General features: G+C 34.9%; 4 protein-coding genes across 4 annotated transcripts; all 4 read right to left on the reverse strand.

The window, feature by feature from the left end:
* Positions 1 to 9,850: 9,850 nt before the first annotated feature.
* On the reverse strand, positions 9,851 to 18,764 carry LOC117341774 (monocarboxylate transporter 12-like). Its single transcript, XM_033903637.1, has 5 exons — positions 18,725 to 18,764; positions 13,799 to 13,915; positions 12,239 to 12,382; positions 10,326 to 11,129; positions 9,851 to 10,012 (listed from the first exon to the last, which is right to left on the reverse strand). The coding sequence occupies exons 1-5, from the start codon at positions 18,762 to 18,764 to the stop codon at positions 9,885 to 9,887; spliced, it is 1,233 nt and encodes a 410-aa protein (XP_033759528.1). The 3' UTR covers positions 9,851 to 9,884.
* Positions 18,765 to 26,114: 7,350 nt separating this feature from the next.
* On the reverse strand, positions 26,115 to 36,351 carry LOC117341775 (monocarboxylate transporter 1-like). The gene is made up of 7 exons (XM_033903638.1): positions 36,287 to 36,351; positions 35,304 to 35,442; positions 32,587 to 32,716; positions 29,536 to 29,679; positions 27,984 to 28,223; positions 27,232 to 27,348; positions 26,115 to 26,272 (listed from the first exon to the last, which is right to left on the reverse strand). The coding sequence occupies exons 1-7, from the start codon at positions 36,349 to 36,351 to the stop codon at positions 26,115 to 26,117; spliced, it is 993 nt and encodes a 330-aa protein (XP_033759529.1).
* LOC117341777 lies at positions 34,772 to 40,461 on the reverse strand. The gene is made up of 3 exons (XM_033903639.1): positions 40,323 to 40,461; positions 38,184 to 38,297; positions 34,772 to 37,132 (listed from the first exon to the last, which is right to left on the reverse strand). Exons 1-3 carry the CDS (start codon positions 40,459 to 40,461, stop codon positions 36,561 to 36,563), a joined length of 825 nt encoding a protein of 274 aa, XP_033759530.1. The 3' UTR covers positions 34,772 to 36,560.
* A 10,893-nt stretch (positions 40,462 to 51,354) lies between these two features.
* On the reverse strand, positions 51,355 to 71,616 carry LOC117342070 (protein O-mannosyl-transferase TMTC4-like). The gene is given in 18 exon segments (XM_033904045.1): positions 51,355 to 55,153; positions 57,311 to 57,425; positions 59,147 to 59,238; positions 59,241 to 59,287; positions 61,234 to 61,341; positions 62,260 to 62,339; positions 64,865 to 64,993; positions 65,483 to 65,657; positions 65,995 to 66,197; positions 66,636 to 66,797; positions 67,142 to 67,276; positions 68,518 to 68,642; positions 69,248 to 69,335; positions 69,504 to 69,611; positions 69,613 to 69,705; positions 69,707 to 69,725; positions 70,407 to 70,778; positions 71,537 to 71,616. Coding segments are annotated over 17 exon segments (2,349 nt in total). The 5' UTR covers positions 70,754 to 70,778; positions 71,537 to 71,616; the 3' UTR covers positions 51,355 to 54,830.
* Positions 71,617 to 72,089: the final 473 nt, after the last annotated feature.

Raw genomic sequence — 72,089 nt, forward strand, 5'->3', positions numbered from 1 at the left:
TAATATCATAACAATGTATCTAGCAAAATTGAAACATTTTAGAAGTTTATCTCACGAAAGTAAAACAATTCTTTGATCAGTTTCAGGTCTGCAATAAATCGGTGCTTTTGTGATAGGAAAATAATACGTCTGTATAAACAAATATTAAGTGCAAAATCTAACATCGCCTTTTTTCGTTTTTGTTTTTGTTTGTTTTTGTTTTTGTTTTGTGTGGATTTTTTCGGTTTTATTTTTGATTTAAGGATTTGTTTGTTTGTATTTTGTTTTGTTTTTATTTTTATAAATTGGATCAATTAAATAAAGAGATTTTGTGTATTGAGCATTGCTACATAAAATCTAACATATCTTCCATTGTATAGATTCGTGATCCGATTGTTTTATTGAAACGTTTTTGAAATATGGTTGTATTTGCATATGATACACGAAGATAATTGATTTTTTTTTACCTATTAAACTGTTTGTGTTTTTTAATTTAAAAAAAGGTTTAGAAGACAAAACGAAGAGAAGCTGTAGCATATACCGGTAATCCACTTAATATATCCTACTGTCGTTAAACTTGACACCAACAGTGTATTCTTTTAATGGACATTCATATGCAGTACCAATTACTTCTGTTGTTGGAAGGATTTTATGTTTAATGTCAAGCCGCAGTGTAAATAGCAGAGACTCAAGAAAACAAAAAGTTCTTCTAAATTTGCTTCAGTTTTATGAGAAAAGATGACCTCGTGGATTTTAATCCGATACATATTAACAACGGTTCTGATTGATCAATATTTAAAGTATCACATTAATTAGAAGAGAAAGGAACTTATTTCCCAAACAACAAGGAATAAAATGTAGGTTCTATGCAATAAAACCAACCAACCCGTCTAGAAATAATATTTCAATTAATTTATCAATTGTAAAATTTAAACCAAATGTAATTGATATGATTATAGCCCTCATCATGCAACAAGTGCGTCTGTACTAAAATATGTCTATTTTGACAAACACAGGGACTCAGCACAGGGACTGGCTTTACATGTGTTCACGTACAACTGAAGCACAATGTCTTCACACCAGCAAGGTATCCATTCATTCTGCATTTTTCCATTGACACAATGCTAAAAGGCAGTTGCCACCATACACCTATAACACCCAGTGCCACAGGCTATAACGGCCAGTAGGTAGACCAGACTATTGTTTTATGTAAAAAAAACCCAACAGTATGGCCGCTAACAACCAGGTATCGCTTAATGGAGATTTACACAAACACTATTTTGTATCTGACTAGAATTGCCATAAAAATGCGTTTATTGTTTCGCAGTTGAAATTCATTATGCTGTAAATTTATTTTCATGCTGTATCATTAAGTACTTCGTCAACAAATTTACCAAAAATGTCATTCTGTCGTCTGCTAGACTAAACTCGGTCGTTACTTATTAAAATGAAAATTGTTTTAACAGTTTGCTCCTCTCGTTCCACAGATTCAACTAATGCCATTTATCAGCAAGGTTACAGACAATCACCAAATAACAATCCCAAGCAGCGTCTCTTCCAATTTACTGACACTTCAAAATACCTGCGATTTCTTCACGCTTTCGATTCGCGCGTGTTTAATTTCCACAGCTTAAAATGGTGGCCGACCGCATCACGTATGCTTTTCGCGAATTTGTTGACGTCTTACGATTTCGCAGTTCACGGAAAAATAGTTTTGCTACACTTTATCAATTTAAAAAAAAGTATTATGTATGTGTTTAACGTCAAATATACGAAATCAAACATAAAAACAAATAAAAAGTGTTTGCATCATGTGCATCTTCAAGGCGCTATTTTGTTCAGCTGATTTGTTTGGTCACGTGACATTAAAACAAACACGAAAAGAAACAAAAACAGACGGTAAATTGTTTGTTGGTTCAATCTTCAAAATTGACGAAAATGGTAAGGTTATGTAAATATGAGCTTTAAACAGTGGTTTTAATGTTGATATAGTCGATATGGCAGGAAGATTTATGACGGACAAATGCAGCATGGAAACCATTAAAATGGTAGTAACCATTTTAATGGTTCCAATGCTGCATTTGCCTACCGTACATCTTACTGTCATATCGACTATAACAACATTAAAACCACTGTTCATTGCTTAAAAAAGATTGAATGAACTATATAAGATTACTCCACATACTAAAACTACAAACGCACAACTGTTTATATAGCATAAATAATATTTTATTGACAGATAAGGAAACAGATGTAATTCATAAATAAGGTTTACTTATACCAATCTGTCTCCCTTTTTCAGGCAAGCGCGAAACACAGTGGATGCAAAGTCAATAACATGCTTATTAATTGTATAAGATACTTTGAGGCCTTCCAGACCACTACATTAATTGTTATTATTATAAATCAAGTATTTGATTGTTATAAAAAGGGTTTATTCTCGTCTTCCTTCTCATCATATTTAAAAAAAATCAGACTACTGTCCAAAGGTTCTTGTGAATACACTGCTTACTTAGTATTACAATCTATGGCATAAAAACTTACCAATCAATACTATCCATGCCCATCCGCGATCAACGGGGTTGCTGTGTTCTCTGCACCTATGGTGATGGTGATTTTCCATAACATCTGATGTATTCAAATTATCCGTATGGTGTGTTGGAGTCTCGGTATCCATAGAATAATTTCCTCTAGGTAGTCTATCAGCGCTCTCCGATGTATCCGAACAATCATCAAAGACTTCATAGACTTCAAAACTCATCCTCACGATCCCCGTTGATGTATTATATGTAAGCCTGTTTGCTTTCAATATCCGTGAGGACGTTTTTGCACCAGACTCTGTAGAATTGATTGTACTTCAAATATAATAGATCTCCCAATGTCTGAAAAGTCGTTTTAAGCCTCCTTGTACAGTAAGATATATTTATAGTTTGACCAGAATGATCATCTGCGTTGTCGTTTTTCGTGGGCGATTCTTGTGCGCTTCTTATGTACATTATGTAATATTTACATTTTCACTTCGCTCCGCCTCAATGAACATAGTTAACTCAGATCACTTCATTTTCCGTTGAAGATTTTTGGTCGCGTGCTTCTGTTCTGAGAGACGAATCACTTTCTTGCCGGCGTGTGAATACATATACGTTTATAACAATATTACACAATTCACAAAGTGAAATTGCATTCAAGTCTGAGGCGGTACAGAACTCGATCGCCATTGTAAACTCAGTGAATGAACACAAGTGGAATAGCCGCTTTATGTACTAATAAAAATGCCAGTATAATGCAGACAGTTTAGAAAACAGGATCTGACAGAACACTGATACTCTCGATAGCACCGAGCACATGACCTACGTAGCGCAGTAGGTCTAACGTTAGCTGTATCTCGAATGCCATGCTTAATACCATTTCAGTGGTCACAGAAAACAAAGCTCAATTTAAACACTATTTAACAACACAAAACGTAGCAGAAGTATGCTATATCGAGAACAGGGACACATGATTGTCGTAATTTGACTCAATCTAAACATGGAGGACACAAGTTTCCGGCCGTCGAATACCGCCAATTTTCAAATCAATGTTTCTTTACTTACTATTATCAGCATTTACATCCCAAAACGCCAGTGCGACAATGAAATCCAATATTTCAAGAACAACATGTATATCACCAGCTAACCTGCGACTAAAATCCACATTGTTACACTTTTTCTCGAGCTCTGAATATCCCGGCTATTAGACTGCATCACATCATATTTTTAACCGAGTCCCTGTGTCTCGAGTGACCAAATCACACACATACTATACTGTCAACACTGTACTTTAAATTCGTATTTATATGGGTATTGCTAAGTTTTTATGATACAATATCATAAATATTTGTTATAAATGAATATTTTACCTTGAAATATCGCATCTACGTGTATCAACATCGTTAATAATCAAAACGTGTATGGCACTATATTTTGTGTTGCCTTGGCGACGAGAATAATTGACTGTCTGCTGTTCCACTACTGTGCACACATGTACGATAAGTATAACAATGTTACAAAGTGACGCACTTACGTCACACTGTTGCGATCGAATTTTGCAATCTGGTGGCGAAGTTTTAAATTTGGTTAACGTAAATATAAGGATTGATTGTCAATTTTGTTGCTTGGATGGACTGATGAAGGGAAGTGAACCTCGTGCAAACGGTACATGAACTGCTTCGCAGTTCACTTCATTTGCACGAGGTTCACTTCCCTTCATCAGTCCATGCAAGCAACAAAATTAACATTCAATCCTTAAATATTTTGATTGACTTTTCGGTGTCAGACGTCATAACGTACGGTCCTTGTAAACGTTGTGGAGTAACCCGATGGTAATCATGTAATGACAAGGTCCTTTTTTAAGTCGTGTTTTCCAACAATGGCTGCATCAGCTCTGTAAAGCTATTCCTACGATGCAAACAAAATGATCATGTCAACTAAAGATACATGTACGTTTATGATAGAAGTTTGTGAAGAAGAATTTCCGAGTAATTTTCCTGGGAGGATATTTCTCAAACTTCACAAGTAGGTTTGTCTGATCCAGAGAACAATATGACTGACAATTGAAGTTTAGCATTGCTATTACGTATTCCCTAATTCATACAAAGTACTCTCTTTACAATCAGTCTGACAAAGAACCATTAAAGGTCATTGATAGAGGAGAAGACTTTTCTTGTTTATCTGCAAAAAACGTAGACAAAATCTGCAAAAAAGAAACGTAAAAGGGACTGGAATCGGCAAAACCCAAAGGATTTCCTTGGGAGAAAAATTAAGTTGATGTGTAGTGTACGTTGTTGTAGTCTCAATCTCGGCTCCATGACAAATCTCGCGATAAATATAAATGTGGCGAGGTATTTTTATACACTGAGATCGCAAAGATTTGCGCGGTCAAGCGTCCAATCCAACAGTCACGAGCATGTATGTAACAAGAATGTTAGGTTATTTGTGAGTATGTGGCTTTAACATATATGGGATGTGTCCGTATTACCACTTTATTCGCATAACTGTTTATTTTGTTGTTTTTTGCATACATACGGAAAATATAGACTATTCTAAAATTTGCTTGAAACTTACTATACAGTGTTCTGGCATATCCAGACAGACGAGTAACATAGCTCGTAATAATGAATATTATTATTTATTCATCAATTTAACTTGGGAAAAGCAATCACTTTCACATCAAATGCAGTAAATTAATGATATTTTAAATTTAAGAAAAAGCAACAACAACAAAAGCAACACATATTGTAATTTTTCAGTGGATATGAAGGTTATTCTAGGAAAAGATTTAAAATCATTTTCACTTTCTATATTTAACTGGTGAATGTAGCCCACTAGCTTATTCTGAGTGTGATATAATTTATGAAGAAAACCTATTTTCTTAAACAATATGTAACTCGATCACCAAACATTTTTTTAGAAGAAGCCTGCCCGACAGACTTGATGGACCGACTGTGGTTTTGATGTATGTAAAACATGACTATTGCATAGACACCAATGATATTCTTGTTTTATAACATAATTACTAAAACACACTTAGAATCATTGAAATATCGACTTTCCTGTAGGCCTAGAAGTCATCATTACTGTCGTCTGGCAGTATTGACAACTGAGTGACTTAGGTGCTTGAAAATTCACTTTAGCTGTGTAATAGTATAATAGCAAAATATATCCTATGTTTATGGATAAGAAAAATCAAACACATTATGTAATTATGATATGTATTACATAATGTGTTTGATTTTCCTTAACTATAGGCATATAAGGTACTTGTATATAATACAGTTATTGTATGGTTGAGATGGAAATGGCACTTTTATTGTCTCCCGAGACATGAACTAATTTTCGCGGCAAAGCCGAGGGAAGTAGTTAATGTCAAAGGGGACAATATAGGTGTTATTTCCTTCACACCCATACAATAATTGTTTTATTATACGAGCAATTTTAATCATTTCATTTTTCTTTCTCTCGAACCAATGTTCATATCTTCCACCAATACTAATTATTTTTCCCAAAGATAGTCTTTCAGCATGCTAACTGGTGTTTTTATTACTCTTGTGTGTTAGCGCTGTCTTTTTTCAGAAGAAAATCCTCTCTATTATATATAGCATTCCTTCATTCGGATAATCAAAACTTGCAGATGAAGCCGTTTTCCGAAACATTCCTGTATCATTCCCTTAAATGATTAGTGTGTCGCTTCGTGTTGGTGACGAAAACACGTTTGCATTGTCCAATCAGAATTAACTAAGCAAAAAAACCCGCGAAAATCTGAATGCACTCATTCAGGGTAAATAGTACTTTTGACTTTTAACCTGATTAATAGCATTTTAGGAGGATGTGGTTCAAATAGCATTTCTACCTTTTATATAGTGTAAAATAAGGAAAGGTATAATAAAATGAACCATTGCACGGCTAAAATGACTATTGTACGGTCACTTGCAAACTATTGAACACCTATGACGTTTCGAAATATAGTGCTACCATTTCCAGCGTCTAAGTCACTCGGTGGCCAGACGACAGTCATGCGACTTCTAGGCCTTCTAAGAGAGTTTTAGTGATTGTGTAATAAAACAAGTATAGTATGGTTGTCTGTACAATAGTCCAGAGTATTAGACACGAGGCACTAGTAATCGAACGCTGTTCTATTACGATTTCGGATTTCGTTCGTACGAATTTTTATCTCGTTCGGACGACTTTTATCTCGTTCGTACGACTTTTAATCTCGTTCGTTCGACTTTTTATCTCATTTGTATGACTTCGTATCTCATTCGTACGACCAAGCTGTACATTTGTATATATTGCATTGGTTTGTTCACCACAAACACAAAGTCAGATAGAAGCAAATATGCAGTGTTGATAATAAACATAAAAAAAATCATCCTTGAGAGCTTTACCTGGTCTGGTTCATCATGCATATTTCAGACGAGAAAACATATGTAGGTTAATGGACGTAACCACAGGTACCAGTTGGTGATGTAATAAGATTGTCTCTGTATGGATAAAAAGTAAGGTTACTTGAAGAGTTGACAGAACAGGATGTTATATTTTCGATCACCTGCATTGACATGGTTCGAATTTCTCATTATGTCTCGTAGCATGATGCAATTTACAGCTTTTTAAATACTGTTTAAATGATGCATTGATATGATGTTGGCCAGGTAAAACCTTGTCACAAGTTCATTATGATTTTGATCGTAAAAAATCGGAATGAAGTTGTTGGCATAATTATTTGTTCTGTACAAAGGAATTGTAAAGATTAATTTTTTTTTAAAAAGTCCTAAAATTATTCAAGTAAATATGCAGGGTAGTTCCTGTAAGAATTTCGTATAGGAGAATACATATTTAAGTTTTCTTTTTTGCAGTAAGTGTGTCCAAATAAAGCTTATATAGTGTGAGATTCCTTTGAGCAGTCCTGTTATTATTTTAGCTGCCTCTCTTCGGAAAGAGGGAGCAAATTACTCGCGAACATACGTGTATCTGTCAATAATTGTGTATTTCACCCTTCAAAATATGTATTTAAACAGTAAACAACGAGAAAAAGAAATAAACAAGAGCGAAATGTTCCTATAGTATGATACGTTGCGCACGATTTGTCTATGGTAATATGTGTAAAATTCCTTTGTATTTCTCTGTTGGATTTCCCGCTTGTATACATTCCCCTCCCCTACTCACCGACATATGTCTTCTCTCTGTTTTCTTTGACCATAGACTAAAGGGAGACATAAGAGACATCACATTTGTGAGAGAGAGAGAGAGAGAGAGAGAGAGAGAGAGAGAGAGAGAGAGAGAGAGAGAGAGATATCAGCCCTCGAGAAATAATGCTGAAATAACCAACCACTTTCCAAACCCCCCGCACGGATACAATTGGAAAAAATATTACCCTGATTTTTCCCTAAATGTTAGTGGTACCTGAGCCACCAGGTATACCAATGAGCCTCCAACATTTTAATTGGGCCTTGTTAAAACAAATGTATTTATGTGTGTACAGTATTTACTCGTATGTACAAAGCGTAAATGTTGATAATACCATCTTTCGCAGTATGCCGATAGGTAAACTCAACTTTGGTGTAATTATTCAGTAGCTATCCTGTGACATAACCCAGATTAGTACCTAGCACTGTTTGGAGTTCCTATCATAACATGCTTGTTCTGATGTGTGTCCGTAACCTTTCCTCTCTTCTGTATCAATTGTCTCTGATCATCAGCTTCTCTTTCTTTTATTTCACCTACTTTCCTCCTTATAACAAAACAGTATTATATTAAATGAAATAACAACCTTCTTTATGCAGTCATTAGCGATGATAATCTTCTTTGTTTAATCTGTATGGTATGAGATTAGATATGAAAACAAATTGTTTCAAATGGATTATGAATTAGTTTGACTGAGCTATTGTTGTTACTGTATTAAAATTTATTTTAAAAATTCAATAAACTCATTTGATACATAACCTGAACACAAGAAGATATTTTATACAAGTTCAACAACGTCCAATCCAAACTAATGTTTCTGTTTAAGTATATATAAAACTGGATACATAAAAAAACTGATCATTGGATGTCGCCATCAATTTGTTCTGTTCTCTACCCTTTGTTAAGTTTGAAAGCCGATGTCATTAGGCCAATATGAAATAGAAGTCTAAAACAAATTATGCTAATATATTTCTCGTTGCGTCTTTGTGTCAGACATACGACAAGCTTCCTGTTTGTTCAGCTAGCGATCAGCTACTACAAACAGACATTGTTTCAAATTGACTGGGTGTGGAAGGGGGCACCAATTAAGCAATCTCTTTTTGATCAATAAGTTAGAATTGAACAATTAAGATAAAGACACACCAATGTTGAATTATATATAGCTGACAGTATTAAGAAGTTGATAAGTGTACATATATAGTACATTTATTGAAGAGCTATGACATATATATATGTATAGTTGACCATCACTTGCATAGGCTGACGATGTTGCATGATTGTATAGCATAGAATAATGGATTTTAAGAAACAGCAGAAATGCAAGCTACCCGAGTACTACTTTTTAAAAGACTTATCTCCCTTTGATTAATAGCTATATCTAGAGCCTCATATAATATAAAAAGGAACTTATTTAAAGTAGATATTGTTAATTAATGAATTTATGGCATGTAAATGTATATGGCAAGTAATGACTAGAGTAAGAATAATAAAAAACCCAAAGGATTTTCCCCCTTGTAGGTTACAACATTCGATATAGCTTTCACACTCACTTTCACACGTTACTAAATGCATATATGTATATATGCTTATACAAGTAAGTAGTATATTTTCAGTTTGAAAAAAAAAACAATTATATGGACCATCAAACTTATTGTTCATCTTCTTCTTAATTGTTCAATTCTGTAAACTTATTAGCCATCAAACATTGTTCAATATATAAACATGTACACATTTTCTAAAATGTTATATGCCTTATAACTGACACCTTTGATGCTCTTCACAAATAGAAACGATCTTGTGTTACTGTACAACTGCATCTATAATTGATGCTTGTTCTATGTATTTAATGTACAATATGCAAAAGAATGAATAAAAAGATTTCAAGACTGAAAAGGTTAGAATTAGAGTTTATATTATTATATTACAGAAATTGGAGATTGTCGATATTAAATCTATTTTCCAGAAGGTTACATTTATATACTAATAACTTATTTGAAAAGGGATATCAAATCGTCTGCCAGGCTATTCGACAAAATGTTTACTGTTTAACAATTAAAGTGTACTGCTACCAATCCAGTTATGATGTCCATAGTATACCGATTATAATCTAGATATTCGTGATAAATAGTTTGAGGTCTAGTTAATTTGTCCCCTTTCACGGCTGCGTATATTGCTTCATAGAAAAAGTTTTTATTCCTTATTAGACTTTTTTCGGTCTTTTAGACATTTAAACACCAGGATAAGAACTGCTGTCAATGTCATCGCCCCCGATAACTGAAATGCAGGTGTCCAGGTTCCCGTGTTGTCCCTGATGGCGCCTGTAAAGATAACATATCCGAGGGCGTAAACTATAAACACACAATCAGCATGGAAACAGGGACATACATACAAACATGTATATTCTATCTTTGTTTGAACGAGTTAAACAGCTATTAAAATAAATTATCATATGGCAAAATATTTAACCTTAAATCACAAATAAAAAGATGTATTTGAAGGTATCGACGATTATTTTTAAGTATCACATCAGACAAATAACAAATAAACAATTCCAATGCAAAACTGTCAGTGATGAAAACGGTCTTATATATTCATTACAACTATAGTTAACCGAAATATTGAAGCTACTACCTGTTGTAACTGGATTCATCAAGAATGCTACGGCGGCGAACAAGCAGACGAAGCCCCAGTTACTAGGAAAGTGGTCAAGGCCGACATACTCCACAGCCATGACCATCAATGTACCATTGTACCCCCCGGCAAACAAACCATAACACCCCATCAACACACATAGGTCGAGCTTCTTTCGAATAAACGATGTACAAAGGATACCGGATCCAAACAGAAAGATCGTCATGGTAAATAAGCAGTGACGGTGTGTTGGAAATACATGCATGATACATCCGAACAGAATCCTTCCAATTAGATCTGTTAACCCAAATACAAAAAGTACGAATGCTCCATCTTCTTTGGACAAGCCAATATCGTTAATGAATGGGGGAATCATATTAAATAAACTATTATATCCAAACTTTGCGAAAAATACTAAAAGAAATAAAAGAACGCTGTTCCATTGTTTGAGAAGCTGCCATTCTAAATCAATGACACCACGCAAAACTTGCTTTATGATAGTCGTATCATTCTCCAAAGTTCTCCCTCGTGTGTCTGAATGTTGGGTGGATGCGTGTGGCGTACAGTCTGGTAAAGGGCGGACGAGGAGGCCACAGACGCAAATATTCAACATAATACCTCCATAGACAAGAAATGTACCCTTTAGCCCATACTCTCTCAGTAGATACCTGAGGAGGTAGGGAAATAGCATTCCTCCCAGTCCTCCTCCGGCGAATAATATACCAGAAGCGATTGCTCTGTATTTGTCGAAATAAACTGCAATCATCATGACTGCTGGGGGAAAACTCATCCCAAAGCCTATACCTATACAAAAACAATGGTATACACACAAATATAACAAAAACAAAACCGTTACACACACGTATATATAACCTATGCCTAAATAAGAACAACGTTATAGACATGTATAAAGCCTTTAGCTATAAAATTCAATGGTATACGCATGTTTCTGCGGGAATAGGTTGGTGTTATTCAACTCCCAAGGAACGAAAATACAAAACATTTTGTTAGTACAAAACATAATTAAACTCTTAATGTGTTTGATTGGTTGACATGGTGACGTTTGATCGGGACTATTTCTTGATGACATGGATCAATGCATTTTGATTGGCTAACGCTTCAAGGCCGCTTTACGAGGTCCCGGATATAATAACGGACAAGAAGTAGTTCGAAGTTGTCTTCTGTCATATTTAAGAAAATTGTATATACTACAGTATATATATATATATAGGGTCTACTTAGTAATAATGACGGTATAACCCAATATAGGTAATGGATCTAAACAAACAAATGTTCGATGGATGCGTATTACTAGAATTTCAAGTAGTAATAACGACAGTACAGACAAGTAGTTTGTCGAATTTTCGAGACAATCTTCCCCTTTATCAGGAGACAGGTAAATTAAAAACGATTACAGTTTATATGTATATATATATTTCTATAAATCTATTGCTTTGAAAATAATATACTAGCTTATTGTTTGTCATTTGTTATGATTTGTAATAAATTGTAATATTTCAAGACATTTTAATTAGCGGCATTTCTCTTTAGATCATATCATTGTACAACAACCATTGTTTTAAAAAGAAAACACGTTGACACAAAGCATGTCAATTTATCCTAGAATAGCCTTTCTATTGTGGAAGAAACAGGTCACACATACTCGTGGTTGCTGTAAATGGTATTTCCTTCACTCCCTTTAGTTATTTTCCAAAGTAAAAAAAAAAAAGTAAAAAACCCACTAAAACTCGTCTTTTTGAAACTTTTGAAAAATAACTAACTACATTAAAAGAAATGAAATCTACAACGATAAAAATGAACTTGTGTCGAAAACAGTAACAATCAATAATGGACTTAGTTGTGGTCACAGAAGAAATCCTTTTTGAATAATGAAATGATTTTTAATCTCTTACCGGTAATAATTCCATATGTCAAATACAGGACCTCAATCGAAGGTGCGATCGATGATAATATCAGACCTCCACCAGTTAGCAATCCTCCGAAGCATATCAGGGTTTTATGGTGGTACCTTTTGGTTAAAATAGCGCTTACAAAACCTGGAATTTATAACAGGAATACTGATAGACTTACTGTATTATTTGTGAGTTGTTGTATACTAGGGATTTTTTTGCTGCCATTTTAACTCAATAGAAAAGGAATTTATCGATGAAGCTAAATGTTGACTCTCCTTCCTATGGTAATGTCACTCCAGACGAAATCGCTCGATAATTTTAAAACAGCTTCAAATATGTGTATACTTTCAAAGCCGCTGAGGTTATTCAACAACTGAATCATTCTTGTAGAATCTGATAGTATTGGACTTGATATCCAGAAGTAAAATATCTTCGTTGGCTCAAGGTTAATTAACCTTACAAGATCAAATATTTGTACACTGATTGAATTAGTGTGTAAATGTGTAAGAACTTGGATATTACGTATGTATTGTCACACAAATTTGGTGGATAAAATCTAATAACAAAGCTTACAAACCAGCGATCTCAAAGATATAGACTAATGAAATTGAAATGAAGAAGAAAAAGATTTTGAACAAAAAATAAAAGGCATCTCATCGGAACCATAAGGTAAGTCAACGGAATCACAATGCATCATAAGGCATCTCATCGGAACCAGAAGGCATATCCTCGGAACCATAGGTACATTTGTGTATGTTTACGGAAACAAAAGGCATACCAACGGAACCACGGGGTATATTAGAGGAACCAAAAGATATACCAACGGAACCACAGGGTATATCAGCGGAACCGCAAGGTATATCAACGGAACGACAAGGTATTTCAAAGATTAACAAGGTATATCAACGGAATCACAAGGTATATCAAAGGAAGCAAAGGGTATATCAACGAAACCAGAAGGCATAGTAACGGAACAACAATGTATATCAACAGAACCACAAGGTATATTAACGGAACGACAAGTTATACCAGTGAAATTAAAAGGCATATCAACGAATCACAAAGTATATCAACGGAACCACAAGGCATACAAACAGAACCAAATGGTATTTCAACAGAAACTCGGTACATCAAGAGATGTCAAAAGAACCACAAGGCAGTTCAAGATAACCACCAGGCATGTCAACATAACCACAATGCAAATCAACGGAACCATAAAATATATCAACGGAACCACCAGACATATATAATGAACTACAAAGCATATAAAAAGAACCACAATGTTATTAAGAGAACCACAATGTATATCAAATGAACCATAAGGCATATCAAAGGAACCGCTGGGCATTTTAATGGAACCACAAGGCATATCAACGGAACTACAAGGCTTATCATTGACTATCTACTATCCTCATATTTTGATTGTATATAGATATGCTACTACGAGAGCACGATACAAGCGACTGATGTTGCGAATCTGTAATGTCCTTGGTTTCAAGTTATTAAGGGTTGATCCTGTCCACACGGCCAAGAAAGTATTTATTCAAACGTTTTACTAACCTAGAAATTGCTGTAGAAAGCCTGCCAGGGACGTTGTGACGGATAAAGCTCTGTTGGATGCCTGAAATTTCTCGGATAACTCGACGTACAGAATTCCAAACGACTTCTGACCTCCAACTACAAATAAAGATATAAAAAATCCTCCTGAAATATGAAATAGAGATGTTATTAAGTTAAAAGAAAACACTTATGTAGCAGTTTCAAAATATTAGTATTTCGGAGGAAAAGAGAAGGACGATCTTGATGATATCATTACAATGTATCAAGCAAAATTGAAACACGTTGATCTCACGAGAGTAAAACAATTCCGTTATCAGTTTCAGGTTTGCAATAAATCGGTGATTTTGTGCTAGGAAAATAATACGTCTGTATAAGCAAATATTAAGTGCAAAATTTCATCGTTTTTTTTTTTTCGTTTTTTTTGTGTGTGGATTTTTTGGGTTTTGTTTTTGTTTTAAGGATTTGTTTGTTTGTATTTTGTTTTGTTTTTACCTTTATAAATTGGATAAATTAAATAAAGAGATTTTGTGTATTAAGCATTGCTACATAAAATCTAACATATCTTCCATTGTATAGATTTGTGATCCGATTGTTTTATTGAAGCGGTTTTTTTTTTAAAAATATGGTTGTATTTGCATATGATACACGAAGATAATTGATTTTTTTTACCTATTAAACTGTTTGCGTTTTTTAATTAAAAAAAAAAAGCTTAGAAATAAAAACGAAGAGAAGCTGTAGCATATAATCCACTTAATATATCCTACTGTCGTTAAACTTGACAATAACAGTGTATTATTTTAATGGACATTCATATGCAGTACCAATTACTTCTGTTGTTGGAAGAATTTTATGTTTAATGTCAAGCCGCAGTGTAAATAGCAGAGACTCAAGAAAACAAACCGTTCCTCTAAATTTGCTTCGGTTTGATGAGAAAAGATGACATCGTGGATTTTAATCCGATACATATAAACAACGGTTCTGATTGATCAATATTTAAAGTATCACATTAATTAGAAGAGAAAGCAACTTAGTTCCCTAACCACGAGGAATACAATGTAGGTTCTATGCAATAAAACCAACCAACCCGTCTAGAAATAATAGTTCAATTAATTAATCAATTGTAAAATTTAAACCAAATGATATTTATATGATTATAGCCCTCATCATGCAATAAGTGGGTCTGTATTAAAATATGTCTATTTTGACAAACACAGGGACTCAGCACAGGGACTGGCTTTACATGTGTTCACGTTCAACTGAAGCACAATGTCTTCACACCAGGAAGGTATCCATTCATTCTGTATTTTCCCATTGACACAATGCTAAACGGCAATTGCCACCATACACATATAACATTAACCCAGTACCACAGGCTATAACGGCCAGTAGGTAGACCAGACTGTTGTTTTATGTAATCAAACAGTATGGCCGCTAACAACCAGGTATCGCTTAATGGAGATTTACACAAACAATATTTTGTATCTGACTAGAATTGACATAAAAAAAAAAAAAAATGCGTTTATTGTTTCGCAGTTGAAATTCATTATGCTGCAAATTTATTTTCATGCTGTATCATTAAGTACTTCGTCAACAAATTTACCAAAAATGTCATTCTGACGTCTGCTAGACTAAACTCGGTCGTTGCGTATTAAAATGAAAATTGTTTTAACAGTTTGCTTCTCTCGTTTCACAGATTCAACTAATGCCATTTATCAGCAAGGTTACAGACAATCACCAAATAACAATCCCAAGCAGCGTCTCTTCCAATATACTGACACTTCGTAATAGCCGCGATTTCTTCACGCTTTCGATTCGCGCGTGTTTAATTTCCGCAGCTTAAAATGGCGACCGACCGCATCACGTATGCTTTTCGCGAATTCTTTGACGTCTTACGATTTCGCAATTCACGGAAAAATAGTTTGCTACAGTTTATCAATTTAGAAAAAATGTATTTTGTACATTGTATGTGTTTAACGTCAAATATACGAAATCAAACATAAAAACAAATAAAAAGTGTATAAATCATGTGCATCTTCAAGGCGCTATTTCGTTCAGCTGATTTGTTTGGTCATGTGACATTAAAAACAAACACGAAAACAAACAAAAAACAGACGGTAACTTGTTTGTTGGTTCAATCTTCAAAATTGACGAAAATAGTCAGGCAATGTAAATATAAGCTTTAAACAGTGGTTTTAATGTTGTTATAGTCGATATGGCAGGAAGATTTATGACGGACAAATGCAGCATGGGAACAATTAAAATGTTATTATTTTAATGGTTCCCATGCTGCATTTGTCCGTCATAAATCTTGTTACAATTTTAATGGTTCCCATGCTGCATTTGTCCGTCATAAATCTTGTTACAATTTTAATGGTTCCCATGCTGCATTTGTCCGTCATAAATCTTCCTATCGCCATATCGACTATAACAACATTAAAACCACTGTTCATTGCTTAAAAAAGATTGAATGAACTATATAAGATTACTCCACATACTAAAACTACAAACGCACAACTGTTTATATAGCATAAATAATATTTTATTGACAGATAAGGAAACAGATGTAATTCATAAATAAGGTTTACTTATACCAATCTGTCTCCCTTTTTCAGGCAAGCGCGAAACACAGTGGATGCAAAGTCAATAACATGCTTATTAATTGTATAAGATACTTTGAGGCCTTCCAGACCACTACATTGATTGTTATTATTATAAATCAAGTATCTGATTGTTATAAAACGGTTTATTCTCGTCTTCCTTCTCATGATATTTAAGAAAAATCAGACTACTGTCCAAAGGTTCTTGTGACTACACTGCTTAATTAGTATGTACAGTCTATGGCATAAAAACTTACCTATCAATACTATCCATGCCCATCCGCGATCAACGGGGTTGCTGTGTTCTCTGCACCTATGGTGATGGTGATTTTCCATAACATCTGATGTATTCAAATTAATTGTATGGTGTGTTGGAGTCTCGGTATCCATAAAAACATTTCCTCTGGGTAGTCTATCAGCGCTCTCCGATGTATCCGAACAATCATCAAAAACTTCATTGACTTCAAAACTCATCCTCACGATCCCCGTTGATGTATTATAAGTAAGCCTGTTTGCTTTCAATATCCGTGAGGACGTTTTTGCACCAGACTCTGTAGATATGATTGTACTTCAAATACAATACATCTCCCAGTGTCTGAAAAGTCGTTTTAAGCCTCCTTGTACAGTAAGATATATTTATAGTTTGACCAGAATAATCATCTGCGTTGTTGTTTTTCCTGGGCGATTCTTGTGCTCTTCTTATGTACATTATATAACATTTTGATTGACTTTTCGGTGTCAGACGTCATAACGTACGGTCCTTGTACACGTTGCGGAGTAACCCGATGATAATCATGTAATGACAAGGTCCTTTTTTTAAGTCGTGTTTACCAACAATGGCTGCATTAGCTCTGTAAAGCTATTCCTACGATGCAAACAAAAAGATCATATCAAACAAAAGATACATGTACGTTTATGATAGAAGTTTGTGAAGAATTTCCGAGTAATTTTCATGGGAGGATATTTCTCAAACTTCAAAAGTAGGTTTGTCTGATCCAGAAAACAATATGACTGACAATTGAGGTTTAGGCTGATTTAGCATTGCTATTACTTATTTCCTAATTCCTACAAAGTACTCTCTTTACAATCAGTCTGACAAAGAACCATTAAATGTCATTGATGGAGGAGAAGACTTTTCTTGTTTATCTGCCAAAAAACATAGACAAAATCTTCAAAAAAGAAACGTAAAAGGGACAGGAATCGGCAAAACCCAAAGGATTTCCTTGGGAGAAGAATTAATTCGTTGGAACTTAGCAAGAGATGAAAAATGTATAGACTCGAATATTGCCAGACGTCTTTTGGATTGCTTCTTAGCTTTTCCCGTATTCCTCAAGCATTGCCAACTTCACTGGTTATATTTTTATCGATGTTTTGTTGTTATTGATATTGCAATTTTCTATAAGAAGTATTAAGTTTTATTTTTTATTTTCTGATATTGATCAGTTATGATGAGAACATTTTACTAATATGTTCAAATGAAAGCAGTATTAGGCAGGTTCACGCATACTCGATGTGTAAGCAACTGCCATGTGTGAAGTTAATGTGTAGTGAACGTTGTTGTAGCCTCAATCTCGGCCCCATGACAAATTTCGCGATAAATATAAATACAGCGAGTTATTTTTAAAATAATTTTATACACTGAGATCGCAAAGATTTGCCCGGTCAAGCGTCCAATCCATCAGTCACGAGCATGTATGTTACAAGAATATTAGGTTATTTGTGAGTATGCGACTTTCACATATACGGGATGTGTCGGTATTACCACTTTATTCGCATAACTGTTTATTTTGTTGTTTTTTGCATGCATACAGAAAATATAGACTATTCTGAAAATTGCTCGACGATTTTTTTGGCAAATCATCACGAATGGACTATAGAGGCTTATACAGCTGTGTGTTTAACCTCCAGAAGATTTCGCTTAATGTAAAAAAGCATATTTTTCTCAAAACCACTCACATATTTTAATCTTTTCCTACTGTATTCAAAAATGTAACTTCTTGCTACATATATATGATATCTAACATGCTATTATGAGCAGTTTCAAAAAAAATATAAATAAAAAAAAAACTGGTTTTGTAGCATTTAAAAAAAAAAGATGCATTTCTGATTTCTTTTTTGGCACAAATTAAGCACATGTTAACGTAAGACTACAGAGGCTACCAATAACACACAGGGTATTATTGTATTCGAGATTTGGAGACTCGACCTTTGTTTATATGTACATTTTTGTTTTTAAAATTCAGCATTTTTTTCTGTATATCAGCTTTCGTTCAAATATTTGATATTGATAAGATTTGAATACACACGGGATCTAGGAAATCATTCTCACTTGTGTCAACTTGCCTCAATGCTGCATCCGTCGCAGCCATGGTTGAGACTACCGTATTCGTAACCTGCCGATAGGGCATAAGAATTGTACCTGCTGTCCAAAATGCTTGATTACAAGAGGCCTTAATTTGGAATCTCATATTTTATTTTCTTTATACGCAACTTTCTTCTTGGTTTCTCCCTTGACACTGTCTCATTTTCAACTTTTAGTTGAGTGAACGTGCACCCCGATAGGAAGGCTTGAGGTCTGTCCCGCGGTAGAGAGTCTAGAATGATCGTATTTGCTACTGCTACTAGCGTTCAGCCTTGTGGGAGTGGGACGACTGGTTCGCCCGTTGTCAGTATAATGTGACCGGTTGGGGTGTCCTTCTGGGTGTCGTCGCCAGTGAGGTTAAACAATTGTATATAATGTGATATGTATTTTGTACGGATTTGTTAATATGTATGTAAATAAAGGATTTTACATTATCTTTCAAATGAAAGATTTTATACTTTTTTTATTTGAAATAAGATAAAACAATCAAAATGAGTAAACAGAAATATGCCAACCGGAGTTTTTAATAAGTTCACCATTATACGATTGTCCTTACTTTGCAATTATTCTTTCGCATGAAACAACACTACAATAATTATAAAGAATGATACGTAGCATAAAAAACATACAAAACATGCCTTTCAGATCAAAATGTGGAACTTAGAGCCGTCACATGATGGTCGCACACAAAATGTATTATGAAAAGTAAATCTAATTTATTATTAACATCAAAAAATCTACAGTGTAATGTTTACTATCAACATAAAAAAATCATCCTTGAGAGTTTTACCTGGTTCATCATGCATATTTCAGATAAGAAAACATATGTAGGTTAATGGACGTAACCACAGGTACAAGTTGATGATGTAATAAGATGGTCTCCGTATGGATACGAATTAAGGTTACTTAAAGAGTTGACAGAACAGGATGTTATATTTCCGACCACGTGCATTGACATGGGTCGAGTTTCTCATTATGTCTCGTAGTATGATGCAATTTACAGCTTTCTTAAAAAAATTTTAAATACGGCATTGATATGATGATGGCCATGTAAAACCTTGTCACTAGTTCATTATGATTTTGTTGATGTATGTTTTCTTTCTTGCAGTAAGTTGCGCAGTCCTGTTTATATATTTAAACAACAAACAACAAAAAACGAAATAAACAGGGAAGAAATATGAATACTAACTCCTTAGTATGTAAATATAAACTAACTCCTAGTATGTTAACATAAACTAACTCCTAGTATGTTAACATAAACTAACTCCTAGTATGTTAACATAAACTTACTCCTAGTATGTTAGCATAAACTAACTCCTAGTATGTTAACATAAACTAACTCCTAGTATGTTAACATAAACTAACTCCCTAGTATGTTAACATAAACTAACTCCTAGTTTGTTAACATAAACTAACTCCCTAGTATGTTAACATAAACTAACTCCCTAGTATGTTAACATAAGCTAACTCCCTAGTATGTTAACATAAACTAACTCCCTAGTATGTTAACATAAACTAACTCCTAGTATGTTAACATAAACTAACTCCTAGTATGTTAACATAAACTAACTCCTAGTATGTTAACATAAACTAACTCCTAGTATGTTAACATAAACTAACTCCCTAGTATGTTAACATAAACTAACTCCTAGTATGTTAACATAAACTAACTCCCTAGTATGTTAACATAAACTAACTCCTAGTATGTTAACATAAACTAACTCCTAGTATGTTAACATAAACTAACTCCTAGTATGTTAACATAAACTAACTCCTAGTATGTTAACATAAACTTACTCCTAGTATGTTAACATAAACTTACTCCTAGTATGTTAACATAAACTAACTCCCTAGTATGTTAACATAAACTAACTCCCTAGTATGTTAACATAAACTAACTCCCTAGTATGTTAACATAAACTAACTCCTAGTATGTTAACATAAACTAACTCCCTAGTATGTTAACATAAACTAACTCCCTAGTATGTTAACATAAACTAACTCCTAGTATGTTAACATAAACTAACTCCCTAGTATGTTAACATAAACTAACTCCCTAGTATGTTAACATAAACTAACTCCTAGTATGTTAACATAAACTAACTCCCTAGTATGTTAACATAAACTAACTCCTAGTATGTTAACATAAACTAACTCCTAGTATGTTAACATAAACTAACTCCTAGTATGTTAACATAAACTAACTCCTAGTATGTTAACATAAACTAACTCCTAGTATGTTAACATAAACTAACTCCCTAGTATGTTAACATAAACTAACTCCTAGTATGTTAACATAAACTAACTCCCTAGTATGTTAACATAAACTAACTCCCTAGTATGTTAACATAAACTAACTCCTAGTATGTTAACATAAACTAACTCCTAGTATGTTAACATAAACTAACTCCTAGTATGTTAACATAACTAACTCCTAGTATGTTAACATAAACTAACTCCTAGTATGTTAACATAAACTAACTCCTAGTATGTTAACATAAACTAACTCCTAGTATGTTAACATAAACTAACTCCTAGTATGTTAACATAAACTAACTCCTAGTATGTTAACATAAACTAACTCCTAGTATGTTAACATAAACTAACTCCTAGTATGTTAACATAAACTAACTCCTAGTATGTTAACATAAACTAACTCCTAGTATGTTAACATAAACTAACTCCTAGTATGTTAACATAAACTAACTCCTAGTATGTTAACATAAACTAACTCCTAGTATGTTAACATAAACTAACTCCTAGTATGTTAACATAAACTAACTCCTAGTATGTTAACATAAACTAACTCCTAGTATGTTAACATAAACTAACTCCTAGTATGTTAACATAAACTAACTCCTAGTATGTTAACATAAACTAACTCCTAGTATGTTAACATAAACTAACTCCTAGTATGTTAACATAAACTAACTCCTAGTATGTTAACATAAACTAACTCTTAGTATGTTTATATGAAATAAATCCTAGTATGTTAACATAAACTAACTCCTAGTATGTTAACATAAACTAACTCCTAGTATGTTAACATAAACTAACTCCTAGTATGTTAACATAAACTAACTCCTAGTATGTTAACATAAACTAACTCCTAGTATGTTAACATAAACTAACTCCTAGTATGTTAACATAAACTAACTCCTAGTATGTTAACATAAACTAACTCCTAGTATGTTAACATAAACTAACTCCTAGTATGTTAACATAAACTAACTCCTAGTATGTTAACATAAACTAACTCCTAGTATGTTAACATAAACTAACTCCTAGTATGTTAACATAAACTAACTCCTAGTATGTTAACATAAACTAACTCCTAGTATGTTAACATAAACTAACTCCTAGTATGTTAACATAAACTAACTCCTAGTATGTTAACATAAACTAACTCCTAGTATGTTAACATAAACTAACTCCTAGTATGTTAACATAAACTAACTCCTAGTATGTTAACATAAACTAACTCCTAGTATGTTAACATAAACTAACTCCTAGTATGTTAACATAAACTAACTCCCTAGTATGTTAACATAAACTAACTCCTAGTATGTTAACATAAACTAACTCCTAGTATGTTAACATAAACTAACTCCTAGTATGTTAACATAAACTAACTCCTAGTATGTTAACATAAACTAACTCCTAGTATGTTAACATAAACTAACTCCTAGTATGTAAACATAAACTAACTCCTAGTTTGTTAACATAAACTAACTCCTAGTATGTTAACATAAGCTAACTCCCTAGTATGTTAACATAAACTAACTCCTAGTATGTTAACATAAACTAACTCCTAGTATGTTAACATCAACTAACTCGTAGTATCTCAACATAAACTAACTCCTAGTATGTTAACATAAACTAACTCCTGGTATGTTAACATAAACTAACTCCTAGTATGTTAGCATAAACTAACTCTTAGTATGTTTATATGAAATAAATCCTAGTATGTTAACATAAACTAACTCCTAGTATGTTAACATCAACTAACTCGTAGTATCTCAACATAAACTAACTCCTAGTATGTTAACATAAACTAACTCCTGGTATGTTAACATAAACTAACTCCTAGTATGTTAACATAAACTAACTCCTACTATGTTAACATAAACTAACTCCTAGTTTGTTAACATAAACTAACTCCCTAGTATGTTAACATAAACTAACTCCTAGTATGTTAACATAAACTAACTCCCTAGTATGTTAACATAAACTAACTCCTAGTATGTTAACATAAACTAACTCCCTAGTATGTTAACATAAACTAACTCCCTAGTATGTTAACATAAACTAACTCCTAGTTTGTTAACATAAACTAACTCCTAGTATGTTAACATAAACTAACTCCTAGTATGTTAACATAAACTAACCCCCTAGTATGTTAACATAAACTAACTCCTAGTATGTTAACATAAACTAACTCCTAGTATGTTAACATAAACTTACTCCTGGTATGTTAACATAAACTAACTCCCTAGTATGTTAACATAAACTAACTCCTAGTTTGTTAACATAAACTAACTCCTAGTATGTTAACATAAACTAACTCCTAGTATGTTAACATAAACTAACTCCCTAGTATGTTAACATAAACTAACTCCTAGTATGTTAACATAAACTTACTCCTGGTATGTTAACATAAACTAGCTCCTAGTATGTTAACATAAACTTACTCCTGGTATGTTAACATAAATAACTCCTAGTATGTTAACATAAACTAACTCCTAGTATGTTAACATAAACTAACTCCTAGTATGTTAACATGAACTAACTCCTAGTATCTCAACATAAACTTACTCCTGGTATGTTAACATAAATAACTCCTAGTATGTTAACATAAACTAACTCTTAGTATGTTTATATGAAATAAATCCTAGTATGTTAACATAACCTTACTCCTAGTATGTTAACATAAACTTACTCCTAGTTTGTTAACATAAACTAACCCCTAGTATGTAAATATAAAATAACTCCTTAGTTTGTTAACATAAACTAACTCCCTAGTATGTTAACATAAACTAACTCCTAGTATGTTAACATAAACTAACTCCCTAATTTGATAACATGAACTAACTCCCTAGTATGTTAACATAAACTAACTCCTAGTATGTTAATATTAAATAAATCCCTACTATGTTAACATAAACTAACCCCCTAGTATGCTAACATCAACTAACCCCTAGTACATTTACAAACTAACTCCCTAGTATGTCAATCACGTATGCCAACATGAAGACAATCGGGAAGCCATTTTCCTATATTAATAGCAATAAGTGTTCCTATGGTATGATGCGTTGCGCATGATTTGTTTATGGAAAGATTTGTGAAATGCCTTTGTAATTCTCTGTTGGATTTCCCGCTTGTATACATTCCCCTCCCCTACTCACCGACATACAGATGTATCTGTCTTGTCTTCTCTCTATTTTCTTTGACCATTAACTAAATGATATCATCCTGAGCGTTGACATTCCCCTGTCAACCCAAAAAGGAAACGATTATTTTTTTTAACCTGCAAACACTCATAAATATCATTGTGAATAGGAATCATCCAAGGGAGAAATAAGAAACATCACATTTGTGAGAGTGAGATAGAGATATCAGCCCTCGAGGAAAGATTCTAAAACAATAAACCACTTGCCAAGTCTCAAGTTTGTCAATTTAAACAACCATCTCTCCCCTCCCCAGATACAATTATAACCCGTGCATACCGATATTTCTGAAATTCAGAATGTCTGACGAATGTGTCGTGCACAATAAAGAGAATTCAGTAACCAGATGCCATAGCAACCATAATTTTGATAAAAAGAAAATGGCATGCACATCTAGACTTTATCATTAACATTTGTCTGAAGTTTCATTGGAAAGTTTAAAAAATGAGATAATGTATTCAAAAATGATAATCGCTTTCTGCTTCATTGACTGCTGTTAACAGGTAAAACCAAGTAGAATCCAAGTAATATTACCCTATTTTCTTTTTAAATGTTAGTGACACCTGAGTCACCAGGTATACCAATGAGCCTCAAACTTTTCAATGGGGCCTTGTTATAACCTTATTCCGCAGTAAACTCAACTATGATGTAATTATTCAGTAACTATCTTTTGACATAACCCAAATTAGTACCTAGTACTGTTTGGAGTTCCTATCATAACATGCTTGTTCTGATGTTTCATACAAGTTCAACAACGTCCAATCCAAATTAATGTTTCTGTTTAAGTATATATAAAACTGGATATATAAAAAACTGATCATTGGATGTTCAGCTAGCGCTCAGTTACTACAAACATTGTTTCAAATTGACTGGGTGTGCATGGGGCCACCAATTCAGTAAACAATCTCTTTTTATCAATAACTTAGAACTGAACAATTAAGATAAAAAATGTGTCATTGCTGAATTAATAACTATCTGACAGTATAAGGAAATTGATAAATGTACATATATAATACTGGAGAGTTATGACATATATATTTATAGTAGACGATTTTAATAAATTGACGATGTTAAATGATTGTATAGCATAGAGTAATGGTTTTTAAGAAACAGCAGAAATGCAAGCTACCCGAGAACAATTTTTTTAGACTTAGCTCCCTTTGATAAATAGCTATATCTAAAGCTGCATGTAATATAAAAAAGGCTATTTGAAAGTAGCTATGGTTAATTATTGAATGTATGGCATGTAAATGTATAATCTATATGGCAAGTAAGGAATAGAGTAATAAAAAAAAATATCGGTTACTACATTTATGCTTTGAGCTTTCACACTCACTTTCACACGTTCACTGAATGCTTTTATATATATATACTTATACAAATAAGTGGTGTATTTTCAGTTTGAGAAAAAATGTATTTGATATGGACCATTTATTTTACAAAAAAAAAAAAAAAAAAAAATAAACAAAAAAGAAAAGAAAAAAACCCTTGATGCTCTTCACAAAAAAAAAAGATCTTCTGTTGCTGTAAAACTGAATGTAATACTTTTTCTATATATTTCATTTACTCACAATATGCAAAAGGATGAATAAAAATATTTCAAAACTGAAAAAGTTAGAATTAGAGTTTATATTATTATATTACAGAAATGAGAGATTGTCGATATTAAATCTATTTTCAAGAAGATTACATGTATATACTTATAACTTATTTGAAAAGGGATATCAATTCGCCTGCCACGCTATTCGACAAAACTTTTACTGTTTAACAATTAAAGCGTACTCAAACTAATCCAGTTATGATGTTCATAGTATACCGATCATAATGTAAATATTCGTGATAAATAATTTGAGGTCTAGTTAATTTGTCCTCTTTCGTGGCAGCGTATATTGCTTCACAGAAAAAAATCTTTATTCCTTATTAGACCTTTTTCGGTCTTTTAGACATTTAAACACCAGGATAAGAACTGCTGTCAATGTCATCGCCCCCGATAACTGGAATGCAGGTGTCCAGGTTCCCGTACTGTCCCTAATGGCGCCTGTAAAGATAACATATCCGAGGGCGTAAACTATAAACACATAATCAACATGGAAACATAACTCATACAAACATGTATATTCTATCTTACCATATGGCAAAAAATGTAACCTTACATCACAAATAAAAAGATGTATATGAAGGTATCGACGCTTGTTTTTAAATATCAAATCAGACAACAAATAAACAATTCCAAAGCAAAACGGTCAGTGATGAAAACATTTTGTGAGTTGTTGTATACTAGGGAATGTTTTGCTGCCATTTTAACTCAATAGAAAAGGAATTTATCGATGAAGCTAAAGGTTGACTCTCCCTCCTATGGTAATGATCACACATAAACTCGGACGAAAATTGCTTGATAATTTTAAAACAGGTTCAAATGGATGTATATATTCAGAGCCGCTTAGGTATTCGTCAACTGAATCATTCAAGTAGAATCTGTTAGTGTTGGACTTGAAATCCAGAAGTAAAATATCAACATAGGCAAATGTTGGATAACTTTATAGACTAATGCCATAGAAATGAAGAAGAAAAACATTAAAAACTCGATTTTGACGGAAGGCCTTTAAAATAAATCGTCAATGCTTCTTCGGTAACGACCGTTTTGTGAACCAAGGACCAATCAAAACTGTATGACGTCATCAATGAGATTCAAATGGAAACTCAACGGAATCACAAGGCATATCATCGGAGCCACAAGGTATATCAACGGGACCACAAGGTATGTCAACGGAACCACAAGGTATATCAAAGGAAACTAAAGGTATATCAAAGCACCACAAGGTATATCATCGAACTACAAGGCATATCAACGGAATCACCAGGCTTATCATTGACCATCCTCATATTTTGACTGTAAATATTTGCTCCAATGAGAACATGATACAAGCGACTGATGTTGACGAATCTGTAATGACCTTGGTTTCAAGTTCTTCCGGGATAAGCCTGTCCACACGGCCAATAAAGTATTTATTCAAACGTTTTACTAACCTAGAAATTGCTGTAGAAAGCCTGCCAGGGACTGTGTGACGGATAAAGCTCTGTTGGATGCCTGGAATTTCTCTGATAACTCGACGTACAGAATCCCAAATGACTTTTGACCTCCAACTACAAATACAGATACAAAAAATCCTCCTGAAGATTACAACTATAGTTAATCGAAATATTTAAACGGCTACCTGTTGTAACTGGATTCATCAAGAATGCTATGGCGGCAAACAAGCAGATGAAGCCCCAGGTACTAGGAAAGCGGTCAGGGCCGACATACTCCACAGCCATGACCATCAATGTACCATTGTACCCACCGGCAAACAAACCATAACACCCCATCAACACACATAGGTTGAGCTTCTTTCGAAGAAACGATGTACAAAGGATACCAGATCCAAATAGAAAGATCGTCATGGTATATAAGCAGTGACGGTGTGTTGGAAATACATTCATGACACACCCGAACAGAATCCTTCCAATTAGATCTGTTAACCCAAATACAAAAAGTACGAATGCTCCATCTTCTTTGGACAAGTCAATATCGTTAATGAATGGGGGAATAATATTAAATAAACTATTATATCCAAACATTGCGAAAAATACTAAAAGAAATAAAAGAACGCTGTTCCATTGTTTGAGAAGCTGCCATTCTAAATCAAGGACACCACGCAAAACTTGCTTTATGATAGTCGTATCATTCTCCAAAGTTCTCCCTCGTGTGTCTGACTGCTGGGTGGATGCGTGTGCCGTACAATCTGGTAAAGGGCGGACGAGGAGGCCACAGACGCAAATATTCAAAATAATACCTCCATAGACAATAAATGTACCCTTTAGTCCATACTCTCTCAGTAGATACCTGAGGAGGTAGGGAAATAGCATTCCTCCCAGTCCTCCTCGGGCGAATAATATACCAGAAGCGATTGATCTGTTTTTGTCGAAATATACTGCAATCATCATGACTGATGGGGGAAAGCTCATCTCAAAGCCTATACCTATACAAAAACAATGGTATACACACAAATATAACATATACAAAAACAATGGTATACACACAAATATAACATGTACAAAACAAGTACACACGTTCATATAACATATGTCTATACAAAAACGTTATACACATGTATATAAGATATAGCTATACAAACATGTTATACACATGTATATAACATATAGCTATACAAACATGTTATACACATGTATATAACATAGCTATACAAAAACGTTATACACATGTATATAACCTATAGCTATACAAAACATACAAAAACAAAAAACGTTATACACACGTTTATATAACCTATGCCTAAATAAGAACAACGTTATACACATGTATATAATCTTTAGCTATAAAAAAACCAATGATATACACATGTGTTATTCAACTCCAAAGGCACGAAAAAACAAGACAACCTGTTAATACAAAACGTGATTAAACTCTCAATGCGTTTGATTGGTTGACATGGTGACGTGTGATCGGGACAATTTTTTGATCACGTGGGTCAATGCATTTTGATAGGCTAACGCTTGAATGCCGCTTTACGAGGTCCCGGAAATGATAACGCACAAGAAGTAGTTCGAGGTTGTTTTCTGTCATATTTAAGAAAATTGTATATAATACAGTATATATATAGGGTCTAGTAAGTAATAACGACGGTATAAGCCAATATAGGTAATGGATCCTAACAAACAAATGTTCGTTGGATGCGTATTACTACAAATGTAGAATTTCAAGTAGTAATAACGACAGTACAGACAAGTAAATTGTCGAATTTTCGAGACAATCTTCCCCTTTATCAGGATACAGGTAAATTAAAAACGATTACAGTTAATATGTATATGTATATATTTCTATAAATGTATTGCTTTGAAAATGATATACTAGCTTATTGTTTGTTATTTGTTTTCGAAATTGTCCGTTTTGCATATCGATTAGCGGCACTTCTCTTTAGGTCATATCCTTGTACAACAACTATCATTTTGAAAAGAAAACACGATGGCACAAAACATGTCAATTTATCCTAGAATAGCCTTTCTATTGTGGTAGAAACAGGTCATACATACTCGTGGTTGTTATAAATGGTATTTCTTTCACTCTCTTTAGTTATTGTTTCAAAGTAACAAAAAAACACTAAAGCTCGTCTTTTTTGTTATTATTGAAAACTAACTAACTACATTAAAAGAAATGAAATCTACAACGATAAAAATGAACTTGTGTCGAAAACAGTAGCAATCAATAATGGACTTAGTTGTGGTCACAGAATAAATCCTTTTTGAATAATAAAATGATTCTAAATATCTTACCGGTAATGATTCCATATGTCAAATACAGGACCTCAATCGAAGGTGCGATCGATGATAATATCAGACCTCCACCAGTGAACAGTCCTCCGAAGCATATCAGGGTTTTATGGTGGTACCTTTTGGTTAAAACAGCGCTTACAGGACCTGGAATTTACAACACGAATACTGATAGACTTACTTAACCTATCAATACCATCCATGCCCATCCGCGATCAACGGAGTTTCCTTGTTCTCTGCACCCATAATGATGGTAATTTTTCGCAATATCTGATGTATTTAAATGATCTGTATGGTGTGTCGGAGCCTTGATATAAAGCTCTGTTTTTCAAAAAAAAAAAAAAAAAAAATCCAATCAAACCTGGAATATAGTTGCATGGTAGTATGGCAGCATCTCAATTCATCCTACAGATTACGTGAATTTAGGGAAATTTTAATGTTGCATTGGCCTTTGTTGTGTCTTTCCGTTCTTAATTTTTTCAAGGCACTATCCCCTAAACTACTCATTACTGGTATTTAATACTTGGGCCATACATTACTCTAGGTTCGTCGAATTGTTTTGCTCATTTGATCTTATTTGCCCACCATCATCAGATAGTGGACTATTGAAATCGCCAAGTGTCCGTTGTACTTGGCCCGTCCGTCTGTCCGTAAACAATCCTCGTTATTCATTAAGAAGTACAGGGTCAAGATGATACTTCTCAAACTTCAAATGTATCTTTGAATTTGATGGATGAAGTTTTTAAAGATTAACTTCTCAATTAATTTTCCTGTGAGGATGTTTCTCACAGGTAGGTTCCCCTTGGTCATTAAGTAGGCTCATGTGATTTTGTACCTGACCCAGAAAACAAATTGATCAATAATTATTACCACTTGCCCGCGGCAGTATTCCTAATGAATGTGGATTGGTCAAAGTGAGTTGCTGTCATCATTTCTGGAGTACTTAGGACGGTCGAGTTTTGGTAAAAAAAATCATATGGACCTCAAGTGGGATGCGGGGCCACGGAAATCTGCTCGATCCGGTACTCATTTAAGTGATGAACTTCAAACCACGTGCCCGCGGCAGTATTCTTACTTTATTAGACGCCAATGTGGACGGGCCAAAAGGCATTTCTGTCATTATTTGTAGAGTACTTAGGGCGGTCGGGGATTGGTCAAAGTTGGTGATGAACCTCGAGTTAGCCGTGGGGATCACGGGAATTGAAAAATGTAAACCACGATCACTATTTTGAATTTGAACTTTATGTCATACAAACTTTATAGTTTTAGTCATATCATTTACTAATAAGTTTTTTGTATGAACTATTATGGTTTTGAAGACAATTTTACATACACGAAGACACAAACATGTATTATAAATACACATACAGCAAGTAAAAGTTTGATGTTGTATCTATTGATTTATCTAGCGATGGCATTTGTGAATTATGTAAATTACGTTCTAATAATACCTTTAGCATTGACGTTTTCAAATAACCTTGACGATGTGATACAAAAACAACAAAGCGTACCGACATAATAGCTAAACCAAAAATCGATTTAACGGGGACCAAATATAAACAAAAATATTCATTGGATTTTTTGCCAGTGAAATATTATACAATTATAACATTTTAATAAGGCCGATACATAGTTATATCGACCTAAGAAAAATATATAGACCGTAGACGAAGTCCGAGGTTGATATTTTTTTCTTAGGTTGACACAACCATGTATTGACCGAAATCAAATTGCTTTATTATTGTTATCTATAATTATTATCACAAGCTTACCGGTAATACGTACATTTTGTATTTATATATCAATGTAATTAATTTGTATATATCCCCCTGTATTCATTGAAGAATAAAAAATCTGTATGAGCTAGCATTGGGTTCCAATACTTTTTTAATCTAGGGAAAGCAAATTCTTTCTTTGATAAATCACTAGACGAAGTCCGAGTCCATACAACCCAACAGAAAAGTAATGGACATGATTTTTTTTATTGATAGTAACATGATCTTTGATCTTTGACATTTAGTATCAGTAACCTTGGCTACCAAGCCTTTACAAAATTAACCCGGAAAGCAGGTACAATGAAGATATTACTTTTCAATTCATAGAAATAGTGACATTGACGTTTGTCCTCTGGGCCTGAAAGAATACTTAAGGTACATTGTGCAGCAATGTTTGACTCTGTGACCTTGAATGTACGCAAAGGTTGTTTATTTAAACAAACTTTATATAACTTTACCACAGCATACTACAGGCCCAATATCTGGTCTCTTGGCCGCTGAGTTATTGAGTAGAAAATGTTCAATGTGTTTGCATGTCTTGCCCCTATGACCTTTAATGATGGGAAAGGTCACTAATTCAAACAAACATGGTAAACTTTCGGGCTGGTGATTTGGTTGTAAATAGACAGACAGCCAGATCTTTTAACCTTAGGGCATCGCATCTCGTGATATGGGACCATATCTACAAAATGCGCATTTGAATTGTAGAATCCCCCTTTTGGGTATCACCCCTCCCCGTTGGAAGCCAGTGCTACGAGAGAAACTCAGGCGCCTTAAGCAACATTTATTCCAGTCAAGTAATGATCTAGACCAAGTTTTAAAATGTCGTGATCATCAAGTTAGCCGTACAGAAAAAGAACATCTTAACAGAGATGTTCTCTTAGACTATTTGCCCATTCTGCCCCCTCCCTTTCACCACAAAGGCGTTATGTCTTCTGTTATAAACTGTCATAACTAGATGTACACCACCAAGGAGAAAACTGCCTTGAGTCAGGTAACCTTAAAAATGAAAGAAAAGGGGCATATTTATTTCTGTAATAGTGCAATTTTGAATTTAGTATCTGATATGACAGATTAGCCAATTCAAGATATCAAACATCATCAGTATGGAAAGTTTAAAGCAAACTAAAAAAATTATTTAAATTATTGTTACAAAGGAAGTGACAGGGCATGTCTTTATATAGATAGAGGCATGAAAAAAATATTGATGTATTGCAAACCAAAAAGCTTTAGCAAAACAATAAGTTCTAAAAATTCACCTAAATATGACAATGTTTACCCAGGCCTAGTTGGTTGACAGATGAACTGGTACCGTCAACCCACTCGTAAACAAACAACTTTCGAAATTTGGTCAAAATACTATTCTGACCAACAAGTGTGCTTCTAGAAGGTTCTATCACTACATCAAGCTACAGTAAAACGCAATTATCGAATTATTAAACTATGCACTGACCTCCATATAAGTACATCAGATTACGCCATGTACTCAGTGCCTCTAGACCTGTATACACAGTGCATAACAATTCATAAGTATTACATTAAACATAGCAACGTATCTTATATAATTCTATCTACACATTAATAATACACAGCTAATCTGATTAATAGCTATAAGTTAATTAATATTCCTTATTATATGTTTATCCAACACATCTATACTATGTAATACTAACATATCTAACTTGGTTATAATCCTACATCGTACATAATTATATTGGCATACATAAGTATTCAAGGGTCGATAACCCTTCATATACATTCAAGGGCTGATAACCCTTCATGGAGTTACACAATTCGAATAAACTATTCCGATGCCGATAGCAGAAGTTCACACTATTCACATCCTGTGCCTTTCTCCGTTCGCTGGAAATTCGTTTCTCTTGTGCCATCGGCATCGAAAAAGATATGATAAACACACATAAATTTACACAGATATATATATAGAGAGATAAGGGTTATTATAATCTATACGAATCTGAGTGTTTTGGCATATTGTAACATTATCCTCTATAGATAAATCACTGCTTCCATACAGTAATAGCTGCAGATCTAGAGGTATGAAATTGTTCAGATTCCGGTACAATTCGATTCTCTGGTCAACATAATTATTACAGACAAAGAAGAAATGATATGTATATCCTAAATAGGATGACCACATTGACAGTGGCTATAATCAATCAGATGAGATCGGCAAAGGTCATTATTTAAAGTACTACAACTCTTGCATGCAATATATTAGACTTTCTATTTCTAACAGAGTAATAATAAGGTACTTTTGATATATTAGAGATAGACTTTTTAAATACTGAGCATGAGTTACTTTGAATAGTTTCTAAATCTAGTTGGTTCCAAATTCGAATAGTAGCAGGGAAAAACGAAGTATTGGTCAAATAAAGTCGGAAATTTGGTAAAGAGTAGTTATTTGCGTCTCGGAGGTTATAGTGAGAGTTTTTAGGTACTAAAAGAGGCAGTAGAGTGGATAAATAGCCTGGTGTTAGTTGATTTGTGATTTTATAGAAAAGTTGCAGTTTTCTCTTAGTACGACGAGTAGCAAGTGGTTCTAAACCACTTTCAGAATATAACGAAAGTCTGCTAGCAAAAGATGGTAATCCAGTAATTATTCTTGCTATTTCTAAGTTAAGTTTTTCCAATCTGTCTCCATCAGCGAGAGAACACCCGTCCCAAACCTCGCAAAAGTATTCAAATAATGGCAGAATATAAGACTTGTAATTTTTAATTAAAGTTTGTCTGTTTAAAAGATATCTGAGCTTACGGAGGATACTTACCTGTTTCGATACCTTTTTACAAATGTAAAATATTAATAAAGATATGTGAGGTACTACAGCTCACACAGACATTATCAAAAGAAAGGATTTTTTTTTTTTTTTTTTTTTTACTTTTGACATTTTTATTCAGATTTTCCACATAAAATACAGAAAGAAACAAAGACAGCTTTCACACACTTACATACACAGACTGTATATATAATTTGAATACAGAGTATGCGGCTTATATATATGTAATTAGCTATAACTAATAGGTGAATAATACATGGAAAAAACCTTCCATAGAAGGCAGCATATGGTATAAAATAATATGACAGAGGTGATGACAAAATGCATGAATCAATTCTTTCTGTCTATTGATCAAAAAGATTACGAAAAAGCCTCCATTTGTGAGTGTATATTTTCCCATAATGTAATAGTCTTTACACTTTCAAACATTAGTTGTTCCCCGTTATTTCTAGACTCAAGTTTAATACAAAATACATTGAAAAATGATCCAATATATTGGAAACTAGTGAAATTGAACTAAAAAAAATTATCAAATGACAGTGTTTAAAACAACGAATGATGTCTCGTTGAGATGGCTCCAATACAGGCTTATACATAGAATATTGGCAACAAATGACTACCTTACTAAGATAAATATATATGATGATCCGTCTTGTACATTTTGTAAAGAAGAAGATGAAACACTTTTACATATGTTTTATGAATGTGAACACGTTGAGAGGCTGTGGATATTACTTGAAAATAGGATATTTGAAAAAAAAACTTCTATATATTTAAATCTGTCAAAAAAAAAAAAATTGTTTGGAAAAATAAGTAAACAATAACATACATAACCTGATTATACTCATTGTTAAACAATATATCTATAAACAGCGTGTTGAAAGAAAGGAAATTAATCATAAGTATACAAAATAAGCATGTGCAAACCTTGTATATAAAAGTTTTATCTGATTGATATAAATCAGTCTTCTATTCCAACCCCACAATGGAAAGTAAAACAACCATAACAATGAAATTTAAAATCTCATCAACATACAATGTACCCGTGTGGTCTGGTCATTCAAGGTGTCATTCTACCAGTTGTTGTTTAGTCGCTACGGTCTTTAAGGTACATGACTAGACTTCTGACATAAAATCTCTGTTCAGATTTATTTTACCTGTAAACCCAGGGCTTCTTACGAAGCGACTACAGTAATCACACCTGGTCGTATATGCCCATGTCTACTGAGACAACACTCTCAGTGAAGCCTTTTGTAACACCGTCATGCTTGACCGCAGACACCTTACTGGCTTCCAAACAGGTTTTGCTGGTGATGTACTGCATTGGGTATTCAATGGATCTGAAACAGGATGTTATGTAATATTCCATTGAAAAGGTATACTGTACCGGCAATGGACCCCAGGTTACCTTGCACTTTTACAATCCAAGGACATACTCTCTGTGTATTTCACCTATACATCGCCCAATATTAGCAAATCCAATGGCAAAATGTATTTCCTTTCAAAGAAACCCAGAGCCTTTTCTCGAACTAGCATCATTATGAAACTAAAACAAGTTGTTTATCCATTTGTCTGAAAGGTACTGCTATCAATATTTTACCTGAGTATTGATTATAAATACAAAAAAAGCATTGACACATGTACCTATCCCCTCTGAAGTGGTCTGTTGTTATATAAGGTAGGTGAGCTTGCAACACTGTAAGTTAAAATCTAAAATGTATTTTTTAGAATTCAAGCATATGAGTACCTTTGTAAATGTCATATGGTTATCCATAGAAAAACATAATAAAAATAATGTTTACATTTGTAAGCATATCACCTTGGTCGGCATTGAAGCAGGAAATGTTTTACATATTGATAATCTCTGTGTGGTAATAGTGTGGTGATAGGCAAGGATTCAGTTTCCGGCATCGTAAACAGCTTGTGTTGGCATCAAAATAGTTTGTTTTTTTGCTTTTTTTCCCAAAGTGTCTTTTGAAACAAGTACAGATCTTCCATATGTTCAGGGTGAAGTTGCATTTGTATTAATTTCACAATGACATCACAATGAGTAATGCGTTTAATTAGAAATTGAATAAAAGATGCAGTATATATCGAATGTCCTTCTATAATTCATTAGGGATGCAAAGGGAAATCCGGAAGGATATACATAAAATACGACAATTATTCCGAATGGTGATTTGCCTTGACTCTCCAAAGATGATTGACATCTTCGAAAGGAAAAACAAGGCAATTTTCTCTATTATCATGGTTGCAGAAACATATACAAATGTATAGCATATTTTTCATAAACCAATTCACTTTGAAAAGGAAATGTAGCCAGACAATTAGAGAATGATAAAAAGTAAAGTAGTATGTGACATATTGAACATGTTTTGGAAATCAAAGAATGTAAACTAGGAAAAACTGAAAACATCGTATTGTATTTGTTAAACACGAGCAGACAACATGCATTAATTTAAATTTCTATTAATACTGAATTGTGTTTATGTGCTAATTTACACATGCAGCTGATACATTTCACAGCATCTGTGAACAAGAGAGAACCAAAAACAAATCCAATTAGTACAGCCCCGATCCAGCCAATGGTCGCCGATGATGGCCTGTCATCAGTGGCGCACATCCGGGTCCTTATCTTCGACGAAAGCGACGTTTCAGTAACTTTCAGCTCTGCTGTTATGCCCTCCATTGCTGACCTCACTTGCGCCTCTAGGATTTCAGGATCTGAGTTATTAAATGCAAACACGGGTGATGTAACACACAAGCAACGACAGGTTGACTCCATTGTGGTGTTATTGCTGTTTTGAGAAACTGTCGAAACTGACGTCAATGTAACGTTGTCAGCAGTTGTCGATGGCGCTTGTGATGACATTGTCGTTAATGATTTCGTCGCTGGCAGTGCAGTCGTCTTCCTTGCTGCCGGATGATTCGTCACCATTGCTGTTGCTGTTGTTGTCTGTAATGAGGCTGTCTTTGTTTTGGATGGCGTCATTGTTGTTGACAGTGATGTCATTTGTTGCTGTGTTGTGACTGGTATGGCGAGAAAGAATATATATAAAAATATGTAAAGGCGAGATAAACGTTAAATGGTATCCGGTGAACATATAAATATATCGTCTCGCTGTATAATGTATATAGAGGATATCTAACAGTGTCTTCAGTAATACCAAATATAATTTCACTCGTGTGGCTAATATTTTGATATTTTCTACTCGTGCTGCTCACTCGTGAAAAATATCAAAATATTAGCCACACAAGTGAAATATATTTGGTATTACTGAAGACACTGTTAGATATTCTGTTTATTACATTTTTTTATCAACGAAAAACCTACCCCGTATGCTAACTAAGCCTAATGTAAACAAAAAAAGTAGTTCCCCCTGTCCAGGTGCTGACATATATGTCAGGCTTTCTGATTGGTCAATTATTTTGCTATTTTCTAATCATTGATTTGATTGGTCAAATCAGCAAAAGTGATATTTTTCACTAGTGAAAAATATCACTTTTATAGAATGAATAATTTTTGATATTTCACTGGTAAAAATGTAATAAATTGTTATATATAATCAAAGGGAATGTAAACTGATTTTGATTGTTAAACACGAAGAAAACACCCCCTTTTTACATCTGTGAACACGAGACAGCCAAACACTAAAACGACAATTATTTCACCGCCAAAGCAAAATATGTCAGCTTTGTAAAGAAACTAATCAGCCGATCACGCTAAGAATTAATGGTTCCCCAACTCCATCGCTTATGATGTAATTTTAAAGTAGTTGTACAAATTCCCTCTGATATTCAGAATGACATTTCAAATATCTAAGGGAAGTAGTTACTAGTCTCTAGTGTGTAATTAATCTCATGATTGTTTTGACGTTTTACATTAACGACAATGGAGTAGACAATACTGTGTGTGATTATAGAATTCTAAACAAGTGGCATAAAAATACTGTCGATGGCACCTAAAGATAGCACAAACTGTACGTAACTATGTCATATTTGAATACCTAATGTTTTCTTTTTTTCTGCATTTTTCTCTTACAAATATTATATACGGTTTATTTAAACAAAGTCAACTCACGCTCCGTACAGACACCACAGCTAACGAGGCAGGCGACAAGCATGTAACCTGGGTTAGCGATACACTCCCCAGTGGCTGCCCAGGTGGCACACGAGGCGTGGTAGTCACCACAGTCTACCAAGTAAATCACAAGTATTTCTACGGTGGCTGGGATCGGACGTCATATAAAAAATATTATTGCGTGGGAACGAAATATTCTTGCGAACAAACGAAATAGTATTGCGTGGCAAAGAAATGATATTGTGTACGAACGAAATATTATTGTAATGTAATGATGTTTCGTTCGAACGCAATATTTCGTTGCCAAGCAATAATATTTCGTTCCAACGCAAATATATTTCGTTCCCATGCAATAATAGTTAGTTCGAACGCAATAATATTTTTATATGATGCCTGTTCCAAGCCACCGTATAGTACAACATACAACGTAAAACAACAATTTTTATAAAGGCTCAATATCAAGCTACAAACACCTACTCATTGAATGAAAAAACGGTATATGAGGGATGTCACTTATATACCTTGCTATACAAAATTGATTCGTCGTAACCATGAAGTCTGCATAACCAGATTCAAGATGGCTGTTAAAAACTTCAGCTTACCACAGCGTAAATTCAGCGAGAAATCATTTAGCATTTGGTTAATTCTCACTAGTGCAATACTGATCTCAATATGGTTTTACACAATAATTACCGGTTTTTAACTTGCACGTGTTTACCAATAATAGTATTCATATAGGCATTAACCAATGGACGATACGTATGTACATTGGGCGATAGTGAATGAATGAAAACTGAACATAACAATACGACAATATAACGAGGGATGATTTATATGTTGAGAGCATCGTACTGAAGGGGGTACCCAATGATGTTTTTTTTTAAGTCCTACTATTCTCTGACTATATAGGGCCGTGTACCCAGGACTGGTCTCATTTGGTCAGTTTATATCGACGAGGTAGCATTCTAAAGTAAGGTTTAAGACCTAAGGATATCCATAATCATATGGCAGCAACACTAGGGAAATATGCTCCTTCATATGCTACAGTGAAAAGATGGGTGGCGGAATTTAAGCGCGGCCAACAGAGCCTTGATGATGACCCCCGTCCTGGAAGACCTGCCAATGTTGCAACCCCAGAAATGGTAAATAAAATCCATGATATTGTTATGACTGACAGACGAGTCAAAGAAAGATAAAGAGCCAGTAGAGTTGGCATTTCACAGGAAAGAATACATTCCATTCTGACCGAGGATCTTGCAATGAGAAAGTAGATCAAAAGCATACCAGGCGCACATTATCGCGTATTAATCTTAACCTTTTTGAGGAAGCTCATGCCAACGTACTTCAAAGATTGGTCACTATGGATGAAACATGGGTCCATCATTTTACCCCAGAGGCCAAACAACAATCGAAACAATGGAAGCACCCTGGCTCTCCCCACCAAAGAAGGTAAAGACTATTCCATCAGCTGGGAAGGTTATGGCCTCGGTTTTCTGGGATGTAGATAGTATTCTGCTGATAGATCATCTCCAAAATGGACAAACAATCAATGACACATACTATGCTTCACTTCTGAGGTAGTTACGGGAAAATGTTAAACTTAAGCGTCGCGGAAAGCTCATAATGTGTTATCCCATCAGGACAATGCTCCTGTTCACGAGTGTGTCATTGTCATGGCTGCCATTCACGATTGTGACTTTAAATTGATTGAGCATCCGCCTTATTCACCTGATCTCGCTCCATCAGACTTTCATTTATTTCCAAAACAGCTATTTCAGGCACCCACTTCAGTCCGATGATAACGTCATACATGCAGTGGATGACTTTCTGAACAGCCAAGAAAGGGAGTTCTATAAAAATGGCATTGGGGCCCTTAAACACCGCTGGCAAAAGTGTATAGATATGAAGGGGTTTGTGTTGAAAGATAATACAATATAACCGGCAAAATTCAAATCCTTCAATATGAGGCTCACAACATATCAATCAGCCCTCGTATCATTTCGTTGGCGTAGTATTGTGTTCCTTATACCAATTCGATAATATTGTCATTTTCATCGTTTACATGTATTTCTAAATAGTTCCGTTTCTGTAATGATATCGAGTTTAAAGTCTTTTTACATATAAGTGTAATACTCCTACCTTCAACGTGACAATTATCACAACTAAATTTACAGGTGACGCTGAGGGAAGTTCCGACACAGTCACCGCCATTTGCGACCCAGGTCGGACAATTTTTGTCGGAATCTTCACACCCTACAAAATGTAAAACACACGACATGGGTGATAAATGTCGATTATCTAATGGTTTCCGTATTTCTTAAAATGGGACACACATTTTCTCAGAATATATTTTGGAAAAATAATTAAATCGAGCGTTTTGGTTATGCATGGTTTTCATATCAGAGTCAGCCTTATGGCCTCATCAATATCCAATAACGGGGCGAACGGTTACAACACCATCCGTCCCTCAGACTGCCTGTGATATCAGAGTGGTATTGGGATGAATATGCGTCTTAATATTTTCACAACTGACTATCAGACGTTTTCGAAAGGTTGTCATACCTATTTACAAAACCATTCACATCATGTCTGTTCATTATTATGATCAGTTACTTTTGTCCGTTTTGTAACCGACAATAGCATAAATAAATAATAAATGAATAAATAAATAAATATAAAATCTAATTCTTATATCAAAACGTATTCAGCTATTTTATATTGAAACCGCCTCTTAGCTAATATTTACCCTATATATGTACTGTGCGTGAAATTTCCATGCGTTTATCCTATTGCAGAAAGAAAGGTATAATCATTGAAATTTGGTGTAAAAGACATTTAGCATTTTTGTTTTTGTTTTATTCTTTTTCTTCAGTTTGAATAAAACAAGTACAAAGTCTAACTCGGAAATAAATGATATTGTAGCTCACGTGCACACCTAACTTCTGTGATAATCTGGGTTCGTATAGCAAGCGAAGTTGACAATTTATTTGCGGAGCAATGTTGATCCAGTATTTTACCAAATTATATAAGATATATATAAGATATCTCATAAAAGATATAAGAAATCTTATAAAGTATTTATGATATCTTATAAAGTTTATAAGATATCTTATATAATTATTATATAAGATATCTTATATAAATTTGGGTAATCCCTGGATCAATGTTGCTCCGTGAATAAATGACAACTTGGTTTGCCATAGGTTCGCCATCTCCTTAACGGGCATGCGACACTGCAGACGTTTTATATGAACCTGCATGGCAAGTGTCAGAATAGATGTGTATCTCATAATTTCATACACAAAATAAATTATTTATTGCCATACGTACCTGAATAATTGTCAGGAAAATGTAGAAACACAAGTACAATGGATAATATATGGCAGTACGTTGTCATTGCAGGGAAGGCAAAGTTGTCGGAGCGATATCAGCACAACTGTACTAAACTAGCAACCCTCTCCCTCGACGTCTGTTATCTAAATACACATCATGTACGGTAACCAGTGTGTGTTGTTAGCATTGATTTTAATATCCAAATCAATGCGGAGTCTTAATAACGGTGCCCGCTTTATATTTAGAATGCCCTATAGTCCGAAGGTTCATTAGTCCTAACGCCCAATAGAACGAAGGACCGAGAGTCCGAAGGCAGAGTCGCCCGAAGGCCCGATCGTCTATATGTGGTAATATACATGTATGAATGGTTTTCCCATTGAGTATTACATGTGTATCACGAGTATGACAGAATACACGAAACAAAGAAATTAAAACCGGAAGAAAACGGTATGTGCCAAAGTTTTTAGACATGTCCTGTAAGACGGGGCACCATTTTGAATGGGCTGGTCAACCGATTTTAAAGTTTTCTGATAAAAAAATGTCTCCAAGTGACCATTATATAAAATAAATATTGATAAAAAGCAAAACAAGCACCTTTTCTACCATCAATTTGACTGGAAATAACCTATCTCTACACAGAGTTGTCGTTCCTTAAACTCATATCTTGATTATGGTTTTTGTTTTTGTTTTTTTGTTTTTTTTAGATGCGTTGATTAAAGAGTGATGTTGATCTCGAGCTACAGAAGTAGTGATATTGTTAAGATTGACGTCCGATCAGATGTATTGTAAAGCAATGACCATCTGTATTTTTACGGAATAGATTGATTTTTTCGCGCTACGCCTTTATCTGTGAAAATTTCCTTTGAAGCATTTGACATAGAATGTATAATAAACTATTCTACCATGTTTGCTATACAACGCCAGTTTTGATTGGTTTAAAACCATGTATTATTTTCCAATAACCCACTCTCGTGCCAATAATACACGGTCGGGAGTCACTGCTGTAACAATTTTATATATCTAATATTCACCCGTTTTACAAAAGGTTACTATAGCCGAGTGGGCTAATCGGTTAGTCTTTCAATGAATTTTTATCACGACGCGAGCTCGGATCCTACGGAGGACCCCCTTTTTTTCTTTTTTTTTTTACTTTCAAAATCAATGCCATATAATAGATGCTCTTGATCGTAGTACTGTATTGCCTGTATATTTCATCAACAAATAATGCAATACTCAAGAAATAAATTACAAGGTTTTCCCGGGGTTTCTTTGCTGTTTTTCTATTAGAAAGAGGTCGATCTCAGAACTAAACAGTACATGGTAGAATAGAAATAATCAACTTTGACTCGTGTATTGTTGCAGGATATACAACTCGGACTCGGATATTTTGCAATTTTAATTAATAACTCAGGCCTGCGGCCTTCGTTATTAATTCAATTGCAAAATATCCTCGTCCTCGTTGTATATCCTGCAATAATACACGAATCATCGTTAATTATTTCTTAAATAACTAACGAACCATCGGCCTATCAGTTTGAAAATTTGAAAAAATATTTTGTCATAGTAAAATATCTTTAATTAATTCAATATAGCTATCTCCATGTTCCTTTTGTATTTTAGGTATTATCTATTTGTATTCATTCTGTCACCATTGTTCACGTGCCGTCTATTGTGTTTCGGTCCCTTTGTTTTGCTGTCCTTCCTCTCATCTTTTTTTTCTTTTTTGTCGAACATAATTCAGAGTCATTAATTAGTCCGACATATTGACGACTGTCACAATGCGATCGTCGTATACTTACCGATCTGATACACCTTGCACCATGTGTCATACACTGTAGGTCTTGTGAAAGCTATGATCATGTCAAATGCGGAATCGATGAAATAATACACCTTGGAATCAAGCTAATTATTTTATCATCGAATCTAGCGCCATATCCGATCTCAAAATAATCGACGACAAAGAGTTATTCTTATTTTTGACAAAACGAAGCAACGAAATGGCAGAAATCAGCCACGTCCAAAACGTCCATCTTTGGATAAAAAATAGTGTGGTAACTTAACGATAGTTACCGGCTTGTCGCGACGAAAAGACGATGATTAGCGGAGCAAATTACAGACTTGTATCACGTTTTCCTTGTTTCGCGTTGAGTTATGGCATTTTTCCTTATGTCGCAGGGAATTAATGATAATTACCGCGGCAGAAAAAGAAAGACTATCGGTCTGTCGAGGAAAAAAATGAAATGGTAGAAATCAGTAAACATGCCGGTTCTTAGTATTGTTTGCTGCTCTCGTATTTTGCGTATATATATCATTTCTGTGTGATGAGCATTGTAAATAACCCATCAGTTAAACTGTCATCTATGTACATCGTCATCAAACTATCAAAGTAATTATATGATTTATTACTCTCAATATTTGTACCAGTGTGTGTAGACCCCAACCCTTCATCTAAGTAAATCCTCGTACCAGTGTGTGTAGACCCCAACCCTTCACCTAAGTAAATCCTCGTACCAGTGTGTGTAGACCCCAACCCTTCATCTAAGTAAATCCTCGTACCAGTGTGTGTAGACCCCAACCCTTCACCTAAGTAAATCCTCGTACCAGTGTGTGTAGACCCCAACCCTTCACCTTAGTAAATCCTGGTACCAGTGTGTGTAGACCCCAACTCTTCATGTAAGTAAATCCTCGTACCAGTGTGTGTAGACACCAACCCTTCACCTAAGTAAATCCTCGTACCAGTGTGTGTAGACCCCAACCCTTCATCTAAGTAAATCCTCGTACCAGTGTGTGTAGACCCCAACCCTTCATCTAAGTAAATCCTCGTACCAGTGTGTGTAGACCCCAACCCTTCATCTAAGTAAATCCTCGTACCAGTGTGTGTAGACCCCAACCCTTCATCTAAGTAAATCCTCGTACCAGTGTGTGTAGACCCCAACCCTTCACCTAAGTAAATCCTAGTACCAGTGTGTGTAGACCCCAACCCTTCACCTAAGTAAATCCTCGTACCAGTGTGTGTAGACCCCAACCCTTCATCTAAGTAAATCCTCGTACCAGTGTGTGTAGACCCCAACCCTTCACCTAAGTAAATCCTAGTACCAGTGTATGTAGACTCCAACCCTTCACCTTAGTAAATCCTCGTACCAGTGTATGTAGACCCCAACCCTTCATCTAAGTAAATCCTCGTACCAGTGTGTGTAGACCCCAACCCTTCATCTAAGTAAATCCTCGTACCAGTGTGTGTAGACCCCAACCCTTCATCTAAGTAAATCCTCGTGTGTGAGACCCCAACCCTTCATCTAAGTACAATGTAAATCCTCTAAGTATGCATCGTTCTTTTTCAATAGCTGACCGAATTGTATACATAGATAATTGTAAGTCCGTGTAAGCATTCTCAGAATGACGCGGACAATGTTTATTTTTACTCAATGTTTTTCATAGAAGTTCATTGTCTTGTAGCTCTATACCAACGTAGATAGCTGTATGTGTTCTTTGTATTCACTTTCCGTATTTTTTTGCCTCCATATCATCTGAAGTAGGACTTCATCCGGGTTTTCAAGATTATTATAACGATGATTCATGTTACTATTGACAATGGTTAATCTGCTCTGACAGATTGCTTTTTGATTGAATATGGGCTTAATACTTCAAATATATTCAATGTAAATACAATAGCATTTTTATGTAAATCATTTTCTATTATTCCGTATTAAGGGTCCAGCCCGCCCGCTATTGATATCAACGTCATATATTGGTGTAGTCGAATTGTTAGATTTCATTGTAGCTCTGTACAATACTTCCTATGTAAAACATACATAAATTGGATGTCATAAAATCGGTATGTCGTTGTGAATACAAAGCCTGTAGACATATCTGTGGATGGCGATATGAATATTAATACGGTGTGATAAGTTCACGAGTAATTAGCTGATGGCTGCAAGATATATATAGCGACCGGACTTAGGCACCTACAGGGTACTGTAATTATCGAGCGAATAAGTTGGTGATGGTTCGGTTAATACACTAAGTATTTATTTTGTTATAATGGAGGACGTGGTCTTGTTTGCCGGGTTTATTCGTTTGGTGAACGACTACGGTCATTTTAGACGGGGTCTCCTTGTAGTAGTTGGTGACTATCTCACTGAACAACATACGGGAAGCCCGTTGCGTTCCCATTGCATGCCATCAAGAGCAATTAGGGCAACGTGTCTGTCTAAGGACACAACCATTGACGTACATTCAAGATCAAAAGGGCCAAATAGGTTAAAATATTTAAACGACTTCTTAATAACCAAGGGGCACTAGGCCCTGATGTTGGGCCTCTAGCATGCTGAGGTGAAGGGCTACCAAGTTTGTTCAAATAAATGTCATTGAACCATACACAGGGGTCAGTTGACTAGGTCTTTAAACGAGACTAAAATCTTGAAACGCCCCAATAACCAAGAGGACTCCACAGACCTGATATTGGGTCTGACATGCTGTGTCGACGGGTTACAAAGTTTATTCAAATGAATGAGCTCGACATACATTGAAGGTCGAAGAGGCCAAATATGCTAAAATATTTAGATGTCTTCTTCTCAATAATCAAGCGGCACATAGACCTGATATTAGACCTATGGTATGCTTGTCTCATAACAAAGAGGCACAGAATTGATATTGGGCCAGTAGCAAGCTGGGATGAAGACCTACGTTGTACTTTAAAAATCACATTGGTCTAATGTGTTAAAATCTTCAAACGACATTTTTCAATACTAGTAAACAAGAGGTCCAACGTCATGATATTGGGAAAGTAGCATGCTGGGATGAATGATACTGATTGGCTACTCTCAGGTCAATGTGTTTTAAATCACTTCGAATTAACCAAGAGTCTTAGGATCTAATATTAAGACAGTACACAGGCAATATTCCTTCACGCGAAATTCACATGAATCTCATGTGAAATTCACATGAAATTCACGTATGTGAAATTTTGTTCACGTGAAATTCACATGAAATTCATGCGAATTTTTTTCATGTGAAATTCACTTGTTTGCCCTTTTCACGTGAAATTCACGTGCGAAGGAAAATTGCCTGTGTATCATGCATGGATAAAGGGTAATCCAGTTTGTGCAAGTGAATGACCTTAACCTACTTTCACGGAATTAAATTGGTTAAAGGGGCTAAATGGTTCAAAAACACTATGAGAAAAGAATATAAAATGTTATATTTTCAATGTCACACTGCATGGTCAAATGTGTTGAATTTTAATTTCAAAACAAAAATATCAACTTTCAGTATGTATTTCAGAGTTTTTTGTTTTTGTTTATTATTATGACATATTCAAAAATGCCATCCACATGGACTGTATTATACCAAAAGCACCAAGATTTTTCCATTTACTATAGACGTAAATTTAGTACTTTTCAAATAAAGTGATGAAGCAGGATGCGTCTTGCATTAACACAATGTATGTATTTAACCATCCGTTGGGGTTAACCCCAACAAAATCAGTACAAAAACAGCATGACAATTGATATGATTTTATTTGCAGCATCAACTGTCCACATCCTGAGTCCTGCAGCCTTACCAGACGAAAGCTAAACATTTACTTGATGCTAGACCATTAAATGAAAATAAATGTAATGATTATTTACCAAAAAAGTATGTAAGGTCTCCTTTTTATTCTACAGTTAGTGAAAAAAACAATCCTTACTCACCACACAGTTATCCTTTTTTCTATAATAAACACAATCCTTACACACCACACACTTATCCTTTTTTCTATAATAAACACAATCCTTACACACCACACAGTTATCCTGTCCTCTATAATAAACACAATCCTTACACACCACACAGTTATCCTTTTTTCTATAATAAACACAATCCTTACACACCACACACTTATCCTTTTTTCTATAATAAACACAATCCTTACACACCACACAGTTATCCTGTCCTCTATAATAAACACAATCCTTACACACCACACAGTTATCCTGTTCTCTATAATAAACACAATCCTTACACACCACACAGTTATCCTGTTCTCTATAATAAACACAATCCTTACACACCACACAGTTATCCTGTCCTCTATAATAAACACAATCCTTACACACCACACAGTTATCCTGTCCTCTATAATAAACACAATCCTTACACACCACACAGTTATCCTGTTCTCTATAATAAACACAATCCTTACACACCACACAGTTATCCTGTTCTCTATAATAAACACAATCCTTACACACCACACAGTTATCCTGTCCTCTATAATAAACACAATCCTTACACACCACACAGTTATCCTGTTCTCTATAATAAACACAATCCTTACACACCACACAGTTATCCTGTTCTCTATAATAAACACAATCCTTACACACCACACAGTTATCCTGTTCTCTATAATAAACACAATCCTTACACACCACACAGTTATCCTGTTCTCTATAATAAACACAATCCTTACACACCACACAGTTATCCTGTTCTCTATAATAAACACAATCCTTACACACCACACAGTTATCCTGTTCTCTATAATAAACACAATCCTTACACACCACACAGTTATCCTGTTCCTCTATAATAAACACAATCCTTACACACCACACAGTTATCCTGTTCTCTATAATAAACACAATCCTTACACACCACACAGTTATCCTGTTCTCTATAATAAACACAATCCTTACACACCACACAGTTATCCTGTCCTCTATAATAAACACAATCCTTACACACCACACAGTTATCCTGTTCTCTATAATAAACACAATCCTTACACACCACACAGTTATCCTGTCCTCTATAATAAACACAATCCTTACACACCACACAGTTATCCTGTTCTCTATAATAAACACAATCCTTACACACCACACAGTTATCCTGTTCTCTATAATAAACACAATCCTTACACACCACACAGTTATCCTGTCCTCTATAATAAACACAATCCTTACACACCACACAGTTATCCTGTCCTCTATAATAAACACAATCCTTACACACCACACAGTTATCCTGTCCTCTATAATAAACACAATCCTTACACACCACACAGTTATCCTGTTCTCTATAATAAACACAATCCTTACACACCACACGGTTATCCTGTTCTCTGTAATAAACACAATCCTTACACACCACACAGTTATCCTGTTCTCTATAATAAACACAATCCTTACACACCACACGGTTATCCTGTTCTCTATAATAAACACAATCCTTACACACCACACAGTTATCCTTTTTTCTATAATAAACACAATCCTTCTAAAGGTATTATTAGTTTAGTAACTAAACAGGCTAACAACAAATCATTCTAAAGACAAGAGATCCCAGAGGGATCTTGGCGCCCACCATTGAATGATCTTTATAGGTTCCATGTCAGATTGATCTTTTCTCTACTTTTCCCTTCCTCTAAGTCTTACTAATCTGTGTAAATTCAGAAACAGCCCTCTAGTACTTTTCAAACAAGAGGAACCTATATATAAAATTTAAGATTTAGCGATAATGGCTGTCTGTTGTTTTCGGATTGGTCCCAAAATGCAACACCAGGGACCAAGGGGAACCTACATATGAAATTTGAGAAAGATCCCTTCAGTACTTTCTCAGAAATAGCGATAACAAACTTCAATTGTCAAAATCTAAGATGGCTGCCTGTCGGCCATGTTGTTTTCTGATAGGTCTCAAAATGTAATATGCATAACTAGGCACCAAGGGGAACCTATATATGAAATTTGAGAAAGATCCCTTCAGTACTTTCTCAGAAATAGCGATAACAAACTTCAATTGTCAAAATCCAAGATGGCTGCCTGTCGGCCATGTTTGTTTTCCGATCGGTCTCAATATGCAATATGCATAACTAGGCACCAAGGGAAATCTACATATGAAATTTGAGAAAGATCCCTTCAGTACTTTCTCAGAAATAGCGATAACAAACTTCAATGGTCAAAATCCAAGATGGCTACCTGTCGGCCATGTTGTTTTCCGATAGGTCTCAAAATGCAATATGCATAACTAGGCACCAAGGGAAATCTACATATGAAATTTGAGAAAGATCCCTTCAGTACTTTCTCAGAAATAGCGATAACAAACTTCAATTGTCAAAATCCAAGATGGCTGACTGTCGGCCATGTTGTTTTCCGATTGGTCTCAAAATGCAATATACATAACTAGGCACCAAGGGGAATCTACATATGAAATTTGAGAAAGATCCCTTCAGCACTTTCTCAGAAATAGCGATAACAAACTTCAATTGTCAAAATCAAAGATGGCTGCCTGTCGGCCATGTTGTTTTCCGATTGGTCTCAAAATGCAATATGCATAACTAGGCACCAAGGGGAACCTATATATGAAATTTGAGAAAGATCCCTTCAGTACTTTCTCAGAAATAGCGATAACAAACTTCAATTGTCAAAATCCAAGATGGCTGCCTGTCGGCCATGTTGTTTTCCGATTGGTCTCAAAATGCAATATGCATAACTAGGCACCAAGGGGAACCTATATATGAAATTTGAGAAAGATCCCTTCAGTACTTTCTCAGAAATAGCGATAACAAATTTTAATTATCAAAATCCAAGATGGCTGCCTGTCGGCCATGTTGTTTTCCGATTGGTCTCAAAATGCAATATGCATAGCTAGGCACCAAGGGGAGCCTGCATATGAAATTTGAGAAAGATCCCTTAAGTACTTTCTCAGAAATAGCGATAACAAACTTCAATTATCAAAATCCAAGATGGCTGCCTATCGGCCATGTTGTTTTCCGATTGGTCTCAAAATGCAATATGCATAACTAGGCACCAAGGGGAGCCTACATATGAAATTTGAGAAAGATCCCTTCAGTACTTTCTCAGAAATAGCGATAACAAACTTCAATTGTCAAAATCCAAGATGGCTGCCTGTCGGCCATGTTGTTTTCCGATTGGTCTCAAAATGCAATATGCATAACTAAGCACCAAGGGGAGCATATATATGAAATTTGAGAAAGATCCCTTCAGTACTTTCTCAGAAATAGCGATAACAAACTTCAATTGTCAAAATCCAAGATGGCTGCCTGTCGGCCATGTTGTTTTCCGATTGGTCTCAAAATGCAATATGCATAACTAGGCACCAAGGGGAGCCTACATATGAAATTTGAGAAAGATCCCTTCAGTACTTTCTCAGAAATAGCGATAACAAACTTCAATTGTCAAAATCCAAGATGGCTGCCTGTCGGCCATGTTGTTTTCCGATTGGTCTCAAAATGCAATATGCATAACTAGGCACCAAGGGGAACCCACATATGAAATTTGAGAAAGATCCCTTCAGTACTTTCTGAGGATTAGCGATAACAAGAATTGTTTACGGACGGACGGAGGGACGGACGGACGGAGGGACGGAGGGACGGACGGACCACGGACCACGGACGCAGGGCGATTTGAATAGCCCACCATCTGATGATGGTGGGCTAATAAAAGTTGATGTCTTGCTTAAATAAGACTTTGACAATTTAACAAATATATAAAGAACTTTAAATTAATTTCTTCTTGTGTTCATTGATTAAACACATCTTAACAAGTGCTTAAATGTCAAATTCTTTTTATCAGAAAATTGTCTTTAGAAAGAAATCATTTTGCATTAAGAGAAAATGTTAAAGGACGGATGTGACCACAGAAAATAATTAATTTCTGTAAAGATTTTTTTTCCAAGGGTCATTTTTTGAGTGTTTACTTTAAATAAAAAAGCTAAGATAAAAAAAATCACAGAATTTGTATTGGGTCACTAGTAGTGTATCAAATATATCACAATTTCAAGATTTTTTATTAGTGTCTTTTTTTTTACCCTAAAAAAATAACGACAAAAAGAGTCCCATTGAAAATAACACTTTACAGTACACCTGGTACACCCTGTTCAGATATCACTATAATCACAAGGCACAATCTGTATTGTAACTAATCTTAAAGTGATTTCACTTCAAATATAATCTAACAAATTCAACTTTTAAATAGTATACATATATAAGTGCTTCTTTTTGTGAGTTTATCTAACAATATATAGTTAAATACATTTAATCACATTTTCATCACAACTTCTACATAAAAACAACAAAATGAGATGAAAAACATTCACAACCAAACTTCAACAATGGACACTAGAAATACCTTACTTTATCCTAAACAACTACATATATATGTACAGGCCGGAATGTTTTCAGTTGCAAAATAATTAAAGCACCATCAGTATTTTTAATGAATCAAACTAACACATTACTCTCCGAATATGATATAAGTTTAAATTATACTGATGATAGATATCAGTGTGCGAGTGTCAGGAAAAGCACAATAATAATTTAATTATTGATCAAATTAAATTTTAAATGAATATTTCATTTGAAATTTAATTTGAAAAGAGAATTTTTCCTTTAATCATTTATACTTATTGCTATATATCCATGTGTATGTTTTTTTTTTTATTTCTGTAAATTCATGCTTTCTGCAAATTTTCGAAAACTAAAGTAAAACTAAACCAGATTCAAACATTATACCAGACTCATGGAAACTGGAGCCAGATAAAATATACCAATAGAGATTCTTCAAATAAAACATGTAATATAAAGGTTGAATATTTACATAACAATGATATTATTTCCGATGGTTATAACATAAATATATATATTTTACAAATAAATCTGAAAGTCATCTTACAAAAAGGTAATTGCATAAAATAAAGTATTCACTTCTAGTTCAAAACTTTGTACATTTAATCATAAAACAGATGTCTTACAAATATGGTTATATATACATACATGTATCTGTGAATATTTATGATATGGTTCATGTGAACTTTTGAATATACATTATTTGTTAAACATGTACATGTATTTTATAAATATCTAAAGAGTTTCTATTCCATGTTTTATGAAATTACTTAAGATTTCTTTTTCAAATCTGTAGGAAGTCAGCTAAAAAAAGAAACCTTTGTGACAAGTTTCCTAAATCTCTCATGAAATGAAGATGAATGAAAGCTTCTATTTATCACATAAACAATATTTTGTTATCAATACTCATGGAAGTAGACAATGAAAGTAAAATATCCAATCTGAACTCAAGCATTTGTGTACATGACTAAACAATAGAAAGGAAAGTCTGGTGCCATGAAGTGATGACGTAACAATTTCAATGAAAGGAATCTACCACTAATCACAGCTCTATTATAGTATTATATGGTATTATCTAAATTTGTGTATTTATGCAAAAGGATATTTTGACACTGACAACAGGGTAGTTGGGGTAAAAATAGATAACTGTAATGAATATTCATAACCAATGCTGTACAAGGTTAAGATACAAGTAGATACATGCATATTCATGATTATTACAACAATAAATATACCTTGTATCCTAGGATTAATAAAATAGTTGCCTCTTTATGAATATTCATATCATCTTTAGTAATTTTATTGAGCCAGACAGTTCATTTTGAATAATATCTATTGTACCTTTAGTAATCCTGTTGAGTCAGGCAGTACATTTTTTATCAATGTCCATAGCCTATCATTTTATATCATTTTTAAATAAGATATTTCCGAATTCCTGATATTTTTGTAATGTTGGGGAAAATGAACCTGGTACAAAGTTTATGTTAAGCTTTACTGTTAACCAAATCTTTAACTTATTACTTTACTTCACAAATATGGAATTTTCTTCTAATACTATTAATTGTCAACTCACATGTACATCAGATAATCAAAGATTTGGACCCATAGTTTATCAAGAAATTTGTTTACAAAATATAGATATACAGGTAAGATAAGTACAAGGAAATTTAAACTTCATCATTAAGCTTGTATAAAAATATTACAGAAAAAATTAACATGTTGTCAATAATTAATAACAATAGAATCCAAAATTAACAAAATGATATATAAATAGAAGAAATAAAAGAACATACATCAAAACTCCAACAGAAAATTTATAATTATTTCAATTCTGTTTAATCAACAGGACATCCATGGTTGATATACTTTAGCTGATACAAATTCTGTAGATATAATGATTTTTATAATGAATTGGTTGATGAACACATGGTACACAATGCACATCTAATGATAAAAGAAACTGTAATTATAAAAAATATATATTCTAACACACAAAACCATATTTTGTTTTGAGACAACAATAAGAAAATCCATAAAAGGTTGAAAATAATACAGAATAAAAAATTATGAATGGTATAATGCCTTATTTAAATGCGTAGTTCCTATTATACTGTAACTCTCCTCATTTACATAGTATTGTAGTTAGATTTTAAACACAAAATGTCAAAGTCTGTTAATTCTAGCAAAATTTTGATAATTTTCAAATCAATAAATGATACTCAAAAATGTGATTTCCCTTTTAGTAAATTTACCCCAAACCCAAGGTCATCAAGTTCCCTATTTTGATAAAGTCACTTAATATGCTTCCATCAATAAAGATATAAAGAGTTTTTAATTCTACATTGTATTTGGGTTTTGAGAAGATTTTTTTCAGCCAATGTAACCACCTAGGGCAAGCCAGGGACCATAAAATTCACAATTTTCGTTGACCTTGGCCATGGAAGGTTTCTGCAAAATTTTATTGAAATTGATTGTGGGGTTTCTGAGAAGTCGAAAATAAAAATTGTTAATGGACGCACAATCTACGACAGACAAAACACTTCGTCTCAGGTGACCTACATATGAAGGAAAGTAAATTATCTCCCTTTAATTTCCAGGCACTCCACCAGATCTAAAGCCTTTGACTTTGATGCTACTGATAAGGGAAAAAATGGAAACCACTTCTGATGGACAGACAGACTTCTGATGGACAGACAGACTTCCGATGGACAGAGACTTCTGATGGACAGACAGACTTCTGATGGACAGACTTCTGATGGACAGACAGACTTCTGATGGACAGAGACTTCTGATGGACAGACAGACTTCTGATGGACAGACAGACTTCTGATGGACAGACAGACTTCTGATGGACAGACAGACTTCTGATGGACAGACAGACAGCATTACTGAATGTAACTCCAATCTCTCCCTCCAAGTCTTTATGAATGCAGGAAGCAAATGTCATAAAAAACCACTGCCTTCACACAAAGTGAGAGCTACCGTAAAGTATTTATCTAAGCCTGTAAAATTAATAGCCTCTTCCCTGATTGTATTGAATTGGTATATCATCTACACAATCTATTACAACCTACTCAATGCATAGTCTCAGTTTCCTGATTCTCACTGACTGAAATTCTGATGGCTTGATGATGAGACAGATTTTCTGACAATAAGGTTGTAAAAGTCAAGAATCCTAGGAATAGCTAACGAGTTGTCTTGCCCATCTTCCTATACAACATCTTGAGGTTCTCCTTTGTGTTTATAGAATCAGGCTCTAGCTGTAGAGCACGTTTATAAGACTTCTCCGCCAAATCATACTTATCCCAGCGATGATACAGCACACCAAGATTAGAATGAGCCTTTGCCAAATTCGGGTCAATTTTTATTGCTCGCAGGAAGTACTGCTCACTCTCCTTGTATCGGTCAGCTTTCCCCATAACATTGGCCAGATTGATGTACATCTGTGAATCTTGACCGATGTACTTGAGTGCTTCTTTGGCTACAGCCTCAGCCTGATCCACTTGATCTGTAATACATAGAGGTCAGAGGTCAACAGGTTATCAAAACACATGTAGGTTAGCGGTCAACAGGTTATCATAACACATGAAGGTCAGAGGTCAACAGGTTATCAATAAATACAGTACATGGAGCAAGAGGTCAACAGGTTATCATAACACATGAAGGTCAGTGGTCAAAAAGTAATCAATCAACATATGGTGCAAGAGGTCGAGATGTGATCAATGAACACATGAAGGTCAGAGGTCAACAGGGTGTCAATTTACTCATGGAGATCAGAGGTCAACAGATTATTAATAAACACATGGCGATCAGAGGCCAGAAGGTTCACTAGAGTACTGACAGGTCATTCAGTATTAATGGTCCAAGCTCGAGAAATGAAAAATTAGATTTGTGAGTCCTTTAGAGTTGTATACGAGTTTTCTTTACTAAAATTTTGAACAAGACTGAACATAATTCATCTCTGTGGACTCCAGAGCTTCTTTAAAAATACCCTAATTGCATAAATTAAAGCAAATAGAATAAGAACTTATAATCACCATGTCAAATTTCTGAATTTTTAATTTCAATGTCATTTCTTTCAAAACCAAATTTGTGAGTAGAGAGATTGACACTATGATTGGTTAAGAACATCTCTGATACAAGGTCCTAACAACATATCCTATCAACACAGAGGTCAAAGGTCAACATATCACCAACTAGAACTGTATACTTATATATTTTGACAGATTCCAACCGTAGCTGGCAGAAAAGCTACAGGTAGTGGACAATTTTGATGGAGACTGGATACAGAAATCAAAGCTACTCAGTAGTCCTATTCTGATATAGTCTGACACTCAGTAGTCCTATTCTAGTATAGTCTGACATTCAGTAGTCCTATTCTGATATAGTCTGACACTCAGTTGTCCTATTCTTATATAGTCTGACACTCAGTAGTCCTATTCTAATATAGTCTGACACTCAGTAGTCCTATTCTAATATAGTCTGACACTCAGTAGTCCTATTCTGATATAGTCTCTGACACTCAGTAGTCCTATTCTTATATAGTCTGACACTCAGTAGTCCTATTCTAATATAGTCTGACACTCAGAAGTCCTATTCTGATATAGTCTGACACTCAGCAGTCCTATTCTAATATAGTCTGACACTCAGCAGTCCTATTCTAATATAGTCTGACACTCAGTAGTCCTATTCTAATATAGTCTTACACTCAGTAGTCCTATTCTTATATAGTCTGACACTCAGTTCTGATATAGTCCGACACTCAGTAGTCCTATTCTGATATAGTCCGACACTCAGTAGTCCTATTCTGATATAGTCTGACACTCAGTAGTCCTATTCTGATATAGTCTGACACTCAGTAGTCCTATTCTGATATAGTCTGACACTCAGTAGTCCTATTCTAATATAGTCTGACACTCAGCAGTCCTATTCTGATATAGTCCGACACTCAGTAGTCCTATTCTTATATAGTCTGACACTCAGTAGTCCTATTCTAATATAGTCTGACACTTAGTAGTCCTATTCTAATATAGTCTGACACTCAGTAGTCCTATTCTAATATAGTCTGACACTCAGTAGTCCTATTCTGATATAGTCTGACACTCAGTAGTCCTATTCTGATATAGTCTGACACTCAGTAGTCCTATTCTGATATAGTCTGACACTCAGTTGTCCTATTCTAATATAGTCTGACACTCAGCAGTCCTATTCTAATATAGTCTGACACTCAGTAGTCCTATTCTTATATAGTCTGACACTCAGTAGTCCTATTCTGATATAGTCTGACACTCAGTAGTCCTATTCTAATATAGTCTGACACTCAGTAGTCCTATTCTAATATAGTCTGACACTCAGTAGTCCTATTCTAATATAGTCTGACACTCAGCAGTCCTATTCTAATATAGTCTGACACTCAGTAGTCCTATTCTAATATAGTCTGACACTCAGCAGTCCTATTCTAATATAGTCTGACTGCTGTTGACAGGAATTCAAATTCACATATTGGATTGGTATGCCATTGTGATAATGATTAATGATAAAAAGTTTCAATAAACCAGAAAAATATGACCTGTATGAAAAAGTGTGCCAGAAATACAAAGTGTAATAAATTCAAACTAAGCTACTCTTTTGAATATCCTACGATCTGAAATATATCTATACATACTGAGGTTATCTAGGAGTATAACCATGTTATTCCAAGCGTTAAAGTGTGTAGGTCTCTGTAACGTAGCATTCCTCCAAGCGTGAAGTGCCTCCTTGTGCCTCTTCAGATCCAGGTACTGTTGACAGTAAAACAATAAAGTTTAGATGTTTTCATCAATATACATTATACATTATGTCACACAGAATAGCTGGTGTTTAAGGGAATATGGCACAGTCAGGAAATAATGACCGTTTTCCCAGTAGCAGGAATAATAGAATCTAACATTGATCTGTTCTGTGGACAGGGATATCTCAAACCGAGTGTAAGAGTTTGGCCAGTCAGCACAAGACTTGCCGAGTGCTGGCCAGCCAAACTCTTACACAAGGGTTGAGATATCCTTGTTCATGGAACAGACCCATGTTTGATTATTTTTCTCACATACTTACAAGCAAATGTAAGCTTTTATGAAAGTTTTTTCATCTTGCCACCTGCAATGCTCCATGGAATGTGCATCAAAATGAATGGCGTCATCATTTACAACATGGTAACTCAACATAAAATGATGACGTTACGTTATTGTGACAGCGTCATATAGCGTGGGCCAGCTGTCTTTACCCCCCTGTGTGAGATCAATTTTTCTCTTAACCTGGACAGTTTTACCAGGGTGTGATTTTCTTATCTCACCGTAGGGAAAAGACAAGCTACACATGCTCTTTGAACGTGCTCTTGATCTCGATAGGGTAATGTCACTTTGACCTGACCCGGAACTTCTTTTACGGGGTCACACACATGCATATGTTCCCTGCTTGTTTACCTATGTCATTTGTTCTTTTTGAATGTCAGATATCATAATTATTGAAAAAAGAAATTTAAATAAGTTTTAATTATCAGAGTTAACTGAGTGTTTGGTGTTCTTTTGACAAGCTTATCGGAATTTTACTTTGTATGAAATCAACATCGTAACAACAGTCATCCGCCATCCACATGTTGTTGTTTACATACATTTGGATTTGGTTCACACTACGATTGGAAAGCAGATCGAGTAATTAGAGGAAAATAATCTTTCACCCCTTTTGGGATGAGATAGGGGGGATATCAACCCTCAGGAGGAGATGTGTAGTTCCCAAACACTCGGCAAGCCTCGTGTTTGACTCGGCAAGCCTCGTGTTCGACTCGACAAGCCTCGTGTTTGACTTGACAAGCCTCGTGTTTGGGAATTTAACAATCTCTCCCCTCGGGTTGAGATCCCCCTATCTCACCCCAAAAGGGGTGAAAGATTCTATTAATCTTTTCCTTGGCAACTGTGGGATAGTCCTGTGAAGTATGTGAGAAACAATGACCTTTTTCCCAGTGTGACCCAACATGTCTCTACTCCTGACTACATCTTAAATGTATGAGCACTCACAGGGGGCGACTGAGAGTGAAATAATTACTATGGCTACAAGATTATATACAGTACATCATATAGACCGAAGGACAACTGGGAGTTCAATTATAACTGATCATACCAATATATACCTGGTTATAAAGAACAGCTGAAAATTCATCTGATTTGATATAAACAGCTGAGAGTTCAATGATATTACTGACCGTACTAGATCTAATAATATAATTTATATGACTGTAAGGAATAGCTAAAACTTCAATATCCAGTTTATTTGATTTGATATAAACAGCTGGGATGTCAATATCTGGTACATCCGATTTGAAATAAACCCCTGGGAGTTCAGTCCAGCTACATTGTAGTATATCTGATTTAATATAAACAGCTGAGGGTTCAATGACTACTCAGCTTACTATATGTAGGTACATAATATATATATATGGTTATAGAACAGCTGTCAGTTCAATAATTACCAGGTTGCCAAGGTTGTAGTAACAATCTGGATATTTCCTTCGGTGCAGCAGGGCTCGGAAGTAGCTCTTCTCTGCCAAGTCATTCTTTGAAGATTTGCCTGGACTATACCCAAGTTCATCCAGGCAGCTGCAAACTCGTCCCTTTAAAACATAACGGTTTATTGAGCACTACAGAGACGAAGATGTCATTTGTTACGTTTAGTCAACTATATGATAGATCCAAAGGACACACAAAGCCACTATAAGCACACCCCTTTATCTCTTGGGTGAATTGCCTCATGAACAGCTAGAGTCATTTTAAGGGGTCTCCTCGTAGTAGTTGGTGATTATCACACTGAACAACATACAGGAAGGCCTGTCGCATGCCATCCAGAGCAATCAGGGTAAAGTGTCTTTCCCAAGGACACAACCACAAACAGCAGACTGGCCTGTTTCTCAGCTCCCTGGGAAGTTAACTGACACAGGTAGGTAGCGGTGAACCACATACCTTGTGTCTTTACCTGAGGTAACATGGTCGTCATTCTAACTGACTGAGCTATCGTAGCCCCTTATATGGGCAGGTTCACTTATTAGGTTGAATACAGTATTGATACAGAGATGGACTTATGTAATATAAGTGTACACAACACAAAAACACAAATCAGATCCCGTTGTTGCCTGCTGGGTTGATCAGCACCAACCATGAATAATATAGCTTTAATTCAGGAGTCTTCTTATATTACATATCAAACCGGCCTTAAGGTAATCAGAAAACATATATCAAACAGGCCTAGGTAATCAGAAAACATCTATCAAACCGGCCTAGGTAATCAGAAAACATATATCAAACAGGCCCCTAGGTAATCAGAAAACGTATATCAAACAGGCCTAGGTAATCAGAAAACATATATCAAACCGGTCTAGGTAATCAGAAAACATATATCAAACCGGTCTAGGTAATCAGAAAACGTATATCAAACAGGCCTAGGTAATCGGAAAACATATATCAAACAGGCCTAGGTAATCAGAAAACATATATCAAACCGGTCTAGGTAATCAGAAAACATATATCAAACCGGCCTAGGTAATCAGAAAACATATATCAAACAGGCCTAGGTAATCAGAAATATCAAACAGGCCCAGGTAATCAGAAAACATATATCAAACAGGCCTAGGTAATCAGAAAACATATATCAAACAGGCCTAGGTAATCAGAAAACATATATCAAACAGGCCTAGGTAATCAGAAAACATATATCAAACAGGCCTAGGTAATCAGAAATATATATCAAACAGGTCTAGGTAATCAGAAAACATATATCAAACCGGCCTAGGTAATCAGAAATATATATCAAACAGGTCTAGGTAATCAGAAAACATATATCAAACAGGCCTAGGTAATCAGAAAACATATATCAAACCGGCCTAGGTAATCATAAAACATATATCAAACAGGCCTAGGTAATCAGAAAACATATATCAAACAGGTCTAGGTAATCAGAAAACATATATCAAACAGGCCTAGGTAATCATAAAACATATATCAAACAGGTCTAGGTAATCATAAAACATATATCAAACAGGCCTAGGTAATCATAAAACATATATCAAACAGGCCTAGGTAATCAAAACATATATCAAACAGGCCTAGGTAATCAGAAAACGTATATCAAACCGGCCTAGGTAATCAGAAAACATATATCAAACAGGCCTAGGTAATCATAAAACATATATCAAACAGGTCTAGGTAATCATAAAACATATATCAAACCGGCCTAGGTAATCAGAAAACGTATATCAAACCGGCCTAGGTAATCAGAAAACATATATCAAACCGGCCTAGGTAATCAGAAAACGTATATCAAACCGGCCTAGGTAATCAGAAAACATATATCAAACAGGCCTAGGTAATCATAAAACATATATCAAACAGGTCTAGGTAATCATAAAACATATATCAAACAGGTCTAGGTAATCAGAAAACGTATGTCCTAACTTGATAAATAAAATTGAAAATATCAAATTAAATCAACATGTTTACTAAAACATTCTTTATTTTACTGAAATACCTCCTAATTGTTTTCCCTTACTAACACACATAATCTTACCTAACACTGACAGCCTTAAGGAGGAGCTCTTCAGCTTCCAGTAGGTTTCCTCTGTCCTTTAGTATATTAGCTAAGTTGTTCATAGCCTGGTCATATTCCTGATTCAGACTGGCAAAGAATGATATCATTTATATTAATTCAGTTTAAAGCACAAAACTTTTCCATTTTTCTGGACTGCTGTAACCTATATGAAACAGAGTGCCAAAAAAAAAAAACAGTTCATCATGTCGCTTTCACTTACATTACGCAATATGTGCACTGTATATTTATTTTCATTTGTGGTTCATAAAGGTTCAGGTTTTGAAAAGACATTGTCAAGCTAAAATGTACATGTGTAAGAAATTGATTGATACATGTAATTGATAAGTGACATTGCTAACCAATCATTTTCTTATTAATAATCAGTTTGCTTGCATAAACCATAAATGCTCTCCCTCCATTTCATAGTTTCAAAGTTGGAAATTTGTTCTGTTGTTAGGGAAAGGAAGGTTTTTAAACCAAAACTTCCCTAAATTCACCTAACGAGGGTCAGCCATATGGTCTCTAATCACCATTGATAATCTAAATATCAGTCTTTCTCTAGAAATGTTTCAGACCAAATTTTGATTGAAACTCACTCAAGCATACGGGAGGAATAAGAAAAAGTTCATGTCAGAGAGTGGCTGATGACGGAGTTAACATAATGACTATATACATTGAAGGTGAATGTGACTTGAAAGGTCACATGACCTCAAGAAGAACCACCCTTCAAATTTAGATTAAAAAATTAATTCCCATATATTCCAGTCTCTGTTTGATTTTAATATTACATGAAACACTGTTCACATATTCAAGGTCTTTTCAAGGCCTGAGACCAGGACTCTAGACTTTTCAATATAATGGCACCTTATAAAATTTGGGGACTTTCGATACTGCTCGCACCCTGTATATGAAATATGATCACCTTCCTCCAGTAATATTTCAGAAATATTAAGGTGATCTTTTTCTGAGAAAACATTTTACAAAAAATTACTCCTATCTTCCTACCTGATAGCGTCTCTGTATTTCTCTATAGCGTATTCCACATTGCCATGGTCTCCATTCAGCTTGGCTATATTATAGTGAACCTGTGTATTATAAAACAGTGGACCATGTTAAATGGCAATGATATACAAAATACAGAGTTAAAAAAAAAAAAACATTGGGGTACAACTCTTTGAATTCTAATTGTTTTCATGTTTACTACCACAATATATATTTCAACATTTTGTCTTTAAATATTTTTGTAACACTCCTTGATTTGAATTAAATGATGCATATAACATCTTATTGTTTTGAATACAACATCAGATTATATTCATGTTTCTATACACAAATCAACACACCCCATTTATAACTGTAAATAGTAACAGTTATCCTTATCATAACTTTATGTATAAACTTATCACTTGTTTGTAAAATTTGGCAAATGACAAAATAGTTTCTTGATATCTAGAATACTGACAAACTAGAAATATCAAACAAATCAACACATTGTAAAGACAAATCAAATATGTTTTCTTGAGAACATGGACCATGCAGAGATATAGGTTACTGTTGTAGTACTCACTGATGGTTTGACATACCTTGATGGTTTGACAGACCTTGATGGTGTGACATACCTTGATGGTTTGACATACCTTGATGGTTTGACATACCTTGATGGTGTGACAGACCTTGATGGTGTGACAGACCTTGATGGTCTGACATACCTTGATTGTGTGACATACCTTGATGGTCTGACATACCTTGATTGTGTGACATACCTTGATGGTTTGACATACCTTGATGGTCTGACATACCTTGATGGTTTGACAGACCTTGATGGTGTGACATACCTTGATGGTCTGACATACCTTGATGGTCTGACATACCTTGATTGTGTGACATACCTTGATTGTGTGACATACCTTGATGGTTTGACATACCTTGATGGTCTGACATACCTTGATTGTGTGACAGACCTTGATGGTTTGACATACCTCGATGGTCTGACATACCTTGATGGTCTGACATACCTTGATTGTGTGACATACCTTGATGGTTTGACATACCTTGATGGTCTGACATACCTTGATGGTCTGACATACCTTGATGGTCTGACATACCTTGATGGTCTGACATACTTTGATGGTTTGACATAAGGTTTGACATACCTTGATGGTCTGACATACCTTGATGGTCAGACATACCTTGATGGTTTGACATATGGTTTGACATACCTTGATGGTCTGACATACCTTGATGGTCTGACATACCTTGATGGTCTGACATACCTGAATGGTTTGACAACTGATGGTTTGACATACGACCTGACATACCTTGATCGTCTGACATACCTTGATGGTTTGACATTTAAGCATTGAACGGCTTTCAGTTGGCATTCATAGTCAATATGAATGCCAACTGGACAGAGGCAAATTCCATGAAGCGCACTAGCGCTTCATGTTGAATTTACCTCTGTCCAGTTGGCATTCATATTGACTATGAATGCCAACTGAAAGCCGTTCAATGCTTATATTTACCATCTGCGATTTTTTATTTGTCGTGCGATTTTTTTTTTGAAATTTTTTCAAATTCAAATTTCAGTTGGCAGTTCATAAGCTAGTGAACTCGCAACTGAATTGGTAGGGTTATATAGTGTCAGTGCCATACAATGGTAAATATACCTTGATGGTCTGACATACCTTGATGGTCTGACATACATTGATGGTCTGACATACCTTAATGGTCTGACATACCTGGATGGTTTGACATACATTGATGGTCTGACATACCTTGATGGTTTGACACACGGTTTGACATACCTTGATGGTTTGACATACGGTTTGACATACCTTGATGGTCTGACATACCTGGATGGTTTGACATACATTGAAGATCTGACATACCTTGATGATCTGACATGCCTTGATGTTTTAACAGATACCTTGATGGTTTGACATACAGTCTGACATACCTGGATGGTTTGACATACGGTTTGACATACCTTGATGGTCTGACATACCTGGATGGTTTGACATACATTGATGGTCTGACATACCTGGATGGTTTGACATACATTGATGGTCTGACATACCTTGATTGTCTGACATACCTTGATGGTCTGACATACCTTGATGGTCTGACATACTTTGATGGTTTGACATACGGTTTGACATACCTTGATGGTCTGACATACCTGGATGGTTTGACATACATTGATGGTCTGACATACCTGGATGGTTTGACATACATTAATGGTCTGACATACCTTGATTGTCTGACATACCTTGATGGTCTGACATACCTTGATGGTGTGACTTACTTTGATGGTTTGACATACGACCTGACATACCTTGATGGTCTGACATACCTTGATGGTCTGACATACCTTGATTGTCTGACATACTTTGATGGTTTGACATACGACCTGACATACCTTGATGGTCTGACATACCTTGATGGTCTGACATACCTTGATGGTCTGACATACTTTGATGGTTTGACATACGACCTGACATACCTTGATGGTCTGACATACCTTGATGGTCTGACATACCTTGATGGTCTGACATACCTTGATTGTCTGACATACCTTGATGATTTGACATACCTTGATGGTCTGACATACCTTGGCATTAAGTGGACAAACATTGACCCCAGCTACAAATAACGACATCTCCTTCCTCCACTCATAGCTTCGGTGTACACAGCGTGCAGTGAAAATTACTACCAGGAAAACTAACATGTATTTCACAACCTGTCAAATGAAAACCCATCCTCAGGTATACAGAATAAAACACATCATAATGATATCTGACCTGAATACATAGTAACGGTAACTTGACCTCTGACCTAACAACTAGGATTCTATGACCTCTGACCTAAAACCCAGGATACAACTAATTATTTGAGTCACCAATAGTGAAATTTTATCTAAATATCAGGAATTTCCTGAAACACCTTAAGGCAACAGTTCCCAGCAAATTTTTCCATTTTTAACTTTAATTATAACCAATGACATATTTCAAAATGCAATGTTCCTATAATTAGTATTCTGCCAAACTCCTTTTACATGAATAGTATGATAGGGATTTATTTTAGTAAAATTGGGCATATCTCTTAATGTGACAACCTTATATAAGTACAAACAAGAGTGAGCAAGCAATATATAGATAATGCTTAAGTAAATAGTCTATCACCAGGTACATGTACTAGATTGTATTAAAAGATTAATTATTTTCCCTACCTCAGTAAATGTGCGAGTCGATGCGAGCCTCTGGACACCAAGTACTATAACAACACAGTAACCAGCTGTGGAGAGGTAGAGTACACGCTCAGCTATCACAAACCCGACACGGAACAAGAGATTTGTTGCAGGTAGGAACGGAACCACAATCAGGGCCAGACCCATAGACAGACAGCTACAATATACAATATACTATTAAAGGTTTTACAAGATATTCTCATCTCATAGCAATTTGCATTGATTACTCAAAATTTACCATTTGGTTCAAACAAGGTTTTTCATGACAGAATAATTAAGATTGTGTGTCTAAAATTTACAATAATAACCAAAGTGACCAGCACCTTATCACAGGAACTGCATGATTATATCCTAAAAATAGTCTCGAATCAAATTTAAACATTAACAATCTTCCAGGAAATTCCACAGGGCTATGAATGTCATCTGAGTTTGTTTGGGTTATATAGTAAGTAGTATAGTACTTTTGTCACACAATGGTATATAATCATCAATACCGTTTTTCGCGGTCCATTGCACCATTTAATGCTGCAAACACCAGTCCCCCTAGCACCAGCCAGAACACGATGACAGCCAGGACACGGGGGTCAGTTAGAGACTCAATGACAGGTATACATCCCATTGACCAATCAAAGCAAAGCCACCAAGGATTGACCAATAGGAAACTATTGATGGAGTACAGGTAATTGTAGTTTAGAACCTGAAAAAAAAACAAAAACAAAAAAAACTGAGAAATAACTTCTGCAACTTAACTAGCACATAATATAGACCTATCTTTATACGAATTACAAATTGGATTAATCAAAGATTTCAATTTGGTAAACTGATAAAGAATATGAACTCATCAGCCTTTGAAACCTGATGTTTTTGTTTGTTTTTGTTTAATGTCCTATTAACAGCCAGGGTCATTTAAGAACGTGCCAGGTTTTGGAGGTGTGGAAAAGCCGGAGTATCCGGAGAAAAACCAACCGCCTACGGTCAGTACCTGACAACTGCCTCGCGTAGGATTCAAACTTGCAACCCAGAGTGGAGGGCTAGTGTTAAAGTGTCTGAACATCTTGACCACTCGGCCACCACGGCCCCAAAAAAATTGATGGAATGTGATTTCTGTCGACACTGGTTATCAAATTATACCTACCCTTGTAAGTGTTCCATTAACAAAAGAATGTGGATTATCAAACACCTGGAATGTTGGTGTAGTTGACCCCATTATACGCCAACGGGTCACAAGGATGGTCAAACCCCCACACAGTAGCATCAGCTGTCGTTTGACAAGCGAGGTAATCCAAGACTTATGATCCTGAAATAAGAACTTTCTTATCAAAATGCTGTCTACATGATTTCACCAGTTTGGGAGTAACCATCAAACTGGTAATCCCTAGATACAACGATCCTAGACAGGTATGTAATATATATCTATTCTGTTTAGAGTGAAGTTAATAGGAACCATTACGAGAAATGGTCGTTGTAATGGAGGTTAAATGTCACATATTCACCAGGTTAAATGAATGAAAAATTATGAAAAAAATATTGTAACAAAGGTACATGTATTAACTTAATGGAGGTTGCGGCTTTTATAGGTTTTACAGTAAATCGGTAGACAACATATATCCCAAGGTACTGTCATTGGGTAGTATATAGCACCTGTCTGTGTCCAACTGTCCCACTGCTACCATTAGAGTGACCATTGTCCAGTGTCTTTGACTCCTTCTTTAGTCCAACAGCTCCCAAAATATCCACTCTACATATCATGATTATATCAAAGGCACTGCAGATTCCCTGTAACAAAGAACAGTCCTACCAGCTGCTAAAACAAAAACAAAAAACAAAAACACAAGAACATTATCAGGTGAAATAATTAATGTTTGAAGTATTTTTGATAATCATTATTCTATTTTCATTTTTCTGACAAAATTATACAATGATCATGCATGACTGAAATAATAAGGCACAATTCTTTGATGCTATTCGTTCTATTTTAGGTATCATTTTTTTCATTTGTGAAGACTTGACATCACATACTGTTTTAACAGCTTAACAAGAAAACACAGACTAATGTAAAAATATTACCTTGATTTATTCTAAAACAATTGCAAACCAAGATACATGTACCAGTTTATATGAATCACTCTGCTGTTCCTGGATGGAAGCAGATAAGGGGTCTTTCTGTGTGAAGAAACCGCAGTACAGGAGATATCCAACATAGTTGGGCAGATGACCCCATACCCCTTCCCTTATGAGACAATAAAACCATACAGAATGTACTCACAATGACGGTGATACCTCGAATGTACTCACAATGACGGTGATACCTAGAATGTACTCACAATGATGGTGATACCTAGAATGTACTCACAATGATGTTGATACCTAGAATGTACTCACAACGACGGTGATACCTAGAATGTACTCACAATGATGGTGATACCTAGAATGTACTCACAATGACGGTGATACCTAGAATGTACTCACAACGACGGTGATACCTAGAATGTACTCACAATGACGGTGATACCTAGAATGTACTCACAATGACGGTGATTCCTAGAATGTACTCACAATGACGGTGATACCTAGAATGTACTCACAATGACGATGATACCTAGAATGTACTCACAATGACGGTGATTGTGACAATAAAACCAAACAGAATGTTCTCACAATGACGGTGATACCTAGAATGTACTCACAATGATGGTGATTCCTAGAATGTACTCACAATGACGGTGATTCCTAGAATGTACTCACAATGACGGTGATTTTGACAATAAAACCAAACAGAATGTTCTCACAATGACGGTGATACCTAGAATGTACTCACAATGACGGTGATACCTAGAATGTACTCACAATGATGGTGATTCCTAGAATGTACTCACAATGATGGTGATACCTAGAATGTACTCACAATGACGGTGATACCTAGAATGTACTCACAATGATGTACCTAGAATGTACTCACAACGACGGTGATACCTAGAATGTACTCACAACGACGGTGATACCTAGAATGTACTCACAATGACGGTGATACCGGTCTCCTTACACAGAACAGACATGCCACACAAAGCGAGGCTACAGAGGAGGAGAGGAAGGGAAAACGAGGTCGGGCGATACAGGACACTATCTCCATTCTCTGCTGCTACTGTAAATGACAGGATGATTGATATACCATTATAATCATCCACATGTGTTCAATCTAATGTCTTATAATTGGTAAGTGATCCAGGATAATCAGGATCAAAGGGAGCATGACGTCAGGGGGACACTGGACACTATCTCAAAATGACAGGGTAACACTATCATAAACATGCACTTTTGTTTTGACTCTGACATTATGGTAGGTAATTTAAAAAACACTATCAACTAAAAGCCAATTTTATCACATTTTTAAAACTTTATTTTAGGACCATTGCAAATATAAGTACACAAACCTAGAATTTGCTATTGTAACACAAGAATTAAAGTGTTTTATCAAATACATAATATTTTGTGGGATTCAACAAATTGATTTCACAAATCATTTTAAGACAGAAAACCTAGTTGTTACTGCCCGTGTGCTAGATGTTTCGGGGCCAGGACGCTCCATTAAAACTTGTTTTGTGGTCTGGGATCTCACATTAGAGCTTGTACCACATGATAGTACTCTGTCAGCTGTGTCCTGGACTCAACATTAAAAATTCTAGCACATGTATGATGTTTCTGAGCCAAAACTCAACATTAAAGCTTATAAAAATGACGACTACTGACCTTGAGAACAAGACCTGGTGTAGAACTTGAAAGACAGGATAAAGAGTAAGGCACATAACAGGTCTGCTCTGCCTACAACACCAGCCACCTGTAACATGAGAAATACATAGTTTTAGAAAAAAAATCTATGCTAGAAGACCATCGTTTGCATCACTTATCTTTATATCTAATATCAACAAACAAGTCAAATCGTCCGAGTTCCTTTGATAAGTTCTACTAGTAGTTATGGTAATAAGTGTAAGATAATGATACTTACAGACTCTGTGTGGATTGGATGGACGGCAAACAGTATTGCACATAACAAAGATGCCCGAGGAGTTCCGAATGCTAATGTCCCCTGTCTCATTGGAAACTGTACACTCAGAAAATAAAGTGGAGAATACTGATAGCATCAGAGCGGAAACAATACTGTGTAGGAGGATGTTGACAATATGGAATCCCTGTGGAAACAGTCCTCCCTGCTAAACTGTGACTCCATCTACAATACAAAATTTAATTGTCTTACTGTATGGAAGGATATAAAGTTTCTGAGCTGTTCTATATCAGAGGACATTCATAGGCTCCAATAGCTTAAGAATATATCTTTGACTGATCAGAATTAGTTTTTACTTTTTTTGAATTGAGGTCTGTATACTGTTGAATTTCACCTTTCAGCTTTGTCAATAGACCTCTGAAATTACTATCATGGGTCAACTGTATGTATGTTGAAATCTATAATATTTACAATATTTTAGTTGTTACATGAATCTGAAACAAAGAACAAAGAATCCATCATATATAGATAGATTTCTTTAAATACTGTATATTATAATTTTCCAATAATAAGCCCAAAGAGGCAACTCATAACCTCTGATTCAATGTTTGGGGATAGGCTTATAACAGGGCAGTTGATCAATTATAATTGTTGAAAATTTTCAAACAGTCAGTAAATTATCACTAGGCATATACTTTTTGCTATATATAAGAGATATGATAATTTACTCACCTGTAAGTTAGAATAGTTAGAGGTCTGTAAGACTTGATGGTAATTTACTCAACTTCAAGTTAGAACAGTTATATATATATAATTAGAGGACTGTAAATTAAAACTGTCAGTAATTTATTTACCTGTAAGTTAGAACAGTTACAGGTCTCCAAGATGTTTCAGTAATTTACTCACCTGTAAGTTAGAACAGTCAGAGGTCTGTAAGACTTGTGACTGGTTTTGGATGTGAGTTTCTTTCCCCAAAAGTCATGGAAAAACAGATCAGTGACTGGAATGTCCGTGTGTAAATCTTTATTGTTCAGGATAGCCTCGCTGTCGTCAAAAACAAAGTCACCATCGTAGCTGTTGACAAAGCAGATCCCAGCCAGAATGAAGACAATAACTGAGGCTGAGGTAAAGCTTAGTCGGGGAACAGGTAGGACATCGTCCCAGCTCCCATGGGATCCAGCATTCTGGTGGGGGGAGTGTCCGTTGGCACCCTTTGAATGCGGTGACGACCCATTTTGATGTACTTTGTACATAATTTAATGTTATCTGTAAATCATACTGAAAAGAGGAAATACAATTAAAGATAATTTAGTAAAATTTTCAAATGACAGCTGTTGACCTATCAACTACGTATACGTGATCCTAAATGTTTAATTAATTAACACAAATTCCAAAGTCCATTATACATATATATGTAAATGTAAGAAACGCCTGAACCATGTCGATATGACAACACTGTCCCTAAACAAACCTTGATTTGTAGTACCAGTCGTTTACATGTATAGGTATTAACAAATTATTAAACAGTTCCATTGCAGAATGTCTGTAGCTCGAGTTTGTTATTTATTTTTAACTATAATTTGTCAATAAACCCAAACGACTTTTGCTTACAAATGTTAAGTTCATGCAATGAATTAGTAATTTAGCAAATATTTTACTCAATATTCGTTCAAGTATACATACATTTTTTTCATAATTTTGGATAGGAAAACAAGCTTAAGCTTATATTAATTTACTAATTGAACTTAATTAGTTATTTGTCAGAAACTTTATAAGTGCTAATAAAGGCCCCTAACTTTCCTCGAGCTAGTAGGTTTATAGAACGTGTCATGTATCGCCTATCTTTGAAAACAAGTTCTGAATCTTTCTCGTGCACTCAACCGTGTAAACAAACCACTGCTCGAAGTTCAACTTCGATAAGTGTTATACTGCTGTCAATCGACTGTCGGTGCTTCATTCACGTCGCAATGCAGTGTTTCTAAAACAGATCTGAATTCAAATAAAAAATAAATTCAGAATTATAATGCAATGTTTACCTTTCCTACACCTGTGTATCTGGTTTAGCAGCTTCTCACCTGGCGAGACCGCTTACGTCAATGCAAAGTAACAACATTGAAAATAAGAATTAACAAAAATATGCTTTGACAAATGTATTCTGAAAATGAAACAGTTTAAAAGCAATAAAAAAATGTTTGACACAGTGGCATGACGACTATAGTCTAAAATGATTATTGATGAATAACAATGTACTTTATTTTGTATTTTACTTCAAGGGAGGCAACTCGTAAACTAAAGTATACTTTAGACTCATCATTTTTTTCAAGCATTAATCAATTTCTAACACGCAAACTATTTTAATAAATAAGCAAGTAAATAAATGAATATTGCAAAACAAAAAAAAAAAAAAAACAAAACAAACATATAAACAAGCAAACAAAAACAAAACAAAATGATTTTTTTAATCCATGCAATCAAACCTGTCGAAAGTGGCCATGTATGAAGGGGAACATCACAAATCGGTCGCTATAAACAGAAAGTCGTTTACAAAATATAAAAATGCACTCCAGATTTCGTAATGTTCACATTACA

Source organism: Pecten maximus, chromosome 14 (genome assembly GCF_902652985.1).
Source record: "Pecten maximus chromosome 14, xPecMax1.1, whole genome shotgun sequence".
Classification (NCBI taxonomy): Eukaryota; Metazoa; Mollusca; class Bivalvia; order Pectinida; family Pectinidae; genus Pecten; species Pecten maximus.

Coding starts and splice junctions, on each gene's coding strand:
- LOC117341777 (XM_033903639.1), bottom strand. CDS start 40,461: ATGTCGTGTGTTTTACATTTTGTAGGGTGTGAAGATTCCGACAAAAAT. Junction 38,298..40,322: donor TGATAATTGTCACGTTGAAG/GTAGGAGTATTA, acceptor TTTACTTGGTAG/ACTGTGGTGACTACCACGCC. Junction 37,133..38,183: donor CTGTGGTGTCTGTACGGAGC/GTGAGTTGACTT, acceptor TCGCCATACCAG/TCACAACACAGCAACAAATG.
- LOC117341774 (XM_033903637.1), bottom strand. CDS start 18,764: ATGGCTGCGACGGATGCAGCATTGAGGCAAGTTGACACAA. Junction 13,916..18,724: donor ATTGAGGCAAGTTGACACAA/GTGAGAATGATT, acceptor CTTTATTTGTAG/TTGGAGGTCAGAAGTCGTTT. Junction 11,130..12,238: donor GACATATGGAATTATTACCG/GTAAGAGATTAA, acceptor GTTTTTGTATAG/GTATAGGCTTTGGGATGAGT.
- LOC117341775 (XM_033903638.1), bottom strand. CDS start 36,351: ATGATAATAGAGAAAATTGCCTTGTTTTTCCTTTCGAAGATGTCAATC. Junction 32,717..35,303: donor ACATGGGCATATACGACCAG/GTGTGATTACTG, acceptor GTTTTACTGTAG/CTTGATGTAGTGATAGAACC. Junction 27,349..27,983: donor CGTCCGCCCTTTACCAGATT/GTACGGCACACG, acceptor CTGTATTTGTAG/TTGGAGGTCAAAAGTCATTT.